Source organism: Coregonus clupeaformis, chromosome 11 (assembly GCF_020615455.1).
Source record: "Coregonus clupeaformis isolate EN_2021a chromosome 11, ASM2061545v1, whole genome shotgun sequence".
Classification (NCBI taxonomy): domain Eukaryota; kingdom Metazoa; phylum Chordata; class Actinopteri; order Salmoniformes; family Salmonidae; genus Coregonus; species Coregonus clupeaformis.
Window position 1 is genome coordinate 41,486,910 of NC_059202.1, and position 72,089 is coordinate 41,558,998.

Here is a 72,089-nt window from a genome sequence, read left to right on the forward strand (position 1 = left end):
CCTCAGTTTTGGATCTATTACTTTTCTATTCAAACAGTGTGCGGGTCTCTATTTCTTCTAGTTCTTTATGATAGCCACATTAGCAGCTAATTAGCGTTACATTTTTGGGGGGTAAATACAGGCGAATATGTTGATAAAAGTCACCTTGTCCTAGAGAGATTTACACGGTTATCAAAATAAGCCTACACAAAACACAGCCCTTATTTGAAGTGTTTCTAAAATCCCCTAGGGAAAAATGACTGGTGGAAAAACGATTGGAATCGTTTCCCTGTTTGACTGCTAGGGTTTATGGGTATTATGACTCATACTGTGGAACTCTATATCCATAATCTTTGGCGTGGGGTAGTGTTTGGCCGGAACAAGGAGTTTGGGTGACCAGTCAAGGTTACAAACAGTCATTCTTGCATCATGCGATCAATTATCAGTTCTAAACATTTAATTTCATTCTCTATGATCTATTTTCTTGCGCGAATATGACAGAAAAGTGGTGGTCGGGGCACGTCTCTGGATCTGCTGAGCCGGAGGAGCTTGTATTAATCCTGCTGTAGGACTCCTTGCGGCCAGCACTAGCAGGTAAACGACTAAAATGAACTAGTCACTTGTTTCTTCATGTTAAATGTTTCTCATGCTGGGAGCAGCGTAGAGCTGATTTCTTGCGTTTCAAATAATGGATAAAGGACCTCAATGAAGAAAAAAAAAACGGTCCTCTATTGTCCATACCTAACGTAATGGAAGAAGTTACTTTGCTACAAAACGGATAGTAATAAAATAGCCTATGCTTTGCATTAGTCGCATACCCTTATCATTTGCTAATAATGCTTCATGTTATTTAATTTTTTTTCAAGGCAACGAAGAGCAAGATGCGCAATAACCTGTTTAGGAGGGGAATTGGAGCAAGTTTCTGAAGGAATGTGGATCAAGACCAGAATGCATTAGACTGGGATATCCTTGCTAGTCATCTCTATCGTGTCTGAATGCTTTCTTCCACCCGGGGCACTTTTTCTTTGTGCTGGGAACAAACTATTTCACTTTGTCTTTGTGCTGGGAACAAACTATTTTGATGATGTTGGTGGGATGTACAGCAAGTATTGTGTTCGAGGACCACATCACGCAAGGTTAACAATGTAAAGATTAATCAGGATTACAACGAATAGACGGATGTTTGCAATTTGTTCTTGGTGAAAACACATTTTCGGAGTTGCGAAGCCCACAAGTTCTATTTGAGTTTCAAGTATCGAAGGTAAAGTTTGGATATCCTCAGTAGAATCAAAGAAAACGTTTAGGCTAAGGGAACATAAGGCTATCAATAGGAATATGGTACTGATTTAGTGGGTAGTGGGTGCATGGCATATGGTATTTAAGCAATATACCAAATTGCAATTGATATTTGCGGTAAGAATTCCAATGGAAATAGCCCATATTCAGTTAATTGTACGTGTTCAGGAATTTATCCTCACAACCACTGAAAACCATATGCAATTAGATTTTACTGCTTTTATATACAGTCCATAGGCCTACTAAAAAGATGGACTAGATTCTTGGCAGAGTATAGAAAACAACCCAGGACAGTTGTGTAATCAAGTCGTAAACATACCCAGCTTGATACTGCACTAGCTGTTTTTTAAGAGAGTAGATATAGCACTAAGGTTATTATCATGTTATATAGTGCATGAGCACATTCGAAATTAATAGTTTGTTTCAGTATTAGTGTCATTTGAGCAGAAGATCATTACATTTATAACTCTTTCGCTCCTTCTCTTATTGATTTAAACAAGTGTTGGGTGACTAGAGTTGAGATGAGCTGAAATAGTAGGGCTATAGTTAAGCTATTCAGAGATCACCTATTTGCACAACATGTGTTAACACGTTGTGCTCAAGGGTAGCAGGATCACAATGATTTTAGGCAGTGTGCATATGATAGTCAGCTGATTTTTGACGTCATCAGAGAGTCAAAATGTCGATGAAAGGCAAGGCACTCTTCACTTTCCAAAGTGAAAACAAAGAGGAGATCAGCATACAGGAGAATGAGGAACTGGTTATCTTTGACGATAACTCTGTAGATGGCTGGTTACAAGGGGAGAACAGTAAAGGACAGAAAGGTCTCTTCCCAGCCTCTTATGTGGAAGTATTCCGCCCTCGTTCCAACTCCAACCTGACAGACTGCTCCATAAGCCCGGTGGGTTCTCCCGGCAATGACTCCTCATTTTCCCCTTCTGCCGCAAACATGCCCTTTCACATGCAACAGGGTTACTATGACGATGACGATGATGACTGGGATGATTGGGATGACAGTTCCACAGTGGTGGACGATGATGGCCGCAGTGGCACAAATGGACATTCCCATCAGAGCCCCCACTCCAACAACCCCAATGTCCACTATTGTGCCAAACCTTACATGGAGAGGCAGGATAGCATCTCCAGCTCGCGGAAGGGCAGTATGGTGGGCAGGAACTTGAACCGATTCTCCAGCTTTGTCCGCTCAGGGGTGGAAGCGTTTGTGTTGGGCGATGTGCCCATGAACGCTAAGATAGCCGAGTCGTACACCATTGAGATGGGCCCCAAAGGGCCTCAATGGAAAGAGAGCCCCACACCTTTCTCTTGCTCCATCGAGGACCCCACCAAGCAGACCAAGTTCAAAGGCATCAAGACCTACATATCTTACCGGGTGACCCCAAGCCACAATGCGAGGCCTGTGTACCGGCGTTACAAGCACTTTGACTGGTTGTACAACCGTCTACTGCACAAGTTCACCATCATCTCCGTACCCCACCTGCCTGAGAAACAGGCAACTGGGCGCTTCGAGGAGGATTTCATCGAGAAGCGCAAGAGGCGGCTGATCCTCTGGATGGACCACATGACCAGCCACCCGGTCCTGTCGCAGTACGAGGGCTTTGAGCACTTCCTCATGTGTGCCGATGACAAGCAGTGGAAGCTGGGCAAACGGCGGGCGGAGAAGGACGAGATGATGGGCGCCAACTTCATGCTTACCTTCCAGATCCCCAACGAGCACCAGGACCTGCAGGATGTGGAGGAACGTGTGGACTCCTTCAAGACCTTCGCCAAGAAAATGGACGACAGCGTCATGCAGCTCACGCACGTGGCCTCGGAACTGGTGCGGAAGCACCTCGGAGGCTTCCGGAAGGAGTTCCAGCGGCTGGGGAACGCTTTCCAGAACGTCAGTCAGGCGTTCATGCTGGACCCTCCCCACTGCTCAGACGCCCTCAACACCGCCATCTCCCACACGGGATGCACTTATGAGAACATTGGGGAAATGTTTGCAGAGCAACCTAATTATGACCTCTTCCACATGCTGGACAAACTGTCGCTCTACCAGGGCCTACTCGCCAACTTCCCGGACATTATTCATCTACAGAAAGGTAATGTATTTTCCCCTTATCATGTGCTCATTAGTGTTAGACCTAGAGTCTAATAGCTTGTCCTAGAGATTAATCTTCAACTCATTGCATTGCCTCACTAAGTAAGGCCTATTAGTGTATGTGTTATAAGTAGTATTGTCACGATACCATCATTTTGACTTCGATACCGTCACGAAACATGATACCAAAACGATACTACAACAACAACAATATTAGCCAAAGTCACAGAATGGCACCTGATCCAGACAGAAACTCAGCTACTGCTCTGTTCAATCATTGGGCATCTTTTGAGTTCAATATCGTTACATTTGAATTTCTTTACGTCAACGTTTTTCAGACACTGCCATGTATGCTTTAATGAATCAATTATACAATCATACAATCAATTTGACTTTGTTTTTACCAATCTAACATAATGTTAATCAATTATTTGAATGGTAAATCTCTATTGATAAACTGGGTATATCAATAGCCTAGGCCTATCCACAATACAGGTGAATACACATTCAATAAGAGTGTGTGCATGCATTGAGTTATTGAGCTTGTTTTGGCTGATTTCATGGGGCTGCAGATGACAAACAATCTGTTTCCCTTTAATTTGGGACTAATTTTATTGTACTGATCAACAACATTTGCATATAAGTAGTCTCTTTAACCAGTAATGATGTCATTCACAAGGCAAGAGGGGGGCAGCCAGTCAGAGCAGTCACTTTGCTGAGGCAATAGATCATCTTTGGGAGAGATGTGCGAGAGAGACCGAACAGGTGAATTAATAACTTTTTTGGTGGCAATCAGCTTTGAAATCAGCATATTTTGCACAAATACTAGGGTAGTGAATTGATTTTAGCTTTAGCTATCAGCAAGCAAGGAAAGTTAGCCTACAATGCTGGAAGCTACAATGCTGGAAGCTACCAGTATTTTTTTTGCATTGTAAAGTGTTCTAGCCAGTATGGACATTGTTTTGCGAACAGTAATGAACAGTTTCAACATTTCTACATGCCGTGCCACATTATTCAAGTGTGTTAACTTTTGTGCAGCATGAGTTTGGAGCAAACATGATGCAGCCCAGACTCCCAGTGCAGGCTAGCAATGAGTAAGTGGAGCAGGCACGGTGCGGTCTATAACAAGGGGTCGGCCGCGCTGATAGACAGGCTTGATCCGTGAAACACATTTGACAGAAGTAGTATCGAGAAAGTACCGAAGTTTCGGTATACCGTGCAACACTAGTTATAAGTGCTGTAAAACCACAGTTATAAGTAGTCCTCTGTAGCTCAGCTGGTAGAGCACGGTGCTTGTAACGCCAAGGTAGTGGGTTCGATCCCCGGGACCACCCATACACAAAAATGTATGCACGCATGACTGTAAGTCGCTTTGGATAAAAGCGTCTGCTAAATGGCATATTATTATTATTATTATTATTAATCATGCATTACCACAACAGCTTGAAATCAATAGGGCAACTCTAACCAAGGACTGAGGTGTCTAAAAATGTGGGACACATGCTGCATCGTGGTCCAGAATCCTACAAACGAATTATTTCAGGATGCTGTTGTTAACCACATTGATAGGAGGAAGAATGGAGGGGGGAAAATAAATGTGTCACAGCTGTCAAAATCATTCAACATTCATTGTTAAGATTTTGGGTGAAAAATGCCTGCAGCGGCGCAGGAAGAATCAGCCATATACTCACTCAGAAATCACTCATGGTTCCTTGATTGATTGACTCTGATAGTTCTATCAAACATGTCTTTGAGCTCTATTCTAACGGTATCTCTTAAATGCGACTAGTTTTACTACCCTGTCACTGGTAAATGGAATGATAATTGAAGTACCCCCAAGCCATTCCTTAGCTGCATATACAGTGCCTTCAGAAAGTATTCAAACCCCTTCTTATTCCACATTTTGTTGTGTTACATCCTGAATTTTCTAAATTGATTAAATAGATTTTTTCTCACCCATCTACACACAATCTACACCCCATAATGACAGTGAAAACATGTTTTGAGGAATTTTAGCAAATTTCTTGAAAATGAAATACAGAAATATCCCTGAGTCAATACATATTAGAATCACCTTTGGCAGTGATTACGGCTGTGAGTCTTAATGGGTAAGTCTCTAAGAGCTTTGCACACCTGAATTGTACAATACTTGCACATTATTCTTTTAAAATTCTTCAAGGTCTGTCAAGTTGGTTGTTGATCATTGCTAGACAGCCATTTTCAAGTCTTGCCATAGATTTCCAAGCAGATTTAAGTAAAAGATGTGACTAGGCCACCCAGGAGCATTCAATGTCGTCTTGGTAAGCAATTCCAGTGTATATTTGGCCTTGTGTTTTAGGTTATTGTCCTGCTGAATGTGTCCCAGTGTCTGTTGGAAAGCAGACTGAACCAAGTTTTCCTCATGGATTTTGCCTGTTCTTGAAAATAGAAAGATGGTACTCAGTGATGTGTTGTGTTGGATTTGCCCCCAACATAACACTTTGTATTCAGGACCTAAAGTTAATTTCTTTGCCACATTTTTTGCAGTTTTACTTTAGTGCCTTATTGCATACAGTTTGAATGTTTTGGAATATTTGTTATTCTGTACAGGCTTCCTTCTTTTCACTCTGTCATTTAGGTTAGTTTTGTGGAGTAACTACAATGTTGTTGATCCATCCTCAGTTTTCTTCTATCACAGCCATTAAGCTCTGTAACTGTTTTCAAGTCACCATTGGCCTCATGGTGAAATCCCTGAGCAGTTTCCTTCCTCTCCGGCAACAAAGTTAGGAAGGACACCTGTATCTTTGTAGTGACTGGGTGTATTGATACACCATCCAAAGTGTAATTAATAACTTCACCATGCTCAAAGGGATATACAATGTCTGCATTTAAAAAAAAACAATCTACCAATAGGTGCCCTTCTTTGCGAGGCATTGGAAAATCTCCCTGGTCTTTGTGGTTGAATCTGTGTTTGAAATTGTTGTTGTTTTTATCGCACCGCTTTGCTTTATCTTGGCAAGGTCACAGTTGTAAATGAGAACTTGTTCTCAACTGGCTTACCTGGTTAAATAAAGGTTAAATAAATGTTTTTAAAAAAATCACTGCTTGGCTGAGGGACCTTACAGATAATTGTATGTGTGGGGTACAGAGACGAGATAGTCATTCAAAAATCATGTTAAACACTTATTGCGCACAGAGTGAGTCCATGCAACCTATTTTGTGACTTGTTAAGCACATTTTTACTTATTTAGGCTTGCCATAACAAAGGGATTAAATAATTATTGACACAAGACATTTCAGCTTTTTAATTTGTAATGTATTTGTAAACATTTTGAAAAACATAATTCCACTTTTACATTATGGGTTGTTGTATTTAGGCCAGTGACACACAATCTGCCTGGTGTTGTAGCAGCATGGAACAGTTCAAAGGATGCCAGTAGCTTTATACTATACAGTAAGTAAAGGTGATACATATCTATGAAATGATTAATGCGTTCACTAGATGGAAAACTGTCTAGCTTCCAGGATATGTTCACTCTGCTGAGTTCCATGTGCACATTGCATCAGCCTACATATAACGTACATGAATACATTCATGCCTTCAGTGATAGAGATAGCATGTAAAGAAATCAGTCTGGTGGTTAACCACCTTTACACAAACTGACAACCTTGTAATGACAGGGACATGCTTAATGGTAGAGTGAGCTGTAAGAAATCCTGTTTTTTGTGTCAATGCAAAAAGCTTCCATCTGGGGTGATTTCTTATATGCCCTGCCCCGTACAATCCAGAGGATCATTCATCTCCATTGGATGCATTGAAAAGGATTGATGTGCCTAGTACATGCTTGGGCATAGCTGATGCATTAGCTATAGCAAGCAACTTGGACGTGTCTGTATCTGTCGTCAGGATGATGCAGTATTTAAGACAGTCAAACGACCAGCATACCAAGGACATGCTTCAGTTCTCAAACAACCCACATATCCGGAAGGGGGAGGGGCTTCCAGCAGAGGAAGCCACGTTTCTCTTAGTTATCCATTGTAAATAAGGGCGTTGGTGAATGTTTCAATATTAAGCTGCAATGTGCTTTTCTAAATCACATCTACACCCAACCTTTAATTGTACAGGAATTGAAAGCCATTTGAAAATGTCATAGGCATAACACAACGTCAGGGACCAAGGGTCTTATTGGTTCAGCTGCAAATATTAGAAATGCAAATATGAGCCTACTCATGTAACATTTGGCTGACTATTGAATGACCTTGGCGCATAGACGTAGATCTACATGTAGTGATAGCATAGTCAAAAGGCAGAATATGTCACAACTGCACTGCAAATTTAATAAATCCACTTCCTCTCAGTTTACTGTACTCTCATTACCTAGCTGAAGGCAAGGCACATGAACACATCATGTGTAAGAACATAAGCAGTACCAGACAAAGTTTGGACACACCTACTCATTCAAGGCCTTTTCTTTATTTTTCTTTATTTTTTACAATATAGAATAATAGTGATGACATCAAAACTGTGAAATAACACATATGGAATCATGTAGTAACCAAAAAAGTGTTAAACAAATCAAAATATATTTTATATTTGAGATTCTTCAAATAGCCACCCTTTGCCTTGATGACAGCTTTGCACACTATTGGCATTCTCTCAACCAGCTTCACCTGGAATGCTTTCCCAACAGTCTTGAAGGAGTTCCCACATATGCTGAGCACTTGTTGGCTGCTTTTCCTTCACTCTGCCGTCCGACTCATCCCAAACCATCTCAATTGGGTTTAGGTCAGGGGATTGTGGAGGCCAGGTTATCTGATGCTTTACTCCATCACTCTCCTTCTTGGTAAAATAGCCCTTACACATCCTGGAGGTGTGTTGGGTCATTGTCCTGTTGAAAAACAAATGATAGTCCCACTATCAAGCCCAAACCAGATGGGATGGCGTATCGCTGCAGAATGCTGTGGTAGCCATGCTGGTTAAGTGTGCCTTGAATTCTAAATAAATCACTGACAGTGTCACCAGAAAAGCACCCCCACACCATCACACCTCCTCCGCCATGCTTCATGGTGGGAACCACACATGCAGAGATCATCCGTTCACCTACTCTGTGTCTCACAAAGACACAGCGGTTGGAACCAAAAATCTCCAATTTGGACTCCAGACCAAAGGACACATTTCCACCAGTCTAATGTCCATTGCTCGTGTTTCTTGGCCCAAGCAGATCTCTTCTTCTTATTGGTGTCCTTTAGTAGTGGTTTCTTTGCAGCAGTTCGACCATGAAGGCCTGATTCACACAGTCCCCTCTGAACAGTTGATGTTGAGATGTGTCTGTTACTTGAACTCTGTGAAGCATTTATTTGGGCTGCAATTTCTGAGGCTGGTAACTCTAATGAACTTATCCTTTGCAGCAGAGGTAACTCTGGGTCTTCCATTCCTGTGGCGGTCCTCATGAGAGCCAGTTTCATCATAGCACTTGATAGTTTTTGCGACTGCACTTGAAGAAACTTTAAAAGTTCTTGAAATGTTCCGTATTGACTGAAGTAATGATGGACTGTTGTTTCTCTTTGCTTATTTGAGCTGATCTTGCCATAATATGGACTTGGTCTTTAACCAAATAGGGCTATCTTCTGTATACCTACCTTGTCACAACACAACTGATTGTCTCAAACACATTAAGAAGGAAAGAAATTCCACAAATTAACTTTTAAGAAGGCACACCTGTTAATTGAAATGCATTCCAGGTTGAGAGAATGCCAGGAGTGTGCAAAGCTTTCATCAAGGCAAAGGGTGGCTATTTGAAAAATCTCAAATATAAAATATTTTGATTTGTTTAACACTTTTTTGGTTACTTCATGATTCCATATGTGTTACTTCATAGTTGGGATGTCTACATTATTATTCTACAATGTAAAACATTTTAAAAATAAAGAAACACCCTTGAATGAGTGGGTGTGTCCAAACTTTTGACTGGTAGTGTATACAGTTCATTCGGAAAGTTTTCAGATCCCTTGACTTTTTCCACATTTTGTTACGTTACAGCCTTATTCTAAAATTGAAAAAAAAACATTTTTCCCCTCATCAATCTACACACAATACCCCGTGATCACAAAGCAAAAACAGTTTTTTAGACATTGTAGCAAATTTAAAAAAAAATGTAAAAAACTCAAATATCACATTTACATAAGTATTCAGACCCTTTACTCAGTACTTTGTTGAAGCACCTTTGGCAGCGATTACATCCTCGAATCTTCTTGGGTGTGACACTGCAAGCTTGGCACACCTGTATTTGGGGAGTTTCTCCCATTCTTCTCTGCAGATATTCTCAACCTCTGTCAGTGTGGATGGGGAGCGTCACTGCACAGCTATTTTCAGGTCTCTCCAGAGATGTTTGATCGGGTTTAAGTCCGGGCTCTGGCTGGGCCACTCAAGGACATTCAGAGATTTGTCCCGAAGCCACTCCTGCGTTGTCTTGTCTGTGTGCTTAGGGTCGTTGTCCTGTTGAAAGGTGAACCATCGCCCCAGTCTGAGGTCCTGAGCGCACTGGAGTTTTTTCATCAAGGATCTCTCTGTACTTTGCTCCGTTCATCTTTCCCTCGATCCTGACTATTCTCCCAGTCCCTGCCGCTGAAAAACATCCCCACAGCATGACACTGCCACCACCTTGCTTCACCGTAGGGATGGTGGCAGGTTTCCTCCAGACGGGCCGCTTGGCATTCAGGCCAAAGAGTTCAATCTTGGTTTCATCAGACCAGAAAATCTTGTTTCAAGCGTCCAAGCGGGCTGTCATGTGCTTTTTACTGAGGAGTGGCTTCCGTCTGGCCACTCTACCATAAAGGCCTGATTGGTGGAGTGCTGCAGAGATGGTTGTCCTTCTGGAAGATTCTCCTATGTCCACAGAGGAAGTCTGGAGCTCTGTCAGAGCGACCATCAGGTTCTTGGTCACCTCCCTGACCAAGGCCCTTCTCCCCCGATTGCTCAGTTAGGCCTGGCTGCCAGCTCTAGGAAGAGTCTTGGGGACCTTCAATGTTGCAGACAATTTTTGGTACCCTTCCCCAGATCTGTGCCTCGACACAATCCTGTCTCGGAACTCTACGGACAATTCCTTCGACCTCATGGCATGGTTTTTGCTCTGACATGCACTTTCAACTGTGGGACCTTATATAGACAAGTGTGTGCCTTTCCAAATCATGTCCAGTCAATTGAATTTACCACAGGTGGACTCCAATCAAGTTGTAGAAACATCTCAAGGATGATTAATTGAAACAGGATGCACCTGAGCTCATTTTCGAGTCTCAAAGGGTCTGAGTACTTATGTAAATAAGGTATTTCAGTTTTTTATTTTCAATACATTTGCAAACATTTCTAAAAACTTGTTTTCGATTTGTCATTATGGGGTGTGTAGATTTTGATGAGGATTTTCTTTTTGAATCTATTTTAGAATAAGGCTGTAACGTAACAAAATGTGGAAAACGGGAACGTGTCTGAATACTTTCCGAATGCACTGTATATTCCCAAAGAATATATTTTTGAGGGTTACGTCACTTTTTTTACCAATAACTACAGCCATGTTTTCCATAACATTTTCGGAGTGGCCAGTTTACTTTTGCCTACTTGCAGGTCAGTTGAAGCTTCCCCAGCTGAACCCCGAGAGCTTCCCTCAAACTCACTTGTGTTCCTCTGAAATGGATCCAACTGTGACAACATACCAAACACACACAAAAACCTGGGTTCAACTCTTCCTGTACAGCCCTAACGCCCACTCCCTCACATACAGTAATGAGCACAGTTTGAACTGTGATATCACTGCAAACTTGGTCTGGGTGTGGTGTGAGCTACATATGGCATTGATAAAGGAGGGCTGGGTACGAGAGGCAAAGAGGGTCTGGATTTAAATCAAATAGCGTGCTGTTTTTCAGGGTGTTTGCCAGATTCAAGTCTGTCTCTATCTCTACCTTTTCTCTCTCTCTCTCCCTCTCTCTCTCTCCCCCCTGCCCTCTTTCTGTCTCACTCTCTTTCTCTTCTCTCATGTCTATCCCTTTCTCTTTGATGAATACCATCCCACTCAGATATGTACTGTAGGTCTGTCCGGATAGTCGGTCTGGAAACACAACAAAATGTGGAATAAGTCAAGGGGTATGAACACTTTCTGAAGGCACTGTAGGTCTTTCTGGGTAGTCGGTCTGGATGGTTTCAATTACACAGGAGTAAATCCAGTCTGGTCCCACAGAGGTGCTTTGAGCATTTGCCAAACTGAATCCAATGTTCATCCAATAGACTCTATCGAAAGACTTGAATATGAATACACATTATCACTCAGTGCACTGCAATGGAAGACTGCCCAGAAAACCTGGAACATTCCCAGAACATTAGCTAAGATTCCCATTAAGTTCTAATTAGGATTTTATCTAACATTAGGATGATAACATCCCAAAAACATTCAGAGAATGTTTTAGATAAGATCAATTTATTAATCAAATATGTTTTAGATTAAATATCCTTGGAATGTTCTAATATTCACTCAAATGTTGTGTACAACATCTGTAACAACCACCACAGAACAATCCCCAAAAGTTTGTATGTTTGTGTAAAACATTCGTTAGGTCGCGGCAAATGTTCTCATAACACAAATACTGTCCAGTCGTGGAGATGATTATAGAATGCTTGTATAAACATTCACCTGATGTTACAAGAACGTTCCATTTTGTCTGTTCTTTAAAGGTTCCCAGAATGTTTCATTAGGTTGTGGTAACATTGTGGGGACATGACAAGAGATATGTTCCGAAAACGCAAAATATGCTCAGTTGTGATGGCATTCATACATTGTTTAAGTTAGTTTGCACAGGACATTCCCTTAATGTTGTAAGATTTTAATACGTTTTTATGACGTTCATAGCATATTTGTTTTAGGTTTAACATAATAGTCCATTGATGTTCACTCAATATACATTTTACCTTGTCTTGGAGGTCATGTTTCTTTCCAGATTTAATGGTAATTCGCATTTAAGGACTGTATTGTAGGTGATATGGAGACACATGGCATTTTAATTTAATTCATAGGACATTGGAACAGCATTTAATCATACAAGCACAACCATATGTTTTACACATCATATGTTCAAAATCTGCATATGATTTAATTCATAGGACATTTGAACAGCATTTAATCTTACAAACACAATCCTATCAGTTTTACATGTCATATGTTGACATTCTGCACATGTGGGGTTTGAAACTGCAATGTTTGGTTCCCAAGCCAGGTCTTTTATCCTCTGCGCCACCATGGATGCTCTCGTTCATTGACCACGGTTACATGCACACCAATATCCCGTTATTATTCTGGATACTCAAGTATTCTGTTTTTGAGTTGACACATATAAACATCATATCCCATTTACAATAACCCGAAAAAGCTTGTATCCCAGTTATGAGAAACCCGGATAAGATGCCTGGGATATGCTGATCTTAAGACGGGATACTGTGGCATGTCAACATCTTATCCCGTTTACTGATGTGTTTCGCGGTCTGCGCAGGCTCAGTTTCACATATCATGGGTGTTGTGTAATGATGTTTTCATCTGATTGTCAAACAAATCACTTAACAAAGTAGGCAATACCTGCGCAGTTTGATCTACCATAATAATTCCATAAACATTTATTTTGCTAATACACTGTACTGGACTGTATAACCTACTGGCTTAGGCTACGTTCACCCCTAATTTAGATACGTTTATGTTTATATTTTCCAACATTTGGTAGGCCATATTATAAATTCCGACATTTGGTAGGCCATTTGTTTGTTAACTATAGTTCGATACATGCAGCTTCTCTTCTGTCATAACTAGCACTACACAGCTGTTTCAAATAATCAAAGCTTGATGATGAGTTGGTTATTTTAATCAGCTGTGTACTGCTAGGGCAAAAACCAAAATGTGCACCCAGGGGGGGCCCCAGGACCGAGTTTCGGAAACCCTGTCCTAGAAGACTAAATAAAGTAGTGCATACCCGAATAATGTCTTACATCGATAGCACGAATGCATTAGTAATCTAGTTAACATAGGTAAAGTTGTCTGTTTCGTTTAGGGACCGGGGAGAAAACGCATTAACTCCAAAACAGTGGAAATATTGTTCCCATGCAAAATGTCCAAATGTGACTCGTTTCAGGAAACTAGGCGTATGTCGCGCATCACTACTTCACAGGAGCGCCATTTGAACTTAAACTTTTTTTTTTTATCAAAATGCATTTTTTTGCAGAAATGCCTTCTGGAACATGTGAACTTTCATTTAATAACAAACTTCTATGCCATCTGTAAATATGAATACAATTGTTAAATTATGAGCTTAGTTGGTTTAGCCCCAGAAAAAGACAGCAACCTTTCTGCTAGCCATGATTGGCTGAGATAATGAGTGGGCTGGACATGCCAAGAGATGAGTTCGGATTGGTCTGCCATGTAGTACGCTTCTGTCTATAATATGAGCTGGTCAGTATGTGTAGGTAATCCTTTCTAACGCGGCTTTTTTTAAAGATATCACGTAGTAGAACTGCATAAGTGTTGCTCTCCACTTTCTGGAGGAACGAGTTTTGAAATCAGTGGAATTAGAGTATGATAGCTAAGGAGATGGAGAAAATTCTGGCGTTTGATTGCAAATATGCAGACGGAGTCGAAAAGAGAATACACAGAAGGTTTTTGTATAAAACATCTGTCTCCGGATTACATCTTCAAACTAGGGGCAACCATGTCATCTGTGACAGAGAGGGAGAAGCGCCCATCCATTTATACAGGTAAGAGAGTCTAGCTAGCTACATTTTCAGATATTACACGTTTCTAATTTTGTCAGAAAGTCGTTTTCATTTCACATTAAAGTGTACTGTTAGCTAGCTAGCTAACGTTAGCGGGCTGGCTAGCTAGCTAATGTTACGTGTATGATCTGTGTAGTATTATTATTCGTATCTCAGAGCCATCTGCATTGCTAGTTATAGCCTAATGTTAGCTAGCTAACATTGAACCTGGTTGGTTAGCTGCCTGCAGATTCATGCAGGGTAGTAACGTTATGAGTTGGGATTATGGTTAATTGTTTAGCTAGCTAGCTACATATCTAAACAAAAGACTCCACTATGCAAGTAACTATTTCAATAGAATGTTTATGATGTCACTGCGACAAATGTCATAGCTGGTAAATTCTCTCTGGTTATCTACTCCAATTTCAGAGCACTCTCGTCTGAGTGTGCCAGAGCGCATAATAACTGAAGAATTTACGAATGCCAACACCCATTGAATATGGCCAGTGTCAGTAAACGTTGGCAAAAAAAGCGCAATAAAAATGTTGCCAGCAGCACAGTTGCAGTCACCAATGCTCTGGATAATATAAAAACAGCCTAACCAGCTCTGCTAGGGCGAGTTAAAATGGTCAGAATGAGCTGTTCTCTCAGTAGCTAGCTAGCCAACGTTAGCTTGGGCGCTTGACTGCTGTTGTTAGGTCAGAACGCTCGGATCAACCATTAGGTATCAATTAAATGTTTTATTTGTATTCTTTGATAAAATATTGAATTTGGCCTTTACTACTATAGCCTATAGAAACGCATTGAATAACACATTCATAAATGGCAAAAAATACTGTAAAAAAATAACTCATTAGGAATAAGGTTTTGAAGTATCTGTCCTATATCTAGGAGATATAAGAAAGCTCAGGAAATATTTAAGCCCTTATTTTTGTACTCTTTTGTACTGTTGGCACAAAACTACCTACATACTTCCATTCATTTGTATGGGTTACCTTCAGACGAGTCCTGTGACCCTTGTTGGGGTCGTAGAGCAAAACGGGGAACACCATCGTGTTTGCGAGAGTCTCCCCTTTCCACAGTGGGGTCATATTAGTTAGGCTAAACCGTTTGGACACTACACACGTTTTCGTGAGAAGACCGATTTTCAGAATGTCTCATGGTCTGACAAACACTGCTGTAACTCGGCCACCTGCCACCGCAGATGCGCAGTTAGTTTAAACTGACGGATTTTGACAGGGATTTTTTTATTAAGTTACTTAGATTGAGTCACGGTTGTGTCAATAGACTCTTAAGGATTAGGAATATTCTGTTTATTCATGGAAACAGGGATACTCGTGAGCGGGATATCAAAGGTGCTCAGAAACAGCTTATCCCGAATAAGACATTTACATTTACATTTACATTTAAGTCATTTAGCAGACGCTCTTATCCAGAGCGACTTACAGGAGCAATTAGGGTTAAGTGCCTTGCTCAAGGGCACATCGACAGATTTTTCACCTAGTCGGCTTGGGGATTAGAACCAGCGACCTTTCGGTTACTGGCACAACGCTCTTAACCACTAAGCTACCTTAAGCGGGATATCCGGAATACTGTGCACATGTGGTCAGTGTCTTTTTTCAGCATATAGCCATGGCAGTAGCCATGTATCCAGTAATCAGGAATTCCATGCTTCGTTTTTAGCCTTCTTAGACATAACAAACCCAGGGAAATACTGGTAACTGGGTTATTCAAAATCACTTCACCCATCCTCTTTATATGCTGCGCACTTCTGGGCCCCTATTTGCAAGGTATCGAAGACTATGAGTGCTGATCTAGGATCACTTTTGCTTTTCAGATCATGAGAAATAAGCCACGAGTCTCAAAGTAAGCGTCTCAAAGGACGTTTTTTAAAGTTGAACATTAAATACATTTTAACAAAAAAAAATTACAATGTTTTTTTTTTTTACAGTTAGTCTAAATTCTGCATTTCTGACTGGATTTATACATCTGGATTAAATAAAGACATCCTCTCTTTTAGAAGAGTATATCTGAACCTCAATTTTACTTTTTGTCCCCTAAGGAAACATGGTTACAGAATATGTGGGATTGAACCTGCAATCTTCAGAACTACAAGCAGATAATTAACCCTCTGTACCACCAGGGGATAGCTGTGGCCTTGTGGTTATGGTCAATCCAACCTGGTCTCTGAGCATTTAGTATTATTCTGTACGTAAATCCGAACACTCCATTTAGTATGAATCAAAATCAAAAGTATTTATAAGCAGATGTAACAAAGTGCTTATACAGAAACCCAGTCTAAAACCCCAAACAGCAAGCAATGCAGATGTAGAAGCACGGTGGCTAGGAAAAACTCCCTATGATATGTTACGTTTCGTATGGTATGTATTAATTTGTAGATGTCCAGCTTCCATTTCGTATGATATGTTACGAATTACAATTTGTATTATATGTTACGAATTTGCAAAACGTACAATATGTTACGAATTTGCTAAACGTATGATATGTTACGAATTCTAGCTAGGTAGCTATCGTTAGCTAGCTGGCTAACCTTATCTAGGCTAGGGGTTAGGGTTAAGGTTACGTTTAGGAGTTAGGTTAAAGAGTTAAGGTTAGGGGTTAGGGGAAGGGTTAGCTAACATGCTAAGTAGTTGCAAAGTAGCTAAAAAGTAGTAAGTAGTTGAGAAGCTGCTAATTAGCTAAAATGCTAAAGTTGTCCATGATGAGATTCAAACTCGCAACCTTTGGGTTGCTAGACGTTTGCATTATACGACCGACCAACCAACCACACTACTTTCATTTTTGTCTTAAGAAAGCATCCTACTATGTAACCATACCAAATGTAACACATCTTACTAATTTGAGTGTCCCGGATTTACTTTTACTATGTTACGTCTAGTCTATGAGACCAGGCTGGTCAATCAGGATACAGAACGCCATCCTCTTCATATGCTGTGTACTTGTAACACTGTATTTTATGATTTTCTTTCTTCATCACAAGTTGAAAGTCTTATGAAATATGATTTTAGTTGGATAGAGCTTCCTTTAAATAACATATTCATATGCTTCTTAAATACACACTCAGAACCTTTTCTCAATATTTCAAAATCACATTGTGAAGAAAGAAAATTATAAAATACAGTGTTACAAGTACACAGCATATGAAGAAGAACATTTTATTTTAAGTGTTCTGTGTTCTGTGTCCTGATTGACAATATTTGACTGAAAAACAACCACAAGGCCACAGAAGGTGAATGATCTAGCATGGAAACCAAACATTTCAGGTTGAAACCCCACATGTGCAGATTGTCAACATATATGAAGTGCTAAAACTATTGTTGTGTTTGTATGAATAAATGCATACGTCTCTATATCACCTACAATACAGTTCTCAAATGTGAATTGCCATTATATCAAGAGAGAAACGTTGATGTATTCCAATATGCTTTAAGGCAGGGGTATTCAACTCTTACCCTACAAGGTCCGGAGCCTGCTGGTTTTCTGCTCTACCTGGTAATGAATTGCACCCACCTGGAGTCCCAGGTCTTAATCAGTCCCTGATTAGAGGGCAACACTAAAAAAACGCAGTGGAATTGGCTTCGAGGTCCAGAGTTGAGTTTGATGGCATTAAGGAGCTACACATGTGCATACTGAGAATGTAGTGGTAATATTAGTTAAAACTTAAATATAACATTTTCGAAATGTTCTGAGGACCTCATAGACAAGGTAAAATGTATATTGTGTGAACATCAATGGACTATTATGTTAAACCTAAAACAAATATGCTATGAACGTCATAAAAACTGACTTATTTCAATCTTACAACGTTAAGGGAATGTCCTGTGCAACCTAACTTAAACATTGTATGAATGTCGTCAACTGAGTATATTTTGTGTTTTGGGAACCTATTTCTTGTAATTTACCCACACTGTTCCCACAGCCTAATTAAATGTTCTGGGAACCTTTAAAGAACTCAGAAAGGCTGTTCTGTCAACATTCTGGCAACATCAAAGGAATGTTTTGTGCACCCTGATACAAACATGATCTGAATGTCAGCACAACTGGACAGAACGTGCAACTTTTAAAGAACATGAAAAACGTGTTCTGGGAATGTTCTTGCGACATCAGGCAAAAAACTTTTGTACCATAATAACAAATATTGTAAATTTTAGTCATTTAGCAGACGCTCTTATCCAGAGCGACTTACGCTGCCTGCTAATTACAGTTGAAGTCGGATGTTTACATACACTTTGGTTGGAGTAATTAAAACTCGTTTTTCAACCACTCCACAATTTTCTTGTTAAAAAACTATAGTTTTGGCAAGTCAGTTAGGACATCTACTTTGTGCATGACGCAAGTAATTTTTCCAACAATTGTTTACAGACAGATTATTTCACTTATAGTTCACTGTATCACAATTCCAGTGGGTCAGAAGTTTACATACACTAAGTTGACTGTGCCTTTAAACAGCTTCCAGAAAATGATGTCATGGCTTTAGAAGCTTCTGATAGGCTAATTGACATCATTTGAGTCAATTGGAGGTGTACCTGTGGATGTATTTCAAGGCCTACCTTCAAACTCAGTGCTTCTTTGCTTGACATCATGGGAAAATCTAAAGAAATCAGCCAAGACCTCAGAAACATACATTTTGTGATGTACCCACATTATTCTCACCGGACTAATCTCATAACCTAATGAAACATTCTGGGAACCTTTTTAAAGAACAGATTAAATGTTTTCTAGGAATGTTCATGCAACATCAGGTGAACATTTATACAAACTTTCTATAGTCATCACCACGACTGGACAGTATTTGTGTTATGAGAACATTTGCCGCGACTTAACAAATGTTCTGGGAACCTTCACAAAACCAATTTTGGTTTGCTGGGTGATGTATATAAATAATATAATATGCCATTTAGCAGACGCTTTTATCCAAAGCGACTTAGTCATGATGACACAATACATGTCCCACCCACATGACATCATAGCTTATCAATGAGCAAGTGTGCAGTTGTGTGGGTGGAGCATCATTATATTTTGTGTTTTCCAATGAGCACTACAGAGTAGCTGGACTAGCTGTCACTTCCAAGGAGAAAAATATTGCGTCATTTCCGTCTCATAATTCAGTGAGGAGGAAGCAGGGAGGAATGTCGAGAACGTGGAGGATAATGTTGAGCACGCGTGGAGAGAGTTCAGAGTTCTGAAAAAAATAATTGAGGTCGCAGAGGATCATGTTGAAGAGCTGAGAGATATTTGAGAGCTCAGAGAAAAATGTTGTGTGCCCAGAAGGTGGAATTGAGTGCAATAAATTAAGTGTCGAGCAGGCATCTCCCTGCTCATGGTATACTTGCCTGCGCTCTCTTGAAATCCACCTACAGTGCATTCGGAAAGTATTCAGACCCCTTTACCTCTTCCACATTTTGTTATGTGATATGTATGCTTGCACGATATGATCTCTGTGTGCTCGCAAATCTACAATGACATGTTACTCAAATATGATTGGCAGCCTTATTGACCAATCATAGCACTGCTTTTTGTTATAATGCCATTGATTGGCTAGCTAAATGGAAGGCGGGACCCATACAACATGATGTTTACATCCCCTGGTTGGTACTTAGCCAGTAGCCACATTGCAACATGGCAGACTGGGAGTCCGTCGCTTCTTCTCAGGTAAGAAAGCTTGCTAGCTGGGAGCATGTCGCTTCTTCTCAGGTAAGAAAGCTTGCTAGCTAATTCGGCCTAATGCTATTACGTGTTTTTGATTCTCATTTATTTAAAGATCTGTAATGGTAGACTAAGTAATTCCAGTTTAGCTATAAACCTTTTTCTGATGTTATGTCATCACTCAATTATCAAGCTAATGTCGCCCATATAGATAATAATAATATGCCATTTAGCAGACGCTTTTATCCAAAGCGACTTACAGTCATGCGTGCATACATTTTTACGAATGGGTGGTCCCGGGGATCGAACCCACTACCTTGGCGTTACAAGCGCCGTGCTCTACCAGCTGAGCTACAGAGGACCACATATAGCTACTGTCACACATTGCATTCACTCTAGCTACTATCCAATCACTGGCATTTTAACAAGAAACAGTGCTATGATTGGTCAGTAAGGCTGGCAATCATATTTGAGTAACATGTCATTGTAGATTTTCGAGCAGACAGATATCACATCGCGCAAGCACAGGTGAATTTCGAGAGAGTGCAGGAAGATGCTGTTCTCGACACTTAATTTTTTGCGCTCAATTCCACTTTCTGGGCACGCAATATTTTTGTTTGAGCTCTTAACTCTCTCTCAGCTCCTCAACACGATCCTCTGCACCCTCAAGATTTTTTATTTCAACTCTCTCCACCAGCACGCAACATTATTTTCCACGTTCTTGACAAGCCCCCCTGCACCTTCGAATTGTGAGACGGAAATGATGCCATAGAAAACCACCTGCTGAGATCTTGAACAAAGATATGGCTGACCCCTGTGGTGTTGGTATCAGACAGAGCTGCTGTCCACACATTGCATAAGATGAAATATGAGGAGCTGGTTCCCATGCATGGTAGCCTAGATCTGGTAACAAAATTAATGAATGGTAGGAGATTATGGGCACAAAAACAGCTCTAAAATTGTGAGTTTGAACACACATTGGAACTATGTACATTTCCATCAAAGTGCATGATGGCTTCACATCATGAGAAAAATTGCTCCCAAATAGCAGTGATAACTCACAAATCTCTCACAAATCTTCACCTCAGGCCAGTCCGCCCTCTCAGACATAGTTTACTTCGCTTCCCCAGTCCACAGTATGCATGCCCAAGGCAGGCCAGTGTGGCTTTGAAGTGAACAAGAGGCCTTCTGTGTCTTATGTGGCGGAACACAGTAAAGTCACATCTATCTATTAGGGTTTTTCTTATAAAGCAAAGGAAAACAAAGAGGTGTGGGCCCGGTTTCTTGGAAGTGTGGATCAAATTACCTCTCAATTTGTTACTTCACCCATGGGAACAAGAGAGCAGGACCCATAGAGGCACATTTGAACTTGATTGGCGCCACACAGTAAAAAACTGAGTCTCGCAACGCACAGCAGGGCAGCACACCAGTGACATTCCAAGTAATTTGCCTATTCCTATTAGGGTTGCACGGTATACCAAAACTTCTGTACTTTTTTTCAATACTAGAACATGAAAAAGGGTTTGGTACTAGATTTCTTAAAAACTTTTGGTACTTGTGTCTCACGTCATATACGGATTGAGAGGATCGAGTCTGTCTAGTAATTTGTCTGAATATTCTCTAGGGGCAGTAGTAAGCTAGCCAGGCTACTGGCGCTTGCATCTGACACAGCGCAAGCCACGTTTGAGAAGCAAGCGAGAGGAGAGAGAAAATGCAGACAGCACGGCTTCTTCTAACGAAAACATCATTCCTCCACGCCCACAGCTTGTTGTCAAAACTAGCTCTAGAAGCGAACTATGAGAATGCAGTTTTTGGTACTTTTTCTCCCCAATTGGTAGTTAGTCTTGTCCCATTGCTGCAACTCCCGTACGGACTCGGGAGAGGCGAAGGTCGAGAGCCATGCATCTTCCGAAACACAACACTGCCAAGCCACACTGCTTCTTGACACAATGCTCGCTTAACCCGGAAGCCAGCCGCACCAATGTGTCAGAGAAAAAAACATACAACTGGCGACCAAAGTCAGCGTACGTGCGCCCGGCCCGCCACAAGGAGTCGCTAGACCACAATGGGACAGGGACATCCCGGCCGGCAAACCCTCCCCTAACCCGGACGACGCTGGGCCAATTGTGCGCCGCCTCATGGGTCTCCCGGTCACGGCCGGCTGCGACACGGATCGAACCCGGGACTGTAGTGATGCCTCTAAATCAAATAAAATCTAATTTTATTTGTCACATACACGTGTTTAGCAGATGTTATTGCGGGTGTAGCGAAATGCTTATGCTTCTAGCTCCGACAGTGCAGTAATATCTAACAAGTAATATATAACAATTTCACAACATATACCCAATACACAAAAATCTAGTAAGGAATGGAATTTAAGAATATATACATATATGGACAAGCAATGACAGAGCGGCATGGACTAAGACACAGTAGAATATTATAGAATAGAATACAGTATATACATATGAGATGAGTAGTGCAAGATATGTAAACATTATTAAAGTGACTAGTGTTCAATTTCTTAAAGTGGCCAGTGATTTCAATAGGCAGCAGCAGCCTCTAATGGGCTAGTGATGGCTATTTAACAGTCTGATGGCCTTGAGATAGAAGCTGTTTTTCATTCTCTTGGTCCCAGCTTTGATGCACCTGTACTGACCTCGCCTTCTGGATGATAGCGGGTTGAACAGGCAGTGGCTTGGGTGGTTGATGTCCTTGATTATCTTTTTGGCCTTCCTGTGACATCGGGTGCTGTAGATGTCTTGGAGGGCAGGTAGTTTGCCCCCGGTAATGCATTCGGCAGACCACACCACCCTCTGGAGAGCATTGCGGTTGTGGGCGGTGCAGTTGCCGTACCAGGCGGTGATACAGCCCGACAGGATGCTCTCAATTATGAATCTGTAAAAGTTTGTGAGGGTTTTAGGTGCCAAGCCAAATTTCTTCAGCCTCCTGAGGTTGAAGAGGCTCTGTTGCGCCTTCTTCACCACACTGTCTGCGTGGGTGGACCATTTCAGTTTGTCAGTGATGTGTACGCCAAGGAACTTGAAGCTTTCCACCTTCTCCACTGCGGTCCCGTCGATGTGGATAGGGGGGTGCACCCTCTGCTGTTTCCTGAAGTCCCGATCATGTCCTTTCTTTTGTTGACGTTGAGTGAGAGGTTATTTTCCTGGCACCACACTCCCAGAGCCCTCACATCCTCCCTGTAGGCGGTCTCGTCATTGTTGGTTATCAAGCCTACTACTGTTGTTTCGTCTGCAAGGAGAGGCCACAGTCTTGGTAGTGGGCCTCGTCAGTGGCACTGTGTTATCCTCAAAGCGGGCGAAGAAGCTGTTTTAGCTTTTCTGTAAGCGAGACGTCGGTGTTGGCGACGTGGCTGGTTTTCATTTTGTAGTCCGTGATTGTCTGTAGACCCTGCCATATACGTCTCGTGTCTGAGCGGTTGAATTGCGACTCCACTTTGTCTCTATACTGATGTTTTGCCAGTTTAATTGCCTTGCGGAGTAAGTAGCTACACTGTTTGTATTCTGCCGTCTTTCCAGTCACTTTGCCATGGTTAAATGGGGTGGTTCGCACGTTCAGTTTTGCGCGAATACTGCCATCTATCCACGGTTTCTGGTTAGGGTAGGTTTTAATAGTCACAGTGGGCACAACATCACTTATACACTTCCTGATAAACTTTGCAAGCTACCCGGAACATATCCCAGTCCGCGTGATCAAAACAATCTTGAAGCGTGGATTCCGATTAGTCAGACCAGCGTTGAATAGTCCTTAGCACGGGTGCTTCCTGTTTGAATTTCTGCCTATAGGAAGGGAGGAGCAAAATGGAGTCGTGGTCAGATTTGCCGAAAGGAGGGCAGGGGAGGGCCTTATAACCATCCCGGAAGTTCTAATAGCAATGGTCAAGGATTTTAGCAGCGCGAGTACAACAGTCAATATGTTTATAGAACTTCGGCAGCCTAGTCCTCAAATTTGCTTTATTAAAATCCCCGGCTACAATAAATGCAGCCTCGGGATATGTGGTTTCCAGTTTGCATAAAGTCCAGTGAAGTTCTTTAAGGGCCGTCGTGGTATCAGCTTGAGAGGGGATATACACGGCTGTGACTATAACTGAAGAAAATTATCTTGGGAGATAATACGGTCGGCATTTGATTGTGAGATACTCTAGGTTGGGTGAACAAAAGCACTTGAGTTCCTGTACGTTACTACAATTACACCATGAGTCGTTAATCATGAAACACACACCTCAGGTCTGTCATTTTTATCATAGGTACACTTTAACTGTGAGAGACGGAATCTAAAACAAAAATCCAGAAAATCACATTGTATTATTTTTAAGTAATTAACTTGCATTTTATTGCATGACATAAGTATTTGATCACCTACCAACCAGTAAGAATTCCGGCTCTCACAGACCTGTTAGTTTTTCTTTAAGAAGCTCTCCTGTTCTCCACTCATTACCTGTATTAACTGCACCTGTTTGAACTCGTTACCTGTATAAAAGACACCTGTCCACACTCAGTCAAACAGACTCCAACCTCTCCACAATGGCCAAGACCAGAGAGCTGTGTAAGGACATCAGGGATAAAATTGTAGACCTGCACAAGCCTGGGATGGGCTACAGGACAATAGGCAAGCAGCTTGGTGAGAAGGCAACAACTGTTGGCGCAATTATTAGAAAATGGAAGAAGTTCAAGATGACGGTCAATCACACTCGGTCTGGGGCTCCATGCAAGATATCACCTCGTGGGGCATCAATGATCATGAGGAAGGTGAGGGATCAGCCCAGAACTACACGGCAGGACCTGGTCAATGACCTGAAGAGAGCTGGGACCACAGTCTCAAAGAAAAACATTAGTAACACACCGCCGTCATGGATTAAAATCCTGCAGCGCACGCAAGGTCCCCCTGCTCAAGCCAGCGCATGTCCAGGCCTGTCTGAAGTTTGCCAATGACCATCTGGATGATCCAGAGGAGGAATGGGAGAAGGTCATGTGGTCTGATGAGACAAAAATAGATATTTTTGGTCTAAACTCCACTCGCCGTGTTTGGAGGAAGAAGAAGGATGAGTACAACCCCAAGAACACCATCCCAACCGTGAAGCATGGAGGTGGAAACATCATTCTTTGGGGATGCTTTTCTGCAAAGGGGACAGGACGACTGCACCCTATTGAGGGGAGGATGGATGGTTGGCCAACAACCTCCTTCCCTCAGTAAGAGCATTGAAGATGGGTCGTGGCTGGGTCTTCCAGCATGACAACGACCCGAAACATACAGCCTGGGCAACTAAGGAGTGGCTTTGCAAGAAGCATCTCAAGGTCCTGGAGTGGCCTAGCCAGTCTCCAGACCTGAACCCAATAGAACATCTTTGGAGGGAGCTGAAAGTCCGTATTGCCCAGCGACAGCCCCGAAACCTGAAGGATCTGGAGAAGGTCTGTATGGAGGAGTGGGCCAAAATCCCTGCTGCAGTGTGTGCAAACCTGGTCAAGACCTACAGGAAACGTATGATCTCTGTAATTGCAAACAAAGGTTTCTGTACCAAATATTAAGTTCTGCTTTTCTGATGTATCAAATACTTATGTCATGCAATAAAATGCAAATTAATTACTCAAAAATCATACAATGTGATTTTCCGGATTTTTGTTTTAGTTCCGTCTCTCACAGTTGAAGTGTACCTATGATAAAAATTACAGACCTCTACATGCTTTGTAAGTAGGAAAACCTGCAAAATCGGCAGTGTATCAAATACTTGTTCTCCCCACTGTAGTTTTTCTTTCCTTTTCTCTTTGGTTTGCCCTGGTTATCTTTGTGTATAATTAACTGTAGGCCTATACACACACATTGTTGCCAAAAGAATAATAATGATTAATTATCAGCGTAATAAGTAATTAACAGCACCTATATAGCTCTGTCCTAGATCTCCCTCAAACCAATTAACTGAAACTGGGCAGTTTGTTGCATACACACATGCACATCATGTGAACACTGGTTTTGACACGGCTATAATGTATGTGTTATAAAAAATAACAATAACAAACAGTACGTTACAATCAATAACGTTTTCCTTAAACTAATGGCCACCTTGGGCCTGCATACCTCTGACCAGGGATGGGATGTCAGGTGTGATGCTAGTGACAGCCAGCCTAAAGTCCTGGTGGACATCGCCTGTTACAGGCTTTTGCTTTTATTGTTACAAGCGTGCTGAAGGCCGTCTCAGACAGGTACGTAGTGCTGAATGGTAGAATAACCCTTGTAGCTGTGTGTTTGGCCAGTCTGGGTGCAACAGCGTGTCCTTTGACAATCCAAAACGTTTTGTATCCGTTCTCGTGGAAATAATTATTTGACACAAAATCGGCTTGTAGGTCAGCAAGCTGATCTTGACAGCTGAGTTATTCCACGTCCTCGAGACTGCAAATGTAAGGGTCCATCACCCACGATTACTTTGATAAGTATTCGTCAACATCGGCAAAACGGTGCCAGGTAAACTAAGACGCAGGCACAGTGCCACCAGACTGTTTTATCAGCAGTGGAAATTGTTGTAGCTCCCCTTTTGACAGTTTTCCAACTCTGTACTCCAGTTTCCGCACAAAGCGTCGAGAGCGTCTTTGCACTGCATGACGTTTGATTCAGGACCCTGCATCCGCTTGTTTGTCTCATTGTAGAGTGAATGTATCCGCTAGGTATGCCGTTTTGATCCAAAACATGTTGTTTATTCATAAAATAGTGATGCTCTGACTGCAGGAAAAACGAGCTGCTAGCTGAAACTGAATGAGTGCGGGTCATTGACATGATTACCACTTTTATGTTTCTCTGCCATTATTGTTATTTTTTAGATTGGCCTTGGCATTGCAAGCATATGATTTTTTATAACATTAGAAAAAGTATTAATTTTACAATTAAATTATAGTGGAACATTTTATGCACGTGTGACCTTAAAGCAAATGAGATCACGCGCCCCCCCTGTGAACTCTGGTGCCCCCAGGTTGGGAACCACTGTTCTAATTGATCATCACAGTGAGGTGAGTTTTAAAAGCATTATACGGTTTTGATGATGTGTTTGATGTGATTTTCGATTGCATTTGCACTGATGTCAGAGTGGTTGGAGCAGTGCTTAATTTGAGCTGGATCCTGCCAGAACAGGATCCGGCACCTCTCCGTTTTGGACTGTTTTGTTCCGGAACCTATTTGGCCAGATTCGGTACCTCTTGTGGCATAACTGTTTGCAATGTAAAAATTCAAATAAAAGCGATCAAAGTTAATTTGAGTTGCCTGTTTGTTAATTCTCCTGCCCCCACAAACAAATGTAATGTGAAAAAGTAGATTTACAGCCCGGGCCTAATATTCTAAGTTGATTTGGTTTGGGCCGGCCCGGGTTTATGGTTTGTGCAACATTGTAACCTATGTTTGAGACCATCGCGTGGCTGTGGGAGAAGCGTGCCAGTATCTCTCACATAACTAGAATGAGATTCACTTTCTATGATCTCTCTCCCTCTCTGCTCTGATAGACATGAGCCTGCAACTCTCATCTCTCCAACGCTGCACTTCTTCATCTATTTCCTTATAGAATCATAGCCGTGCGAAGGGTTCTGGAGGAACTGCATCACCCCTGATGAATTGAAATATATTTGCCAGAGTTATAGAATTACTGCTGTCTGTTCAGAAATAAATTAAATCATTCAGAATAGCCTGCTACACCATGAGAAGGCCTATCATTTAGCCACAGAGGATCAATATCTTCTTTTTAAAAACAGCCTAGCTGTGGATTTTAGCCCAATAACAAGGAATAGCCTACAGTGGGGAACGCGCGGCAGATCTGTCAGTGAAAAAACAGCACGTAGACAAAACAGGCCTTTCGCAATATTTCAAATACAATCGGGGGAAACACAGGTTGGAAAGCAATGTCTCCTGCTGAAAAGAGAAGACTCTATCCTGTAGGCTACCAAAATATTTGATCAACTTGTAAATATGGTTTTACTGATGAGAGAGAGAGATATGCTTTTGGTACGAGCGCATCGACAATCACCAGCGAGTGAGCTGCGCATCATTGGGTGAGTCAGTGAAACTGGAAAGCATTTATAGGACTATAATTTCTCCCTCATAATGTAGCAGACAATATGTGTCTCCACACACCTAGGCCTAGGCTATTGATGGATTCAAGACAAGGTCTTTTTTATTGATCTCAGATTCCCAGTTTGCCAGTGTCAAAGTAGCCTGCCATTTCGATCATTTCTGCAGTATTAAAAAAGATTATGCTAAAGTCTCCAGTCATGTAAAATGACATAGAATTGCATGAAATGTGTTTATAAAAGGCAAAACATGTCCCCATGTGTGCAACTTCTGTAAAGTGCCCTTACTCTTCTGTTCTATGCCACTACGTAAATGTGATGATATGCAATGCTTTCCTTATTTACAAATTAAGCACTGGGTTAGTGACAATAGAGCGCTGAGTACCAGGCCATTAGGACTTGATGGCCGCTAGTGAGTTGGCTACTACTAAAGCATGTCCAGAGTGCATAAAAGGAGATTACCGTGACTCAACGGTCAACGTGGAACTTTACTGCGGTCATGACTCGTGACTGCCGGTGTGGCGGTAATACGGTCACTGCAACAGCCCTGCTCTCCATTGCTATTCAATGCAGATCCCGCCTTCATTTCGCTTTGATCAACCTTTTTTGCTTCGTTGTGTGAATCTGGGCCAGCGATAGGCTACTTTGTTTTATAGAGGAGCTCCGGCCCAAATCAAGCACTGGTTATTGTGTGATAACACAGTTCCACTACTTCCAAAAAGTAATCTTTTGAACACAACTCTTAATGTGCATGTCGTTCGACCAGTTCGATCTGTTGAACACTTTTTTTTTTGTCGGTTTCCCTTGTCTCTGTATACAACACTTGTTTGCAATCAAGGACCAACATCTGATCAAACACATCTAAAACTAGGAGGACCAAGGAACTCTTCATACAATTAAAATGCCTTTATTGTAGTGGCATGTTCAATAGAACCAAATCCTTGAAACTCAGACACATTTCGGCATGTTTTGTCTAGCATTCGTCAGGGAGTGATACCATGACCATCACAATCGACATTCTGAGGTATTATTAAATTAAACGGGACAGACGTGTAAAGATTCCTGTAACTAAGTCCCAGGGCAAGAATGGGTGGTTCTCTTTGAAAATGTCTCATTGCTGAAGGTGCATACACAGACTAACAGTATTCCACTTTGCTTCTCTAGTCTGTCGTCAGTGTCAGTCTTTAATTCCCCCTTTATTATCCCAAAGTGGAAATAAACAAGAACAAGCCGGGCACGTGAGACAGTAAAAGTTTATTGGGTTCACATTCCACACTCGGCATGTACACTCTAGCTATAGGAATGTTATTATCAAAGCCAGAGAGGAGCTGAAAATGATGTTGCAGCCAGCATACTCAGTCCCTTTTCTTCTAACAAGAACTCTGCGGTACAGTGACTGTGTCGCTTTAAGGCAGACAAAGCAAACCTTTTACACATAAATTGCTCTCTGAGATGTGAGTTAGCCTGCCTTTAGAAGTTAGCTGAGGTTGCCTTGGACAAGTGCTGCTAACAATTCATTGTTTCCTACAGTACAATGGAAAAATAAAGTGGAAGAGAGAATTATGTGCAGGAGTGTTTAGTCATCTCTGTTGATCTCACCCTCCTCATAGTGATGGTGTGTGTGTGTATGCGTGTGTGTGAGGGTTCTGTTACTGGCGAGCCGACAGATGGAAGGGGTGTGTGTGTTTGCGTGTGTGAATATCTGACCAGTTCACTGCTGCGCTTGGCACGATGTCAGTCCAACACCCAACACCCTCGCCCTTCCCAACCCTTTGACCTCCACTGTCGGCCATCTGCTGTGTACGGGTCACAATCCACATTTGGCAACTGAACAGGCTTGACTAGTCTGGCTGGCTGTCCGCTCCATAGATATTAAAACCAGGTCAGACTACTTCAAAGACAGTAGTGATGCGGTGAACAGGCAGATCTTTTGATTCACAGTCGGAATGATGCCACCCTTGTTTAGCAGCAGACTTGGTACTTGTGACACAGTGTCACAATTAATAAATGATCAGGTCACTGGGTCGATCCATGTGAGAAGTTATTGCATAGTCATTGTATGGCAGGGCACAGTTACTGCATGGCTGCAGGTGTAACCTATGGGCCATGCTTCAATGGGCTGAGGCTGGATGGATAGAGATGTACTGTAGCTTGATAAATTTCGCCATGGGCTAAAACATGCAGAAATAATTAATTTGTTTTGCCTGATAGACAACCAGAAGACCTAAACTCAGCAAAAAAAGAAAGACCCTGTCTTTCAAAGATAATTCGTAAAAATCCAAATAACTTCACAGGTCTTAATTGTAAAGGGTTTAAACACTGTTTCCCATGCTTGTTCAATGAACCATAAACAAATAATGAACCTGCACCTGTGGAATGGTCGTTAAGACACTAACAGCTTACAGACGGTAGGCAAATAAGGTCACAGTTATGAAAACTTAGGACACTAAGGAGGCCTTTCTACTGACTGAACAACACCAAAAGAAAGATGCCCAGGGTCCCTGCTCATCTGCGTGAATGTGCCTTAGGCATGCTGCAAGGAGGCATAAGGACTGCAGATGTGGCCAGGGCAATAAATTGCAATGTCTGTACTGTGAGACGCCTAAGACAGCGCTACAGGGAGATAGAATGGACAGCTGATCGTCCTCGCAGTGGCAGACCACGTGTAACAACACCTGTACAGGATCGGTACATCCGAACATCACACCTGCGGGACAGGTACAGGATGGCAAACAACAACTGCCCGAGTTACACCAGGAACGCACAATCCCTCCATCAGTGCTCAGACTGTCTGCAATAGGCTGAGAGAGGCTGGACTTAGGGCTTGTAAGCCTGTTGTAAGGCAGGTCCTCACCAGACATCACCGGCAACAACGTCCCCTATGGGCACAAACCCACCATTGCTGGACCAGACAGGACTGGCAAAAAGTGCTCTTCACTGACGAGTCGGGGTTTTGTCTCACCAGGGGTGATGGTCGGATTTGCGTTTATCTTCGAAGGAATGAGCATTACACGGAGGCCTGTACTCTGGAGCGGGATTGATTTGGAGGTGGAGGTCCGTCATGGTCTGGGGCGGTGTGTCACGGCGTCATCAGACTGAGCTTGTTGTCATTGCAGGCAAACTCAACGCTGTGCGTTACAGGGAAGACATCCTCCTCCCTCATTTTGTACCCTTCCTGCAGGCTCATCCTGACATGACCCTCCAGCATGACAATGCCACCAGCCATACTACTTGTTCTGTGCGTGATTTCCTGCAAGACAGGAATGTCAGTGTTCTGCCATGGCCAGCGAAGAGCCCGGATCTCAATCCCATTGAGCACGTCTGGGACCTGTTGGATCGGAGGGTGAGGGCTAGGGCCATTCCCCCCAGAAATGTCAGGGAACTTGCAGGTGCCTTGGTGGAAGAGTGGGGTAACATCTCACAGCAAGAACTGGCAAATCTGGTGCAGTCCATGAGGAGGTGATGCACTGCAGTACTTAATGCAGCTGGTGGCCACACCAGATACTGACTGTTACTTTTGATTTTGACCCCGCCTTTGTTCAGGGACACATTATTACATTTCTGTTAGTCACATGTCTGTGGAACTTGTTCAGTTTATGTCTCAGATGTTGAATCTTGTTATGTTCATATAAATATTTACACATGTTAAGTTTGCTGAAAATAAACGCAGTTGACAGTGAGAGGACGTTTCTTTTTTTGCTGAGTTTAGTTCTGGCCTGCCTAAAATTTGGTAGGTTTGTCCTAAAACCAGAACGCTAAGACTGTGCTGAAATCAGGTTTCTCAGTATGCTCTGTGTTCATTGAAAGGTGTGTAACTAGGGTGTGGACATTTCATCACCCACACACTTACATAAATACACACAAACACAAGCACTTTGCAGCAACGTGTTTGGGGAAATGTAACTTTTTATGGACCGGAACTAAACTGTATACGGTACACATACACACATTCACATACACACACACACACACACACACACACACACACACACACACACACACACACACACACACACACACACACACACCTGTTACAGGGACGGATATCTCCTCTCAGATTACATGGTCAGGTCAAAGAGATTGCAGATTGCAGTGTGAGCAGCACTTCAGAATTCCTGCTCATCTCTGGCAGATCTCAAACTGTGCAGTGACACCACAGTGACAATGCAGGACCCTTTGACTTTTTCCACATTTTGTTAAATTACAGCCTTCTCTGCAGATCCTCTCAAGCTCTGTCAGGTTGGATGGGGAGCATCGCTGCCCAGCTATTTTCAGGTCTCTGCAGAGATGTTCGATCAAGTTCAAGTCCGGGCTCTGGTTGGGCCACTCAAGGACATTCAGAGACTTGTCCCGAAGCCACTCCTGCGTTGTCTTGGCTGTGTGCTTAGGGTCATTGTCCTGTTGGAAGGTGAACCTTCGCTCTTTTCTGAGGTCCTGAGTACTCTGGAGCAGGTTTTCATCAAGGATCTCTCTGTACTTTACTCCGTTCATCTTTCCCTCAATCTTGACTAGTCTCCCAGTCCCTGCCGCTGAAAAACATCCCCACAGCATGATGCTGCCACCACAATGCTTCACCGTAGGGATGGTGCCAGGTTTCCTCCAGACGTGACGCTTGGCATTCAGGCCAAATAGTTCAATCTTGGTTTCTTCAGACCAGAGAACCTTTAGGTGCATTTTGACAAACTCCAAGCGGGCTGTCATGTGCCTTTTACTGAGGAGTGGCTTCCGCCTGGCCACTCTACCATAAAGGCCTGATTGGTGGAGTGCTGCAGAGATGGTTGTCCTTCTGGAAGGTTCTCCTATCTCCACAGAGGAAATCTGAAGCTCTGTCAGAGTGACCATCGGGTTCTTAATCACCTCCCTGACCATGGCCCTTCTCCCCCGATTGCTCAGTTTTGCCAGGCGGCCAGCTCTTGGAAGAGTCTTGGTGGTTCCAAACTTCTTCCATTTTAGAATGATGGAGGCCACTGTGTTATTGGGGACCTTCAATGCTGCAGAAATGTTTTGGGACCCTTCCCCAGATCTGTGCCTCGACACAATTCTGTCTCGGAGCTCTACAGAGAATTCCTTCGACCTCATGGCTTTGTTTTTCCTCTGATGTGCACTGTCAACTGTGGGACCTTATATAGACAGGTGTGTGCCTTTCCAAATCATGTCTAATCAATTGAATTTACCACAGGTGGTCTCCAATTTAAGTTGTAAATACATCTCAAGGATGATCAATGGAAACAGGATGCACCTGAGCTCAATTTGGAGTCTCATAGCAAAGGGTCTGAATACTTATGTAAAAAGGTATTTCAGTTTTTAATTTTGAATGAATTAGCAAACATTTCAAAAAATCAGTTTTTGCTTTGTCATTATGGGGTATTGTGTGTAGATTGATAAGGAAAACATGTAATTTCATCCATTTTAGAATAAGGCTGTAACGTAACAAAACGTGGAAAAAGTCAAGGGGTCTGAATACTTTCGGAATGCACTGTAGTAACCTAACATATCAGGTGTAAAAGAAACGCCTGAAACTAGATCCCCTACATATTCTTTCCATTTCCCCAGAAAACCGGAACATCCGGTTGTTGGGGACTCGGCAGAGGCTATACAGGTTGTAACACCTCTTATGTATCGTAGCTAGCTAACCGCCAACTCTCTCTCTCTCCTCAGGTGCGTTCGCCAAGGTCAAAGAGAGTCAGCGGATGAGCGACGAAGGAAAGATGGACCAGGACGAGGCGGACGGAGTGCGTAAACGCTGCCGGACAGTGGGATTCGCCCTGCAGGCCGAGATGAACCACTTCCACCAGCGCCGCGAGGTTGACTTCAAGGAGATGATGCAGGCCTACCTCAAACAGCAGATCGCCTTCTACCTGCGTGTGGGCCAACAGCTGGAGCGTACCCTGCACATGTATGACAACCTGTAGAGGCTGGGCCTGTCATCAGTCCAGACCATATCCTTTTGATCCAAAATGTCTGCCCAGTTCAACAGGGCCTCCTCACGGGTTGCCAAAAAGCCTTGTGGAAACAGAGACATGGCTGTAGCTGGGAAAGTGTATCTCTTTCTTCTCTTTCTTCAAGGTGGACCATGATAGTCACACAAACCCTGGCTTGAAAGACGAGAGGGTTTGATGAGGTTGCTGCCTTAGAAAGATGACTTTCTGCTTATTTTGGCCTGAATAGACTCCGACAGAAAGAGGGGATGTACTTGAAGAGGATGCGGAAGCCAGTTTGTGCACTTCACATAATAGTCACTTTCCATGTTGGGTTTCAAAGTCGAAATTGTTGGTTTCAAGGGACTTACACCATTGTATTTTTCATTAATCCACCAATTTTGCTGTTATGACCAAAATGTTTCTTTTTTTGTATACATTAAATCACGAGGCATTTAAGAATTATTTGTAGAGGGTCAAAGATAGGCATGTGTAGCCTTAATGCTTGGACAATTCCGAGTAGACGGTAGAAACTGAACTCCTTTAGTGTAATGTATGTTAGCCATGAATAAGGGCTCGACTGCTCAGGTGTTCAGTGCAAACATGTTACCTTAATGTTTTTTCTTGAGTTAGCTCTCCATACAAGCAAAGTTCCAAGAGGCAGAAGCTGCACTACATAGCTTAAGATAATTCACATAATGTAATTCAATCACTGTTTATTTTTCCTGTGGTCCCTGTACGTGCCTTAAGGAGCCAAGCATTTTAGTGTGATTTACTAAACAAATGTCTTCACCTGCCTCTGTTTTCCATTTGAGGAGAAACAGGCCCTTGGACTCAGTAGTTGAGTTTGCACAGGGGCTTTGTGCCCGTTGACCATGGTGTTGAGTGTGTGCGTGCATGTGATTGTGATTTGCTGGGTTATTGATAGATTCCTTGTTCTTTCTGTTGCAAAAAAACATTTGCCCCGCAGTCTTGAAGTTGGAAGTACTTAATGTTACAGTAAGAGGTACTGCATGTTGGTTCCAACCTTAAAAGTAACAACAGGAAATACCTTTCTCTGGATAAGGACATGTCTGTACTCAGCCAGAAACTCTAAATGGGAAGATGGGAAACTCCTTTCATACATGGATGTATCTACATGAATTTGTATTTAGCTGAGCCAGCTAGCTAGCTATATTTCGACTAGCTAGCAATTGCTGTGAAGTCGACAAAATTATTTGAAACAACAATTGAGGTAGCTACAGTATGTCATCTAACTCAACACTTAACTACTACAAACTCATTTAAATTACATTAAATAAATGTTAACTTACTTGTTTTTTGCTGTCCAGTGGCAGCACAAGTGGGGCATTTGATTTGCGAACTCATCACATGATCAGCGTCTCATCAGCAATACAAAAAAAGTACTTCCGGGTCCCCCAAGTAATAATAGAAAAGTGTCAATAACCGTTCATGATATATGAAAAATAATTGTCTAAACATTAACAATGATTACTATTTGTTCATATTTAAGTGACATTTGCATTACATTTGGGTTTTAAAATATGTTCAAAGGTCAAATAAATGCCCCCAATGCGAATCACTGTATTTGGAATACATATTGGCTTAGAGCAAGAACTATTCTGGGTGCCACAGTAAAAGTATTGTAGGGAATACTCAGTAGGGTCTGTAGAATGTACAGTTGAAGTCGGAAGATTACATACACTTAGGTTGGAGTCATTAAAACTCGTTTTTCAACCACTCCACAAATTTCTTTTTAACAAACTATAGTTTTGGCAAGTCGGTTAGGACATCTACTTTGTGCATGACACAAGTAATTTTTCCAAGAATTGTTTACAGTCAGATTATTTCACTTATAGTTCACTGTATCACAATTCCAGTGGGTCAGAAGTTTTACGTACACTAAGTTGACTGTGCCTCTAAACAGCTTGGAAAATTCCAGAAAATGATGTCATGGCTTTAGAAGCTTCTGATAGGCTAATTGACATCATTTGAGTCAAATGGAGGTGTACCTGTGGATGTATTTCAAGGCCTATCTTCAAACTCAGTGCCTCTTTGCTTGACATCATGGGAAAATCAAAAGAAATCATTCAAGACTTCAGAAAAATTATTGTAGACCTCCACAAGTCTGGTTCATCCTTGGGAGAAATTTCCGAACGCCTGAAGGTACCACGTTCATCTGTACAAACAATAGTACGCAAGTATAAACACCATGGGACCATGCAGCCGTGTCTCCTAGAGATGAACGTACTTTGGTTCGAAAAGTGCAAATCAATCCCAGAACAGCAAAGGACCTTGTGAAGATGCTGGAGGAAACAGGTACAAAAGTATCTATATCCACAGTAAAACAAGTCCTATATCGACATAACCTGAAAGACCGCTCAGCAAGGAAGAAGCCTCTGCTCCAAAACCGCCATAAAAAAGCCAGACTAAGGTTTGCAATTGCACATGGGGACAAAGATCATACTTTTTGGAGAAATGTCCTCTGGTCTGATGAAACAAAAATAGAACTGTTTGGACATAATGACCATTGTTATGTTTTGAGGAAAAAGGGGGTCGCTTGCAAGCCGAAGAACACCATCCCAACCGTGAAGCCTCCTGAGTGGCGCAGTGGTCTAAGGCACTGCATCGCAGTGCTAACTGTGCCACTAGAGATCCTGGTTCGAATCCAGGCTCTGTCGCAGCCGGCCGTGACCGGGAGACTCATGGGCGGCGCACAATTGGCCCAGCGTCGTCCAGGGTAGGGGAGGGAATGGCCGGCAGGGATGTAGCTCAGTTGATAGAGCATGGCGTTTGCAACGCCAGGGTTGTGGGTTCGATTCCCACGGGGGGCTAATATAAAAAATAATTAAATGTATTCACTAACTGTAAGTCGCTCTGGATAAGAGCGTCTGCTAAATGACTAAAATGTAAATGTAAATGTAAGCATGGGGTTGGCAGCATCATGCTGTGGGGGTGCTTTGCTGCAGTAGGGACTGGTGCACTTCACAAAATAGATGGCATCATGAGGAAGGAAAATTATGTGGATATATTGAAGCAACATCTCAAGACATCAGTCAGGAAGTTAAAGCTTGGTCACAAATGGTCTTCCAAATGGACAATGACCCCAAGCATACTTCCAAAGTTGTGGCAAAATGGCTTAAGGACAACAAAGTCAAGGTATTGGAGTGGCCATCACAGAGCCCTGACCTCAATCCTATAGAGCATTTGTGGGCAGAACTGAAAAAGTGTGTGTGAGCAAGGAGGCCTACAAACCTGACTCAGTTACACCAGCTCTGTCAGGAGGAATGGGCCAAAATTTACCCAACTTATTATGGGAAGCTTTTGGAGCTCCTAAAACGTTTGACCCAAGTTAAACAATTTAAAGGCAATGCTACCAAATAATAATTGAGTGCATGTAAACTTTGACACACTGGGAATGTGATGAAAGAAATAAAAGCAAAAATAAATAATTTGCATTCTTTAAATAAATTGGTGATCCTAACTGACCTAAGACAGGGAATTTTTACTAGGATTAAATTTCAGGAATTGTGAAAAACTGAGTTTAAATGTATTTGGCTAAGATGTATGTAAACTTCGGACTTCAACTCTATATATGGTGTCATTTCATGGGGCTCTGAATAATACGGAGTGTTGCTGGCCTTGTACTCCACCCATTCCATTGGCTGCCTAAAGACATCACATGTATAGGTAAAAGTCAGTAAATTAGAATATTTTGAAAAACTTGATTTATTTCAGTAATTGCATTCAAAAGGTGTAACTTGTACATTATATTTATTCATTGCACACAGACTGATGCATTCAAATGTTTATTTCATTTAATTTTGATGATTTGAAGTGGCAACAAATGAAAATCCAAAATTCCGTGTGTCACAAAATTAGAATATTACTTAAGGCTAATACAAAAAAGGGATTTTTTAGAAATGTTGGCCAACTGAAAAGTATGAAAATGAAAAATATGAGCATGTACAATACTCAATACTTGGTTGGAGCTCCTTTTGCCTCAATTACTGCATTAATGCGGCGTGGCATGGAGTCGATGAGTTTCTGGCACTGCTCAGGTGTTATGAGAGCCCAGGTTGCTCTGATAGTGGCCTTCAACTCTTCTGCGTTGTTGGGTCTGGCATTCTGCATCTTCCTTTTCACAATACCCCACAGATTTTCTATGGGGCTAAGGTCAGGGGAGTTGGCTGGCCAATTTAGAACAGAAATACCATGGTCCGTAAACCAGGCACGGGTAGATTTTGCGCTGTGTGCAGGCGCCAAGTCCTGTTGGAACCTGAAATCTCCATCTCCATAGAGCAGGTCAGCAGCAGGAAGCATGAAGTGCTCTAAAACTTGCTGGTAGACGGCTGCGTTGACCCTGGATCTCAGGAAACAGAGTGGACCCGACACCAGCAGATGACATGGCACCCCAAACCATCACTGATGGTGGAAACTTTACACTAGACTTCAGGCAACGTGGATCCTGTGCCTCTCCTGTCTTCCTCCAGACTCTGGGACCTCGATTTCCAAAGGAAATGCAAAATTTGCTTTCGTCAGAAAACATGACTTTAGACCACTCAGCAGCAGTCCAGCTCTTTTTTCCTTAGCCCAGGTGAGACGCTTTCGCGCTGTTTCTTGGTCAACAGTGGCTTGACACGAGGTATGCGGCAGTTGAAACCCATGTCTTTCAAGCGTCTCTTGGTGGTGGATCTTGAAGCCCTGACTCCAGCAGCTGTCCACTCCTTGTGAATCTCCCCCACATTTTTGAATGGGTTTTTTTTCACAATCTTGACTAGGGCGCGGTGATCCCTATCGCTTGTACACTTTTTCTGACCACAGTTTTTCCTTCCCTTTGCCTCTCTATTAATGTGTTTGGACACAGAGCTCTGAGAACAGCCAGCCTCTTCTGCAATAACCTTTTGTGTCTTTCCCTCCTTGTGCAATGTGTCGATGGTCGCCTTTTGGACAGCAGTCAAATCTGAAGTCTTCCCCATGTTTGTGTAGGCTTCAGAACTGGACTGAGAGACCATTTAAAGCCCTTTGCAGGTGTTTTGAGTTAATCAGCTGATTAGTTTGTGGCACCAGGTGTCTTCAAAATGTAACCCTTACACAATATTCTAATTTTGTGACACACGGAATTTTGGATTTTCATTTGTTGCCACTTCAAATCATCAAAATTAAATGAAATAAACATTTGAATGCATCAGTCTGTGTGCAATGAATAAATATAATGTACAAGTTACACCTTTTGAATGCAATTACTGAAATAAATCAAGTTTTTCAAAATATTCTAATTTACTGACTTTTACCTGTATGCTTACTGCACTGCAGAAAAACCCTCTAACCAAACAACAGTGCAGGGCATTCTCACTGAATTAAAGGTAAACTACACAAAAAAATCTACGTTTCTTAGATTTTTCCCAGACCTCAAAAGTCATCCCCTTATGTGGTTTAAGCATTGTTGTGAACACAGAAAATCCCATTTTGATGTTTGTCTTTTTAAAAAGTGTGAAAAGAATGGTGTAAACCAGAAGAAATGGTGTAAATCCGAAACCTGGAAAAACAAAACCAAGAAAGCAGAATTTTGGGAAAAAACAGAAGTAGGCAATAAATATAAACTGATTTTTAAAAGGCCCTACCAACATTTTTTGCAGTGCATGACTGCACTTTAGAGTGTTTCATCCTGCAGAACAGCATTTTTTGGGAAGTTTAGTTTAGGTCCAATATTGACTATACACCCAAGAGGGAAAGAGGTTGGGCCATCCTAGAAATGTTTTTGTGAAATACAATATAACACATAAGATGTAGCAGATGCTTTTATCCAAAGCGACTTACAGTCATGCGTGAATACATTTTTACATATGGGTGGTCCCGGGAATCAAGCCCAATATCCTGGCTTTGCAATGCTCTACCAATCAATCAATCAATCAATTTTATTTTATATAGCCCTTCTTACATCAGCTAATATCTCGAAGTGCTGTACAGAAACCCAGCCTAAAACCCCAAACAGCTAGTAATGCAGGTGTAGAAGCACGGTGGCTAGGAAAAACTCCCTAGAAAGGCGAAAACCTAGGAAGAAACCTAGAGAGGAACCAGGCTATGAGGGGTGGCCAGTCCTCTTCTGGCTGTGCCGGGTGAAGATTATAACAGAACCATGCCAAGATGTTCAAAAATGTTCATAAGTGACAAGCATGGTCAAATAATAATCAGGAATAAATCTCAGTTGGCTTTTCATAGCCGATCATTAAGAGTTGAAAACAGCAGGTCTGGGACAGGTAGGGGTTCCATAACCGCAGGCAGAACAGTTGAAACTGGAATAGCAGCAAGGCCAGGCGGACTGGGGACAGCAAGGAGTCACCACGGCCGGTAGTCCCGACGTATGGTCCTAGGGCTCAGGTCTCTCAGTTGGCTTTTCATAGCCGATCATTAAGAGTTGAAAACAGCAGGTCTGGGACAGGTAGGGGTTTCGTAACCGCAGGCAGAACAGTTGAAACTGGAATAGCAGCAAGGCCAGGCGGACTGGGGACAGCAAGGTGTCATCATGCCCGGTAGTCCTGACGTATGGTCCTAGGGCTCAGGTTCTCAGAGAGAAAGAGAGAACGAGAGAATTAGAGAGAGCATACTTAAATTCACACAGGACACTGGATAAGACAGGAGAAGTACTCCAGGTATAACCAACTAACCCCAGCCCCCCGACACATAAACTACTGCAGCATAAATACTGGAGGCTGAGACAGGAGCGGTCCGGAGACACTGTGGCCCCATCCGAAGAAACCCCGGACAGGGCCAAACAGGAAGGATATAACCCCACCCACTCTGCCAAAGCACAGCCCCCGCACCACTAGAGGGATATCCTCAACCACCAACTTACAATCCTGAGACAAGGCCGAGTATAGCCCACAGAGGTCTCCACCACAGCACAAACCAAGGGGGGGGCGCCAACCCAGACAGGAAGATCACGTCAGTAACTCAACCCACTCAAGTGACGCACCCCTCCCAGGGACGGCATGAAAGAGCACCAGCAAGCCAGTGACTCAGCCCCTGCAACAGGGTTAGAGGCAGAGAACCCCAGTGGAGAGGGGAACCGGCCTGGCAGAGACAGCAAGGGCTGTTCGTTGCTCCAGAGCCTTTCCGTTCACCTTCACACTCCTGGGCCAGACTACACTCAATCATATGACCTACTGAAGAGATAAGTCTTCAGTAAAGACTTAAAGGTTGAGACCGAGTCTGCGTCTCTCACATGGGTAGGCAGACTGTTCCATAAAAATGGAGATCTATAGGAGAAAGCCCTGCCTCCCGCTGTTTGCTTAGAAATTCTAGGGACAATTAGGAGGCCTGCGTCTTGTGACCGTAGCGTACGTATTGGTATGTACGGCAGGACCAACTCGGAAAGATAGGTAGGAGCAAGCCCATGTAACGCTTTATAGGTTAACAGTAAAACCTTGAAATCAGCCCTTGCCTTAACAGGAAGCCAGTGTAGGGAAGCTAGCACTGGAGTAATATGATCAAATTTCTTGGTTCTAGTCAGGATTCTAGCAGCCGTATTTAGCACTAACTGAAGTTTATTTAGTGCTTTATCCGGGTAGCCGGAAAATAGAGCATTGCAGTAGTCTAACCTAGAAGTAACAAATGCATGGATTAATTTTTCTGCATCATTTTTGGACAGAAAATTTCTGATTTTTGCAATGTTACGTAGATGGAAAAAGCTGTCCTTGAAACAGTCTTGATATGTTCGTCAAAAGAGAGATCAGGGTCAAGAGTAACGCCCGAGGTCCTTCACAGTTTTATTTGAGACGACTTTACAACCATCAAGATGAATTGTCAGATTTAACAGAAGATCTCTTTGTTTCTTGGGACCTAGAACAAGCATCTCTGTTTTGTCCGAGTTTAAAAGTAAAAAGTTTTCAGCCATCCACTTCCTTATGTCTGAAACACAGGCTTCTAGCGAGGGCAATTTTGGGGCTTCACCATGTTTCATTGAAATGTACAGCTGTGTGTCATCCGCATAGCAGTGAAAGTTAACATTATGTTTTCGAATAACATCCCCAAGAGGTAAAATATATAGTGAAAACAATAGTGGTCCTACCAATATGCATGACAGTGTTATAAATGCTTTGTAAAGCTTCAATATTATTTATAAGGCCTTTATTAAGCGTTGCTCATGCCACCCTTTATAAGCACAGGTTTATGTCATATTTGACATAGTTGGTTATGTCACATTTGACATTGGTGGTTATGTCACACAGTTATGCCACATTTATGAACCCTTTATAAAGCATGACATAAGGTTGTAGATGATTTGTAACACATTTATATAGTGTTTATGAAGGCTTTATGAAGCCTTTATAAGCTGCACATCATTCAATGCGGGACTGAGCTATCTTTAGAACTATTATGAACAGAGACACTGCTTCGCAGTGAAAGCATTACCTCAAGAACAGCGGAGTAAATTATCCAATGCAGAGCACTAACTTGTTCACAATTAAGGCTGTGCTTTGAATAGTTACTTGAGGTAACAGTCCTTTCACATGCTTTAATGGGCTTTTCCCAAGTACCGTTAAATAATACAGTACTGCTCAGGGGTTTTATTCTGATCATGTAGTAATGTGGGATATTGAAGTATATGTGTCTAGCACAGACCCCAAAGAGATGCCTTGATCTGCTGCCATGAATTTGGGGGCAGCAGGTAACCTAGCGGTTAAGAGCATTGGGCCAGTAACCGAAAGGTTGCTGGTTTGAATCCCCTAGACGACTAGGTGAAAATATCTGTTGAAATCCCCTTGAGATCTAATTGCTCCAGGTTTGCTATCAATAATGGCTGATCCCTAGCTGTGTTTTTTTGCATATCCCACTCCCCCTGAGACACCCTCGGAGAGTGGGATATGCAAAAAAAACACATAGCTGGTGTATAGCTGGTGGAAGGACACAGAGTCACACACAGATGATTCTGCCTTAACGAGGATGTGTGAGACTGGGACTGGCATGATGAGACCTATGGTTCTGTTCTATTTTCTAAGAAAAGCCTATTTGGAAATACGCACTGTTTTAGGATTTTGGCACAAGAAATGATGCCACTAAGGGAGGCTCTGAAAGTGTTAATAAAAGCGATCATGCTGATTCTGATTCTGAATGTTTATCTATCTTTGTTGGTGGAGCAGCTGTTGCCTAGGGAGAAATGGGGGGGCTCTCTGGATCCTCCAAAATATATGGTATGAATACACACTATACACACAGTATTAATAAATTGCAACGCCAGGGTTGTGGGTTCGATTCCCAGGGGGGCCAGTATGAAAAAATATATAATGTATGCACTCACTAACTGTAAGTCGCTCTGGATAAGAGCGTCTGCTAAATGACTAAAATGTAAAAATGTAAATTATAAACTAACAGTCGATTAAATTTATGGTTAATGCATAATTTTCAGATCTATTAGAAGCGATTTAATAGACTAAACAACAATGTCATTGAACCAATTGACTGGCCAGAGATCAGGGCATTCATCAGCAAAGACGCAGTGCAAGCTGATAGTATTTTGGACAACCAAATTGATAGATAAAATTGAAGTGTGTCAACTGTATGGTGATTTCCGATTCATAACTTACATTTTACCGGTACCACCAGTAGTAGTAGGCTAACCGATAACACCAAGACGAAATGCGTTTGAAGTGATGATGCGCCTCCGAAAAAAGCTAGCATGACCAGCAAAGTACATCGCTAGTGGCACGCACATCGACTGTCTCCAAGGTGGGGGCTTTTCGTGGCAGCCAGACGAGACAATCGAAGGAGGATGCGGTGAGCAAAGTTGCTGGGCTCGAATCTAGTCAAGCTTGTTCTATTGGATGCTTCTAATTGTGCATGTTATAAACTACATTTTATATTTTGATGATGATACGCTATACTCTATGGCTGGATTTACGTATTTTTTTTCTAATGCTACATTAATTTGGCAGGCCTAACTTGATTGACCCTCTTTCTACAAGGCCTAGTCTATGAGAGGTCTAATCATATTTGTATTAATATTTTGTTAACGCCTATAGGCTATAGAGATGCATTCAGGTAATGAACTCATTATTATACATCAACATTTTAATTTGATTACAATTATTTTATAGTCTACTCTATTACCCTATACATCGCATTAAATTACGTGATTGGATTGTACTTTTTCCAGTGTTACATTCATTTGACCTAATTCTAATGATTGCCCTTTATTAACAATAGCATATTTTTCCTAGAAAGGGTAGTCTATGACCTTTATATTTGTAATGTCTTCATTTGTTAAATTCATTGTAGCTCAGTTGGTAGAGCATGGCGCTTGCAACGCCAGGGTTGTGGGTTCGTTTCCCACGGGGGGCCAGTATGAAAAATGTATCCACTCACTAACTGTAAGTTGCTCTGGATAAGAGCGTCTGCTAAATGACTAAAATGTAAATGTTAAAGCCTTTTTAGACTATACAATTAGGTAGACTAATGAACTGATAATACATTCATACATAACTTTTTTCCCCCAATAATTTTTTTATATGATAGAATATTGCATTCTATTATACATCCTATGTGAATAATGTTCATCTGATAATCAGGCTGAAATGTAATATTTCTCCTATTATTCATGTCCATATAGCCTGGACATTCGTTACCCGATTGTCAAAAGCACTCTGGTGTATGGAGCCCCATCTAGAGAAGTTCAAAGAGAGCGGCTTAGCCATACCAGACAGATTCCTGCAATTACCACAAGGGCTTGAATCCTACAACAGATACCAGGAAACACGACACAAGGCACCAACACTACGTCAAGATCAGCTTCAGGATCATTGCAGTCAGCTCTCTATCTCAATATCCCAGCCCTGGGCACACCGGAATCACTTCACAGGTATTTTAATGAATGTATTGTGCCATTTTTCTATAACAATTAAGTTTGTGACACACTACTACTCCTTGTAGATTCATGTCAAACATACTGTGTCTGATATTGTAAAATGTCACCATTTATTCAGGAAATGTAAAATGTTTATTTTCAAAAGTAAGTGTAAGCTTTATGTTTTAAACCTCTCAAGTAAAACTGTCTGTATTCCTTGTTCACATTAGATCTCAGAGAAGATGTGGTGCGTCTAACAGAGTCCATAGCAGCTTATGCATCCCACTTGGAGAAGGTGAATCAAGCAATGACCAGATGTCACCAACAGCCCACTCCCCTACGTACACCAGAGTCTGATGTTTTATGCTACACTGTGAGAGCATCATGGGGACCGGTCAGCCCCCAGTACAGCACTCTGTTACAAGCTTTGGAGAAAGTGCCCCAATACTACCCCCTCTTTCTACTGGACTTTTCTCCTGAAGATAGATTCCAGAGAAGGAAATGGATTGACAACTTGAAACTTCCATTGACTTTCACTTGGTACAAGTATGCCTGTGGTAACTACCTAGGCACTCAGACATTCATATGGAAGGTATCCTCACATAGTAATGGTGTTCATGAGACCAGGCAAGCTTCTGTCATCTCCACACTGAGAAAATATATACCAACATACCACACTAGAGCAAATCAAAAAGCATTCCTGAACAAATATGCACATGCTACCAAAGTGAACAGCTACTTCCTGAGAGAAATGTATCGGTTTCTGACAGATGACAAGAGTTCAGCAAACGATGATGAACAGGGCCTACTTGATGAGAGAGTATCCGTGTTCCTCCTTGATGGTGATGACCCAGACCTGATCATGGATTTAAGGAAGCTGAATGGCAAACCACAATCCTCATTCCAGCCCTTTTGGGATGAAGTACAGAAGTATTTTAATGAATACACAGCTCAGGTCAACGATCGCTGACATGGAGAGTACTTGTACTTACCTTTTGCTATATCAGTTGAGGACTTGTGTGACACAGTGGAAAAGCGGCTTCCACCAGAAACTAAAATCCCATCAATACAGTGGCTAAGACTGCAGTTTACACCCAAGAATCCATGGTCCATGTCTGCTCTCCAGTACACATGAAGGTTTGACCTCAAGTTCATGGTCCAGTCTCGGGTGATAAGAAAGGGACATCAAGACTCAAAGTTTGTTGCAGTACAGTGGAACTACATTAAACAGTTTGCCTGCATGTGGCAGAAGGACTGTGAAATGTTATGTGTGGATGATAAGGCAATCATCCGTGTCGGAGAACCTGGCCAGCCTATAGGGACCTGTAACAGAGGCAGATTTCCAAGCATTGCTCCTGTGAGTGGGCCAGTTCTAGCAGCTGCCGACCATGATTACCACATCAGTGGACTTGTACCATCTGTCATGTTGATCCCAGACATCCCAGCATCTCCATCTAGTTCATTATATGATGGGAAAGTTCAAGTCACTGTCAAGGACAAGGTTTTCCAGCCATCCAGCCCCCTTCGACACACAGTTGAAAATCTCAGCATCCTCAGAGGAGAGAACTACAGTGAAGATGATGTCTCTCTCAACAAGTCAATCTTGATCATTCAATCTGATGGTGGGCCAGACCACAGAACAACATATACAGTTGAAGTCGGAAGTTTACATACACCTTAGCCAAATACATTTAAACTCAGTTTTTCACAATTCCTGACATTTAATCCTAGTAAAAATTCCCTGTTTTAGGTCAGTTAGGATCACCACTTTATTTTAAGAATGTGAAATGTCAGAATAATAGTAGAGAGAATGATTTATTTCAGCTTTGATTTCTTTCATCACATTCCCAGTGGGTCAGAAGTTTACATACACTGAATTAGTATTGGGTAGCATTGCCTTTAAATTGTTTAACTTGGGTCAAATGTTTCGGGTACCCTTCCACAAGCATTCCACAATAAATTGGGTGAATTTTGGCCCATTCCTCCTGACAGAGCTGGTGTAACTGAGTCAGGTTTGTAGGCCCCTTTGCTACACGCTTTTTCAGTTCTGCCCACAAATGTTCTATAGGATCGAGGTCAGGGCTTTGTGATGGCCACTCCAATACCTTGACTTTGTTGTCCTTAAGCCATTTTGGCACAACTTTGGAAGTATGCTTGGGGTCATTGTCCATTTGGAAGACCCATTTGCGAGCAAGCTTTAACTTCCTGACTGATGTCTTGAGATATTGCTTCAATATATCCACATAATTTTCCTTCCTCATGATGCCATCTATTTTGTGAAGTGCACCAGACCCTCCAGCAGCAAAGCACGCCCACAGCATGATGCTGCCACCCCTGTGCTTCACGGTTGGGATGGTGTTGCTTGCAAGCAACCCCCTTTTTCCTCCAAACTTAACGATGGTCATTATGGGCAAACAGTTCTATTTTTGTTTCATCAGACCAGAGGACATTTCTCAAAAAAATATTATCTTTGTCCCCATGTGCAGTTGCATACCGTAGTCTGTCTTTTTTATGGCGGTTTTGGAGCAGTGGCTTCTTCCTTGCTGAGCGGCCTTTCAGGTTATGTCGATATAGGACTTGTTTTACTGTGGATATAGATACTTTTGTACCTGTTTCCTCCAGCATCTTCACAAGGTCCTTTGCTGTTGTCCTGGGATTGATTTGCACTTTTCGCACCAAAGTACGTTCATCTCTAGGAGACAGAACGCGTCTCCTTCCTGAGCGGTATGACGGCTGCGTGGTCCCATGGTGTTTATACTTACGTACTATTGATTGTACAGATGAACGTGGTACCTTCAGGCATTTGGAAATTGCTCCCAAGGATGAACCAGACTTGGCTGATTTCTTTTGATTTTCCCATGATGTCAAGCAAAGAGGCACTGAGTTTGAAGGTAGGCCTTGAAATACATCCACATCCAAGCTGTTTAAAGGCACTGTCAACTTAGTGTATGTAAAGTTCTGACCCACTGGAATAGTGATACAGTGAAATAATCTGTCTGTAAAAATTTTTTGAAAAATTACTTGTGTCATGCACAAAGTAGATGTCCTAACCGACTTGCCAAAACAGTAGTTTGTTAACAAGACATTTGTGGAGGGGTTTAAAAACAAGTTTTAATGACTCCAACCTCAGTGAATGTAAACTTCCGACTTCAACTGTACATGGAAAAACATAGTCAACTAATGTGCAAACACAATATTTGTTTTCAGAAATGTCTATGTGGACATCTAAAACTCTGCAAAATCAATGCTGGCTCTAATTATCTCGTCTCTATTCCTAAGGACATAGCCTGAAGTACAGCTTCAAGGAGGCACCACTACACAACACAGGGTGCCCCAATGCAGTTAGCACACATTTGAAAGGAGGAGGACCTGAACTCTCCATATTCTTTACAGACTTGGTGACTGCAGGGAAGTGTGAAAATCTACAGAGTACTCAACAACCAAACGTGTGAATCATATGTAAATAAGAAATGTTTGTGTGGGCAACAATAAACTTGCATTCTTTATCTAACATATATAAATAATTTGTGAACTTTTCGAATGGTTTTATAATTATTTACTAAACTACTCTCTTCATGGACATCTATTCTCCTGAAGGTTTTACTTCCAATTTACCTAACCTACAGGAGGGTTGATGTTCAGGAATAGATGTCCATGACTACCCTCGTGTAAATACAATATAAAACAAGTCTGGATGATTACACTGATCAGGTAAAATAAAGGTTTATTATGGACATTTTACAAGAGTCTCTGTATCCTTCTGAAAATGACAACTAAGTAACAAAAATAAGCAATAGCAGTTGTGCAAAAATGCCACAAGACAAATAAGACTAACATTCCTATGAAATACTGAACTGGTAAAGTACTGAAACGCTATTGCCCAGAACTAGTTAAAAAAAATATTTTTTTCCATTCAAGTATTTAGCAGTCTTAAGTCAAATATTGAGTAATATGATTTCAATATTGTGAAATGGGTTAACAGAACTGCAAGTGAAAGATTTTCACCAACCTTCATCTGGGCCTGCCACTTTTCTGTCAGTTGGGCAGCCCTCTCACGGTCTTCCTCTCCAATTCTTTCTGCAGCCCTACCTCTTCCTCTCCCCCTTCTTCTAACTCCTCTGCCCACGGCAAATGGGGACTGCTGCTGTTCAAAACTGGAATCCTACAGAAAAAAACATGTAAACAACACTGTTAGGAATATATTTTATTGTTTCAGTACATGTTATTTAATGTAGCCGATCATTTATAAGGATTCTCATGCAGAAGATCTCATGCACACTTCTACAATCAATAGGCTATACAACATCTTGATTACAAATGTAGCTAATAAAATCACCACTTGTATAGATACCATATGAAATGCAGTAGTTGTTCTTGATAAAACAATTAATGAATTGAATGAACCAAGTAAAAAATCCAGAAAAACGCATGTCAAAAATGTTATTAATTGATTTGCATTTTAATGAAGGAAATAAGTATTTGACCCCTCTGCAAAACATGACTTTGTACTTGGTGGCAAAACCCTTGTTGGCAATCACAGAGGTCAGACGTTTCTTGTAGTTGGCCACCAGGTTTGCACACATCTCAGGAGAGATTTTGTCCCACTCCTCTTTGCAGATCTTCTCCAAGTCATTAAAGTTTCGAGGCTGACATTTGGCAACTCGAACCTTCAGCTCCTTCCACAGATGTTCAATGGGAATAAGGTCTGGAGACTGGCTAGGCCACTCCAGGACCTTAATGTGCTTCTTCTTGAGCCACTCCTTTGTTGCATTGGCCGTGTGTTTTGGGTCATTGTCATGCTGGAATACCCATCCACAACCCATTTTCAATGCCCTGGCTGAGGGAAGGAGGTTCTCACCTAAGATTTGACGGTATATGGCCCCGTCCATCGTCCCTTTGATGCTGTGAAGTTGTCCTCTCCCCTTTGCAGAAAAACACACCCAAAGCATAATGTTTCCACCTCCATGTTTGACGGTGGGGATGGTGTTCTTGGGGTCATAGGCAGCATTCCTCCTCCTCCAAACACGGCGAGTTGAGTTGATGTCAAAGAGCTCGATTTTGGTCTCATCTGACCACAACACTTTCACCCAGTTCTCCTCTGAATCATTCAGATGTTCATTGGCAAACTTCAGACGGGCATGTATATGTGCTTTCTTGAACAGGGGGACCTTGCGGGCGCTGCAGGATTTCACTCCTTCGCGGCGTAGTGTGTTACCAATTGTTTCCTTGATGACTATGGTCCCAGCTGCCTTGAGATCATTGACAAGATCCTCCCATGTAGTTCTGGGCTGATTCCTCACCGTTTTCATGATCATTGCAACTCCACGAGGTGAGATCTTGCATGGAGTCCCAGGCCGAGGGAGATTGACAGTTCTTTTGTGTTTCTTCCATTTGCGTATAATCGCACCAATTGTTGTCACCTTCTCACCAAGCTGCTTGGCGATGGTCTTGTAGCCCATTCCAGCCTTGTGTAGGTCTACAATCTTGTCCCTGACATCCTTGGAGAGCACTTTGGTCTTGGCCATGGTGGAGAGTTTGGAATCTGATTGATTGATTGCTTCTGTGGACAGGTGTCTTTTATACAGGTAACAAACTGAGATTAGGAGCACTCCCTTTAAGAGTGTGCTCCTAATCTCAACTCGTTACCTGTATAAAAGAGACCTGATTGAGAGGGGGTCAAATACTTATTGCCTTCATTAAAATGTAAATCAATTTATAACATCTTTTTTTGTTGTTATTCTGTCTCTCACTGTTCAAATAAACCTACCATTAAAATTATAGACTGATCATTTCTTTGTCAGTGGGCAAATGTACAAAATCAGCAGGGGATCAAATACTTTTTTCCCTCACTGTATAAACCTGTTCTGAAAGGCTCCAGAGTCTGCAACACCACTAAGCAAGGGGCACCACCAAGCAAGCGGCACCATGAAGACCAAGGAGCTCTCCAAAGAGGTCAGGGACAAAGTTGCGGAGAAGTACAGATCAGGGTTGGGTTATAAAAAGATATCCGAAAGATTGAACATCCCACGGAGCACCATTAAATCCATTATTTAAAAATTGAAAGAATATGGCACCACAACGAACCTGCCAAGAGAGGGCTGCCCACCAGAACTCACGGACGAGGCAAGGAGGGCATTAATCAGAGAGGTAACAAAGAGACCAAAGATAACCCTGAAGGAGCTGCAAAGCTCCTTAGCGGAGATTGGAGTATCTGTCCATAGGACCACTTTAAGCCGTTTCACTCCACAGAGCTGGGCTTTATGGAAGAGTGGCCAGAAAAAAGCCATTGCTTAAAGAAAACAATAAGCAAACACATTTGGTGTCCGCCAAAAGGCATGTGGGAGACTCCCCAAACATATGGAAGAAGGTACTCTGGTCAGATGAGACAAAAATTGAGCTTTTTGGCCATCAAGGAAAACACTATGTCTGGCGCAAACCCAAAACCTCTCATCACCCCGAGAACACCATCCCATGTTTTTCATCGGCAGGGACTGGGAAATTGGTCAGAATTGAAGGAATGATGGATGGCGCTAAATACAGGGAAATTCTTGAGGGAAACCTGTTTCAGTCTTCCAGAGATTTGAGACTGGGACGGAGGTTCACCTTCCAGCAGGACAATGACAATGACCCTAAGCCCAGACCTCAATCCAATTGAGAATCTGTGGTATGACTTAAAGATTGCTGTACACCAGCGGAACCCATCCAACTTGAAGGAGCTGGAGCAGTTTTGCCTTGAAGAATGGGCAAAAATCCCAGTGGCTAGATGTGCCAAGCTTATAGAGACATACCCCAAGAGACTTGCAGCTGTAATTGCTGCAAAAGGTGGCTCTACAAAGTATTGACTTTGGGGGGGGGGGGGGGGGGGGGTGAATAGTTATGCACAATCAAGTTTTCTGTTTTTTTGTCTTATTTCTTGTTTGTTTCACAATAAAAAATATTTTGCATCTTCAAAGTGGTAGGCATGTTGTGTAAATGAAATGATACAAACCCCCGAAAAATCCATTTTATTTCCAACAGAATAGGAAAAATGCCAAGAGGGGTGAATACTTTCGCAAGCCACTGTAACCTATATGTGAAAGTCCAGCAATTGGCTGGGATAGGTAGGGCAGATTTGAGACTGATCTAAGGAACGAATAAGAAAAATACACTTTATTTCTCAGCTGCCTCACCAATGTCTTTATGTGAATTAATAACTTTGAATTGCTAAACATTTCCAATAGATGGCAGCATAAGACAACGAAGCATCAGTTATAGGATATAGCAGCAATATGATTGACATAAAATAGCATGCAACCAAAGACTATATGTCCCATGATTTTTTAAGATGGTCACTCTTTACTTTACAGTTACAGCTATATGTCTCGTATTAGGCCTGTGTTTCTTTTGGGTGAGCAAAACAAATTGTGACTAAAGTAGGTATTGAACCCCGACCAAATAATCACTAGTCAAATGCGCTAACCTCAACCCTAGTGGACATGCTTTATAAAAGCACACTATAAACATATTATATTGGGAGTAAACAGCCTCAGAATAGAAAAGACGAGTGCATCTTCCAGGCCGCCAATAAATTACATCATGCAACTCTCGCGGTTAGAAAATGTACCTCAACATGGCCCTCGAAGAGTGCTCGCTGCCGCTGACGGCACAAGCTTTTGGCGGGGCTTGTTGAGTTGGCTACTTTTGGGAGAAGGCAGAGCAGGTCGATGAATTTGACAATGAATGTACTAGGAAAATACATTTTTGTAGACCAGAGGTGACTGAATGAATGTTCAGGCTTATTGATAATTTTACCTTTATTTAACTAGGCAAGTCAGTTAAGAACAAATTCTTATTTACAATAACGGACTACACTGGCCAAACCCAGACGACGCTGGGCCAATTGTGCACCGCCCTATGGGACTCCCAATCACGGCCAGTTGGTATACAGCCTGGAATCGAACCAGGGGGTCTGTAGTGACACCTCAAGCACTGAGATGCAGTGCCTTAGACTGCTGCGCCACTCGTTATAGTAATGAAGTATAATTTCTAAACATGAGCATAAAAACTGTTAATAACCATGAATCATTATATTACTTCACAGTAATCTGTTAAATGCTTTTTCATTCCTTCCTCTTGCATTAGCAGTGTGGAAAGGGACAGAAAAAAGCGCACACAGGAGTTTTCCTGTGAGGGGAGTGGTGTATCCAGGGAGAGAACTAAACTAAGCTTCTGAAATTTTATTTGTGGTCTTATGCTGCCTACTATTGGAATTATTTAGCAACTGCAGTAGTACTGAATAAAGTGTATTCTTTCTAAAGTAGTAATTACTCAGAAATGCAAAAAAGAAAATGTTCTAGCTCATTTTATCACTTACAACCATAAAATACGTTTTATCTCCATCTCTTCATTCAAAGACTCAATCATGGACACTCTTACTGACAGTTGTGGTTGCTTCGCGTGATGTATTGTTGTCTCTACCTTCTTGCCCTTTGTGCTGTTGTCTGTGCCCAATAATGTTTGTACCATGTCTTGTGCTGCTACCATGTTGTGCTGCTGCCATGTTGTGTTGCTACCATGTTGTTTTCATGTTGGGTTGCCACCATGTTGTGTTGCTGCCATGCTATGTTGTTGTCTTCGGTCTCTCTTTATGTACATTTGACATTTTTAGTCATTTAGCAGACGCTCTTATCCAGAGCGACTTACAGTTAGTGAGTGCATACATTTTCATACTGGCCCCCCGTGGGAAATGAACCCACTAGCGCCATGCTCTACCAACTGAGCTACTGGGGACCTGTATGTGTGTGTTTAATTTAACCTTTATTTAACTAGGCAAGTCAGTTAAGAACACATTATTATTCATAATGACGGCCTACCAAAAGGCAAAAGGCCTCCTGGGATTAAAATAAATAAATAAATATATATATATGTATGTTCAAACAGTATGTTGCTAGCATAAAAAAGCTGACCTCAATTGTTCAGCTTGAAAGATGTCCAGTTCCAGTTATGATATTGGCAAATAATGTTCAATACTGTTTGTGTGTGGTTTCTGAAAAGTACAGAATAAAGAGGAATTATTATTAATTATAAACTGGGTGGTTCGAGCCCTGAATGCTGATTGGCTGACAGCTGTGGTATATCAGACCGTATACCATGGGTATGACAAAACATTCATTTTTACTGCTCTAATTATGTTGGTAACCAGTTTATAATAGCAATAAGGCCCCTCGGGAATTTGTGGTATATTGGCCATATACCACACCTCCTTGGGCCGTATTGCTTAATTAGAATACAATATCAGGATATAGCAATAAAACAATATTACAAAGTAACATAATAACATTGCTATAAAAATAATAAATTTCATTGACAAAATCACAAATATGAGTTATATAACAGCAAGAAACAGTAACTGTTGAGCTCCACAAGGGGGCAGGGCATAACAGAGCTATGCTAAACAGTCCAAAAGAAAACAAACCATGGTCAAAAGGCCAGGGTAGCTTCAAAAGACAACACAAGCTAATTCTTCTCTGACGCAATTAGCATTGTTTTACAGAGCTAATAGAAGAATGTAGCTAGCTACATAAGCACAATTGAGTATAACACCATAAAGGTTATGAAATTAGTACCTCACGTGTCCACCGTTATAAGGAATACACACAAATATATTATGCCCCCAAAAATTATTGTCCAGAAAAATGAAATGGGCTACTTTTATGTGAATTAAGGAGGAGGCGGAACACACCTCAATTCAAATTGTTGTTAGAAAATAAAACTCATTCGAAAATCTTTTGAAATTGACAAGTTGAAACAGCCTATAAATAAAAGCAAGCAGCGTGTCTTGGTTTGAGGGCAGTGCGGATTATCTGTCCGGTTGCGTAACAATCACATTTTGGAACAGTGAGCGCATTCTTACATCAAGTGCAAAAAAAACTCACGCTGGGGGCGACCGTTAGAGATATTTGGAACTCACTTGTGAAAAAGTTAAGAGTTTTTAAAAGAAAAAACAAATGCTTTTCTAATTTGGAACCATTAACAGAATCGTTGAGGAATCGGATCGTTAAGTGTTGGCATCAATTAAATCTTATCAATACCAAACCGTAGCGTGTGTGTGAGTGCCAGTGAGTGGGAAATGGAGGGATTCAATTCAATGCTTTGATAGCCCTATTGTTTAAGTACCTGAACACAAATCATGTGGGGAAAAAATGACTTGTTTAACAGGTTGTGGCGGGTCGTCAGCGACTCGGCGGGCTGCATGCACCACACAGTCAGGTTCAGCAATCATTATCTTCATGTGTAACTGGAAAAGTTTTGTTCTGTAACATATGAATAACTCTCACTTTATGTTTCAGGGGTCAACGTGGACAAGATGTGTGAGTCGGACAACAGTTCAGATTTTTCAAACTCAGACAGCTCCACTGACAGTGAAAATGAAAAATAGAAGATGTAAAAAAAACAACAAGGGACAAAAAAAGGAAATGGCTAAATGCAGAGGTATGTGTCATGACACTGCACAAATTTAGATAATGCATTCATTGAAATCAAAGAACAGTAGACACTAAGTGTTTAAAGGCAAGCTAACACAATCAAGCTGTCATTTGGCATGTATATTCATGGAACACTAATGAAAAAAGTTTCAATTGAAAGTTCTCTCAATACTACCATAGAGTAGAATTTCAACAAAAAAAATCCCACGGAAAATCCCAAGGTCATGTCGGAAAGGCCCGATGATTTTAAGGGGAACACAAGCGGCCAGCTCCCTGTCTCTGTGGTGAGTGATTTTGAAGGAGTCAGGCGCAGGAGCGTTAATCACAGAATAAAAGGGTTTATTCCGAAAACACAGCGGTGTGCAGCAATGCGTCAAACACTCCAGTGCGTAAATCAGGCGCACTGGGAAACAGCAAGGCACACGGGTGAAATATCCCGGCGAAACAAAATACAAGGAGCTCCACCAAGCTAAACTAACCTCCACAATAAACAATCACACACAAAGACAAGGGGGCAGAGGGAACACTTATAAAGGTACTGATGAGGGGATATGAAGCAGGTGTGTGTAATAAACAAGACAAAACAAATGGAATGATGAGATGAGGAGCGGCAGTGGCTAGGAAGCGGTGACGATGAACGCCGAAGCCTGCCCGAACAAGGAGAGGAGGTAGCTTCGGAGGAAGTCGTGACAGTACCCCCCCCCCCTTGACACGCAGCTCCAGCAGCACGCCGGTGACGGCCAGGAGGACGCGGAGCTAGGCGAGCCGGATGGCGACGGTGGAAATCCTGCAATAGGGAGGGATCGAGGATATCCCTCACCAGGACCCAGCACCACTCCTCCGGACCGTACCCCTCCCACTCCACGAGGTACTGAAGGCCCCCCACCCGACGCCTCGAAACCAGGATGGAACGGACGGAGTACGCCGGGGTCCCCTCGATGTCCAGAGGGGGCGGAGGAACCTCCCGGACCTCAGACTCCTGGAGCGGACCAGCCACCACCGGCCTGAGGAGAGACACATGGAACGAGGGGTTAATACGGTAATCTGGAGGGAGTAGGAACCTATAGGTAACCTCGTTTATCCTCCTCAGGACATTGAACGGCCCCACAAACCGCGGGCTCAGCTTCCGGCAGGGCAGGCGGAGGGGCAGATTCCAGTTTGAGAGCCAGACCCGATCACCTGGTACAAAGAACGGGGCCTCACTGCGGTGGAGGTCGGCGTTGGCCTTCTGGCGATGCACAGCGCGCTAGAGGTGGACGTGAGCAGAGGTCCACGTCTCCTCCGCGCGCCAAAACCAGTCATCCACCGCAGGAGCTTCGATCTGGCTCTGATGCCATTGTGCCAGATCCGGCTGATAACCTAAAACACATTGAAATGGTGATAGATTAGTGGAGGAGTGGCAGAGAGAGTTCTTGGCATATTCGGACCATGGCAAGAACACCGACCACTCCCCCGGCCGGTTCTGGCAGTAGGACCACAGGAACCTACCCACATCTTGATTCACCCGTTCCACCTGCCCATTAGACTTGGTGTGAAACCCAGAGGTGAGGCTGACCGAGACCCCCAGAAGTTCCATGAATGCCTTCCAGACCCTGGATGTAAACTGGGGACCCCGGTCAGACACTATGTCCTCTGGCACCCTGTAGTGCCGGTAGACATGAGTAAACAGGGCCTCCGCAGTCTGCAGGGCCGTGGGGAGACCGGGCAGAGGAAGGAGGCGGCAGGATTTAGAAAAGGGTGGTGGTGTTACCCTGAGAGAGGGGAAGATCAGTGAGAAAGTCAATACACAGGTGAGACCATGGCCGTTGTGGAACTGGTAAGGGCTGTAACTTACCCGCTGGGAGGTTACTCTGGGCGCACACCAAGCAGGAGGAGACATACACCCTCATGTCCTTAGCCAAGGTAGGCCACCAGTACTTTCCGGTCAGGCAGCACACTGTACGGCTCACACACGGTACCTGGGTGACCAGAGGAGGGGGACGTGTGTGCCCAATAGATCAGACGGTCACGGACAAGAGACGGCACGTACCGCAGCCCAGCTGGGCACTGAGGTGGAGATGGCTCTGTACGTAATGCCTGCTCTATGTCAGCGTCCACACTACCGGCGCCACAATGCAGGAGGCCGGGAGTATGGGGGTATTGTCTATCGGCCTCTCCTCTGTGTCATACAGCCGTTACAGTGCGTCTGTAGGACAGTGTAAAATCAAACCGGGTGAAGAACAGGGCCCACCTGGCCTGGCGAGGGTTCAGCCTCCTTGCTGCCCGGATGTACTCCAGGTTACGGTGGTCAGTCCAGACTAGGAAAGGGTGTTTCGCCCCCTCGAGCCAGTGCCTCCACATGGTCAGGGCTCTGACAACCGCCAACAACTCCCGATCACCAACGTCGTACTTCTGCTCCACCGGGCTGAGCTTCTTGGAGAAGGAGGCACAGGGGCGGAGCTTGGGTGGCGTGCCCGAGCGTTGAGATAGGACAGCGCCTATCATAACCTCGGATGCATCCACCTCCACTATGAACGGTAATGATGGATCGGGATGGGCCAGTACCAGGGCTGAGGTGAACAGACCCCTCAGGTTACTGAAAGCCCTGTCAGCCTCAGCAGACCAGCGGAGCCGGGATGGCCCACCCTTCATCAGAGAGGTGACGGGAGCTGCAACCTTGCCAAAGCCCCGGATAAACCTACGATAGTAGTTGGCAAAGCCAATAAAGCGCTGCACCACCTTTACCGTGGTTGGAGTCGGCCAGTCACGCATGGCTGAAATGCGATCTCCCTCCATCTCCACACCTGAGGCGGTAATGCGATATCCGAGGAAGGAGATGGACTGTTGGAAAAACAGACACTTCTCTGCCTTGGCAGAAAGTCATGTTCCAACAGTCGGCCAAGCACTTTACAAACAAGGAACACATGCTCGGTGCGCATAGCGGAATACACCAGAATGTCATTGATGTAAACCACTACACCACGACCAAGCATGTCCCGAAACACCTCGTTCACAAAGGACTAGAAGACGGATGGAGCATTCAGCAAACCGTACGGCATCTCCAGGTATTCGTAATGCCCCGTGGTTGTGCTGAATGCTGTCTTCCACTCGTCCCCCTCTTCCACTCGTCAAAATATTGTGCAAAGCTGTCATCAAGGCAAGGGGTGGCTATTTGAAGAATCTCAAATCTAAAATATATTTGGATTTTTTTGGTTACTACATGATTCCATATGTGTTATTTCGTAGTTTTGATGTCTTCACTATTATTCTACAATGTAGAAAAAGTAAAAATAAAGAAAAACCCTTGAATGAGTAGGTGTGTCCAAACTTTTGACTGGTACTGTATGTTGCTGTAGGTACTCATGAGCAAGCAGCTTCACGTAAAGTGAAGCACAGTAGGGTAAACCTTTTTATTACAATCATTGGGAAAATACACTTCAATGTAGAATAAATGTTTTACAGCACCTGTAAATGTAATTACAATGTACTTTCAATGCAATTACATATTTCACAAGATATATCAAAATGTCAGTTATTACAATGTTGTTATAAAGAAAAGTATCATAGCTACAATGTTTCTACACAGGAACAAGCAATTTAATGTAAAGTGAAACACATGAATTACTCATGTAATTACTATGCAGTTACTATGTTACAACGATGGCAGGCACCCAAAACAGTACTTGTAGTTGTGATCAATGGGAATCCATCTCAATCTGGGAACAATGTTGATACAGCACCTTTAAGTTGAATTACTATGTACTTTCAATATTATTAAACATTTGGCAGGGTATATCACAATTTCAGTTATTACAGTGTCGTTACAAAGAAAAGTATTGTAACTACAATGTTTCTACACAGGAACAAGCAACTTAATGTAAATTGATACACATTGTGAATTACTCAAGTAATTACTATGTAGTTACTATGTTACAACGATGGCAGAAACACAGTACAGTACTTGGTAATCTTTCAGTTAGTGGTTGGCATGTAGATGTTTTTTGCAGTGTTTCCACAATATGCATTCAGGAGCGGCGCGCCAACATTCCAAGATCATTGCCGCCGCTCCTGTCGGATTTTAAAATGTTAATTAATTCTGTGACTATCTTTTGTGGAAAGTGTACAGACAGCTCTCTCCACTGCACATCTGGAGGAAGCGTCAACCACTCACGAGTGTAGCGTGCAAGCGCAGTATCTCATCTTTCACAGTTAGCATGGTGCGGAAGAGATACAGTGGATGGGTGGGGAGTGAGAGAGCTGATCCGCTCAAATGAAGGACAGCAAGAGTAGCCAAACAGTTAGGTAGAGCTTGCTAGCACTAAGTTATAAACTTGAAACAAGCAAACACAAACACCGTTCTCATCTTTTGCTGTCACGATTACCTCAATAGGCGAGTTTATTTGCTACGCTGGCTATCTTAATATCTATATGCCGCAGAAAGCAAGCTAGTTAAGCTTTAGCCTTACTCTGACATCAAACTCATTGTAGCAGCTAGCTAACAAAGTAAAGCAAAGCTAGCTTGCGTTCTACGTAAATGATAATACAAACTCTTATTTACACAAAATCTTCATAATCTACATTTGTAAAAGTATTTTACTAAGAAGAGAAAGCAGCCTGCGCATGGTGATGATGGAGAAGCAGAGGTTGGTCAAATAAGGACGACAGGAGGGCTCTTGTAAAAGTTGTAAACATAATGTGTACTTTATTACACAAAATCAAAAGTGTGACTTGCCAGGAATGTTACCAAAATCTAAGATTAACACACTGTATCCTCAACGGTTCCACATTATCATTATAGATGAAATGGAGCAAGGAGCGATTCCTTGTGCAGTTCACCTAATCTCAGAAAACAGATGAGAACAATATTTGGTTTATTTTTATTTAGAAATTACAGCCAGAACATGCTGTATCCTTAACAGTTAAACATACATGTGTGCAAAATCCCATTTATAAGGGATATGGAGCAGTTCCTTGCGCCTGTTCTCAGAAAAAAGACAACACATTTATTTGTATATATATTTTTAAAAAATTACAGCGGGACTGTATTTTACTCTTACTTTCTCTTACATTATCGCTATCTAGTGTGTGCGCGTGCACGTGTGTGCATGTGTGTGTGTGCGCGTGTAGGTGTGAATTAGTGTGCATAATCAGTCTTTATTTAAACAGGGAGCAGTTCATTACGCCTCTTCTCTTTTATAGCGTCGCACACCTCTGCTGTTGCATTTTTTTGTGATCCTTCTTGCATATTGGTTGAGCGTCTCTTTACAGCTGTCAAATGCTGGCTGTGAACGAACGAACTCCGCCACCACTAGCATGATCTCTGCCAGTGGGGCACTCATTGCCACAGTGTTGCGATCCACACCCATTCTGTGGAAAGCAGCGGACATGCTTTCCTTCTTTTTGTAGGTCGCCAGGACATTCTTGTACCTTGTTTTGCTATGTCGTCCGGGGTTTTGGCTGTTAACATATAAAACATAAAGCAATTTATTAATGTACTTGCTGAAATCTGAAAACAGTAGCATTTATTCTAAACATACATATTTATATCTTTCCTTCTGCCATAACCCAAATAAAGCTTAAGCTAGAAAACGAAATCAACTTCAGCATGTACAGAATGATTGAGGATGTTTAATTAGAAAACATGATAACACTTATCCTTAAGTTGATGTTATGTAGTAACTAAATAGTAATGCTCTTAGTAACAACAATGTAGGTAAATAGTAATTGCAATGTAATTAGTGTTTGGTGACATGTTATTACAGGACGCCTCCCTGAGTCCTAACTCCCCATACCTTGTTCCACTTGTGTAATAACCTATGGCTCTAAACAATATTAACATGTAATTACATAGTTGCAATTCCAAAAAAACTACAATGTTGTTAATACAAGAATTACTATCTAGTAACTAATACTAATACTATGTAGTTACTATTACTACTCAGGTCATTTGTTCATTTTATACTTTAAGCTAAATCAAATATGCCATATTGCTTTTGCCAGCAGGCTTTTGGTCCCAACATTATCTGAGTGTAGAGTAACCTTAATTAAGAAGTTGGAAAACCGAGTGGTAGTAGTAATATAAATTGCCAGCTGGCTCCACTCGTGCGCAGGCGCCGAATGTGATAACTCAACGTTGGGGCTGTGTTTATATAATGATTTTGTGGTTAACTCTGGTCTGCTCTATCCTATGCAGGTTGAGGAGCAGTCTGCCAACTGTCCGGTTGGTGTGATTTAGCCTTAAAGTGACAACTGCCATGTGCATTATACCTAAAACTTGCCTTAAAGAATGTCAACAAAAGTAACAACGTAGGTCACTTACAGAACCCCTAAGCAGTTGAAATTTCCCAAAACTAAACATTTATTTTAGTGTTTTATTTTTCTACTGCATCTGGACCTTGTTTCAGAACTCTACCAATAATGCACTATTTTATGACAGGACGGTAACCCCAAGCAATGAAAGAACAAGGCAAACTCATGCTAGATAAATGGAGTCTCTAGCTTAAACAATGTGCATGTGCCGATTAAAAGCATATCTCCCATAGAATTACATTCATTAGTAGTTGGGATAGTTGGTTTTTTTAGAGTAGTTGAAGAAAGAAAGAAAGAAAGAAAGAAAGAAAGACACTCCGCAGCCAGAGCAATTCGCTCCACCGTCGTCGGGTCTAGCTCCAGTCAGCGGTTCCAATCCAGACCCAGATGTCAGCCCCTCTCAATGTTCGGGGTCTCCCACACCAGGGTCCAGACAGGGCTTGGTACTTCATGGGAGGAAGGAGAGGGGAAGCAGCGCGCCGAGGTCCAGACCAGACCAGGGGCGCAACAGGGAGGCGGAGAGTAAGTGGTCGTCACGCCCTGAGCCGGATCCGCCTCCGAGGCGGAATGCCCACCCGGCCCCTACCCTGTTATGTTTATGTGGCGCGGTCGGAGTCCGCACCTTTGGGGGGGTACTGTCACGCACTGACTCTGAGGACTCTTATTTGTTGAGTCTGGGTGTGATTTTCCTTGTTGTGTATATTCATTGTGGTTATGTGCTATGTTGGATTTTCTATGTTTTAGATCTAGAATGTGTAGATCTATGTTGGCCGGTGTGGTTCCCAATCAGGGGCAGCTGTCGCTCGTTGTCTCTGATTGGGGACCATACTTATGCAGCTTTTTGGCACTAGTTAGTTGTGGGATCTTGTTCCGTGTGAGGTATGTTTGTGTGCTACCTTGGACTTCACGTTTCGTTTGTTGTTTTTGTTGTGGGTTTATTCGTGTAAATAAACATGTATGCTTATCACGCTGCGCCTTGGTCCTTCTCGTTCGTAAACGATCGTGACATCATGAATGAATGCGTTTGCTTAACTGGGCCCACACCTTTTGGGATGTGAAATTACACCTTCATGACTAGCTGTGTTCATGTCGCATACATGGAGTCATTTTTGCATAATTTGGCGTGAATAAAACCAAGACACTTAGGAAGACTTCTTAAACCCTGTCTGAGGAAACAAGGTCAGAGGAATGATTTAACAGCTAGTAAGGTTTAGAGACACAGCTCTAGAGTCAAATTTGTAGCTATCATCATTATCATCATCTTAAGTACTATCACTGTTATTGTATGTGAAAGTTCTCTGTCCCTTACTTTAAAACAAAACTTTAAAGATGCCATTAAACAATGCAAATAAACTTACCAACAGAGGAGGCAGGACTTGGTACTAGGGAGAGAGTCTGACCCCCTTGTCTTACAGTAAAGGGAGAAATAAAGAGAACATTCAGGTTAATGTCAGCCAACAGATGATTGGTTACAGTCATTATCAGTGACTGTCTGTGATATAAGCCACCTTCTCTTCTTTAATGACAAATTGGGTTGGCTTGACAGCAATCATGTTGGCAAAAACCCAGACAGACATGGAAACAGACTACTGACATTATCTTACCATACAACTGGTTAACAGTTTTGCGGAGGAAGACCCTCCTTTCTTCCAAAGCCTCCATCTTGATCTTCATCTTCAGCATCTCAATTTTCATATTTACAGTTTTATGGTCAGAGGGACAAATGGCATTTGTCACAACGTCATAAGATATTCTACAGAACAATTGTTTAAAGATGTCAGTAAACAATGCAAACACACTCACCAACAGATGAGGCAGGACTTGGTGAGTCCTACGCAGGGAGTCTGACCCCCTTGTCCTAAAGGAAGAAACAAATAGAACATTCAGACTAATGTCAGCCAACAGCTGACTTGGTTACAGCAGGGATTCCCAACCACTAGGCTGTGGACAGGCCTGCCCTTTTTATAGTTTATAGCCTGGCTGATGCACAGATCTGTGAAACACACAAACAGGTCAGATAACCATTCTTTCCTCCGGAATATTCAAAACACAAACAATCAAGATGGATTTAGGGCCTACCTAATAACACGTGTAAAACATGGTTGAGCCGTTGGTCTGTATAGGTCGACTTGTGTTCACTGACCCGTAGTTAATAATGTCCAAACGCAACAGCACTACTTGAGTGCTGAACAGGTCTTTTACATGAACAGCCCTGCATGCTTATTACCCGGGTCTTAGGTTTACTATGAATGGGTCTGACACGGGTTAAACCCACTTCAAATATACAGGGTGAATCCGAACTGAAATATGAACTGAAGCTTACCTATAAAGGTGCTACCTACTAGCTAGCACTTTGCAGTGTCAATATTACAGACGTGTCACATAAACAATATCAAAGAGCCAACAGAGTCTGGTGTTTCGGTCGGGTCAGATAGTTCACTATCTCCCAAAAATAATTGTATTGTTGTTTCTACTGGAACCAAAAATTATGATGAATCAAGCAATACTTACCATCTATGGGAGGTACAGTGGGGAAAAAAAGTATTTAGTCAGCCACCAATTGTGCAAGTTCTCCCACTTAAAAAGATGAGAGAGGCCTGTAATTTTCATCATAGGTACACGTCAACTATGACAGACAAAATGAGATTTTTTTTTCTCCAGAAAATCACATTGTAGGATTTTTAATGAAGTTATTTGCAAATTATGGTGGAAAATAAGTATTTGGTCAATAACAAAAGTTTCTCAATACTTTGTTATATACCCTTTGTTGGCAATGACACAGGTCAAACGTTTTCTGTAAGTCTTCACAAGGTTTTCACACACTGTTGCTGGTATTTTGGCCCATTCCTCCATGCAGATCTCCTCTAGAGCAGTGATGTTTTGGGGCTGTCGCTGGGCAACACGGACTTTCAACTCCCTCCAAAGATTTTCTATGGGGTTGAGATCTGGAGACTGGCTAGGCCACTCCAGGACCTTGAAATGCTTCTTACGAAGCCACTCCTTCATTGCCCGGGCGGTGTGTTTGGGATCATTGTCATGCTGAAAGACCCAGCCACGTTTCATCTTCAATGCCCTTGCTGATGGAAGGAGGTTTTCACTCAAAATCTCACGATACATGGCCCCATTCATTCTTTCCTTTACACGGATCAGTCGTCCTGGTCCCTTTGCAGAAAAACAGCCCCAAAGCATGATGTTTCCACCCCCATGCTTCACAGTAGGTATGGTGTTCTTTGGACTCAACTCAGCATTCTTTGTCCTCCAAACACGACGAGTTGAGTTTTTACCAAAAAGTTCTATTTTGGTTTCATCTGACCGTATGACATTCTCCCAATCCTCTTCTGGATCATCCAAATGCACTCTATCAAACTTCAGACGGGCCTGGACATGTACTGGCTTAAGCAGGGGGACACGTCTGGCACTGCAGGATTTGAGTCCCTGGCGGAGTAGTGTGTTACTGATGGTAGGCTTTGTTACTTTGGTCCCAGCTCTCTGCAGGTCATTCACTAGGTCCCCCCGTGTGGTTCTGGGATTTTTGCTCACCGTTCTTGTGATCATTTTGACCCCACGGGGTGAGCCCCAGATCGAGGGAGATTATCAGTGGTCTTGTATGTCTTCCATTTCCTAATAATTGCTCCCACAGTTGATTTCTTCAAACCAAGCTGCTTCCCTATTGCAGATTCAGTCTTCCCAGCCTGGTGCAGGTCTACAATTTTGTTTCTGGTGTCCTTTGACTGCTCTTTGGTCTTGGCCATAGTGGAGTTTGGAGTGTGACTGTTTGAGGTTGTGGACAGGTGTCTTTTATACTGATAACAAGTTCAAACAGGTGCAATTAATACAGGTAACGAGTGGAGGACAGAGGAGCCTCTTAAAGAAGAAGTTACCGGTCTGTGAGAGCCAGAAATCTTGCTTGTTTGTAGGTGACCAAATACTTATTTTCCACCATAATTTGCAAATAAATTCATAAAAAATCCTACAATGTGATTTTCTGGATTTGTTTTTCTCAATTTGTCTGTCATAGTTTACGTGTACCTATGATGAAAATTACAGGCCTCTCTCATCTTTTTAAGTGGGAGAACTTGCACAATTGGTGGCTGACTAAATACTTTTTTTCCCCACTGTATATCATAATCTACAGTAACCACAGTTGGTTCCTGTACCTCTTGCTTAGGGATCTCGACATCTACCACTTTGGTTATGGCATCATCCTCTGCTGCATTGTTTGTAAGTAATTTTTCGTGACGTTCTATGTATTAACAAAGAACACATTTTCAGTGTAAACCAAAGTATTGTTGAAAAATGTGTCATGGACTCCAAAAGGAATCCATTATAAATGTGTGGGACATACAAACATGGTTTTCAGAATCACTAAGGGCCTAGCGAGCTCTCATCTAAAAAGGTACTTAAATGTCCTTTTATATAATTGCAGGTATTCATTCTAGCTATGGTTATTACAAGTGCAACACTGCATAATGCTTCTAAGGCCAATTATATTAATACATCAGGTATTACTGTAGGAATGCATACGTAATTACAGATATATTATCACATAGGAGCTATTACTGTATGTCTACATTGTATATATATGTTTAGTATTAGGCTATTACTTATGTGGAAATTGGTATATCACTTCTTAAGTAAATACAATGTTGGTAACAACTTCTAATGAGCTGGCTAGAGCTATGGCATACAACTAGCTAGCAAGCTAAAGCAGCCTGCTTGTCTAACTAACTACCAGCAAATGGTTGGCCAAGCTAACCTTAGCTGGCACCACACTGACAGTAGACTAGCCTAGCTGGTAACATTATCCTTACTTAGCTTATTAACCCTTTGACGCGTATGATCATGTATTTGTGATCATTGTTGTGTGGTCCCTGCAGCGTACGATCTCAAATATGTGATTGGAACAGTAGCAACAGAACGTATGACGCAATAAACGCGTCTAAACAGCATTGTTGTCTGAACAGCATCTAAATATTTTTTTGTACTGATGGAAAATAAAGGTCATAAACTTTATTCCTCAATTTTACCTTTTATTGTAAAAGATAATACCAACTTCATCATCCAAGCATCACATGGAATACATACACAGCCAAACTCATTCCATAAACCAATCTAAGTGACAGGTTGCGCTGTCAAAAAACTAAACATAAATTAGCGACCTAACAGCTAGACTAGTTTACAATGTACCACATCTCAGGTGAGCACAAGAGACTAATGTAATATTGTTTAGAATATAAATGTGTTTCAGCTAAGCTAACAGCAGCTACATTATTTAGGATGGCAGCCATATTTGTTTATGTTTGACTTCGCGAACTCCCTAATCCCAGAATGCCATTCACTATAAAACACAAATAAACAAAGTCAAAGATGGCTGCGCTCATTGCCTGAAAAATATTAACTTAGTTTAGCCACTTTTCAGCATTTTACAAATCGTTGATGTACTTGATACAGTGTATACAAGAACCGGAGCACATGACTTGAAAAGTCATTTACCGTTTTTGACAAATCACAAAGCAAATAAAATGTTTTCACCTCACAGATCATCACACCAAATACAAGCCTACTGCCTAGCCTAACTGTAGCGTGAAAGCTAAACAGGGATGAAACCATTTTAAGGGGGTTTGTGTGTGTGTGTGGGGGGGTTAATTTAATTTGTGGGGGGTTTTCAAGTCCATAGGGGGTAAAATTTGGGGAAGGTATTGTGGGGAGATATGATGCAGGAAATATTACTATGATGGGGGATTTATCAATAAATGGGGGGCAAACACAGGAGAAGTTTATACGCTAAATAAAAATAAAACCCCTGGAAAGGGGGGTCTGAGCTGGCAACCCTGAGGTACCAAAGTTACAATCTGATGCCGCGTTCAAAACAACTGGGAACTGGGAAATCTCCGACTTCAGTGCATTCAAGACAACTGGCAACTCTGGGAAAAAACAAGCTCAGACTGGGAGAAAACGTTTTGAACGGTCATCCAACTCAGAATTCCAACTCGGGAACTCGGGCCTCTTTCTAGAGCTCCGACTTTCGGACCTGAAGATCATTGACGTCATGATTTTACCTAGTATTTTTCCGAGTTCACAATTGTCTTGAAAGCACCATAAGTCAGTTGAGTGAACTATCCCTTGTTATAACATCTTTGGTCTGACAGACACTTACATGACAACCAGAATGCATTGAATAATGTCAACAAACATGTCGCCACACATAGCCAGCAAATAGCTTAGCATTAGCTCATCATAATCAGTACAACATTCAAAAAAGTATTTTACACACATCATATGTGTCCATTACAATCTATGTAAGAATCGGAATGCATGATTTGTAACCAGTACTTGAAAACATGTGAATAAAACAGTAAATACATTATGATCCTAAGTGGTGCAGTGTTCTAAGGCACTGCATCTCAGTGCTAGAGGCGTCACTACAGACCCTGGTTCGATTCCAGGCTGTATCACAATCCGGCCGTTTTTGGGAGTCCCGTAGGGACAATTGGCCCAGTGTCGTCTGGGTTAGGCCATCATTGTAAATACGTTTTACTGTTTTGAAATCAGTGGAATTAGTGTACGATAGCTAAGGAGATGGAGAAAAAACATAACATCTTCAAACTAACAGCAACCATGGCATCCGTGAGAGAGGGAGAAGCGTCCATCCATGTATACGGGTAAGAGAGTGTAGCTAGCTACAATTTTGTCAGAAAGTCGTTTTCATTTCAAGTTAAAGTATACTGTTAGCTAGCTACCTAACGTTAGCTGGCTGGCTCGCTAGCTAACGTTACGTGTATGATCTGTGTAGTAATATTATTTATATCTCAGAGCCATTTGCTTTTCTAGTTATAGACTAATGTTAGCTAGCTAACATTGAGCCTGGTTGGTTAGCTACCTGCAGATTCATGCAGGGTAGTAACGTCATGAGTTGGGATTATGGTTCATTGTTTAGCTAGCTAGCTACATGTCTTAACAAAAGACTCCACTATGCAAGTAAACATTTCAATAGAATGTTAATGATGTCACTGCGACAACTGTTGATAGACGTAGCTGGTAAATTCACTCTGGCTTTCTACTCCGATTTCAGAGCACTCTTGTCTTGAGTGTGCCAGAGCGCAGAATAACTGACGAATTTATGAAAGCTCAACACCCGGTGAATGTGGCCAGTGTCAGTAAACCTTGGCAAAAAAGCGTAAATTGTTGCCAGCAGCACAGTTGCAGTCACCAACGCTCTGGATAACATAAAAACAGCCTAACCAGCTCTGCTAGGGCGAGTAAAATGGTCAGAGTGAGCTGTTCTCTCATTTGTGTCTGGAAGTAGCTAGCAAGCTAGGTAACGTTAGCCAGTTAGCTTGGGTGCTTGACTGCTGTTGTTAGGACAGAACGCTCGGATCAACCCTTAAAGAGATGGGTGGGGCTAAAGCTTAAGAGGGTGTGAACGATGCTGAATGGGTGTAGACAAAGAAGAGCTCTCCAGTAGGTGTACCAAAACATTCAAGGGCCATTTTCTCAAAAGTGAGGTTACAAGTTTATTTCAAAGCAGAATTACTTTCCCATTGTTCCTCAACTGTAGTGTATGATATACCATTTTCTTGCTCTGAGTCTCTACTTTTATCCAATGTAAAAAAAAAACACAATTTCAAGTATTGCTACATAAGACCGGATCGAGCTGGTCGGTCACATATCTGGTCAGAAAGCATGAAATAATTACACGTTTTTGGCATTTTGATGTTGCCAGAAACGGTCTTCCCTTTATGAAGAGGTGTGCAAAGTTGACCATATTAGTGAATGAAAATGTGTCCCTCACTTATAAAGTAGATATGGGTAGGTATTAAAACATCTCAAACTTTATCACTGTATTCAATTATTCTGTCTCTCTCTTTCTCTATATTTTCTTTTGTCTTAATTTGGTAAAATCTGGAAAGGGAAACCAATCCTCTTAAGATGTAAGAGCCCTTTCTCTCTACCCCAGGCCTTGTTAGCACCATTCTCACCTTGGAGTATATTTAAAAGAATTGTGCTTTCCCCCTCTGAATGTAGCTGAGTAGTCCACCATGAGAGTCTGATGTCATTCCTCTTGGCTATTCTTCCTGTCTAGCTTGTATTTTTTCTGCCTGTCTGCTTCGCTGACTGACAGCTTACCCAGATAGCACATAACATTCTGAGAATCATATGTTTCTTTAAGCTTGGTGAGAGCGTGGTTGTCCTATGGTTATTTTGCATACAACCTTCCCACAACATTCTTGGAATGGTGCAGGATAGTTGCTTGGCTTTGGAACATTCTCAGCACATTTAAGGAACTTGACAAAATAACTTTATTTTCTTGGTATTTCATTACTTCAACAGAACGTTTCCTAAAAGTTCAAACATGGTTACATTAAATTACATTTTCGGTAATGTTCTAGGAACGTTCTCCAACTGGTTTGACATTGGGAATGTTCTCACATTGTTCTGAGAACGTTAAGAAACAACATTCTTCTTTGGGAATTTCAGTACTTTAGCATTAAGTTTCCTCATGGTTCTATTTAAAGTCATGTTCTCAAATTGTTCTTAAACCTTTAAAAGACTTTCCATAAAAAACACTCTGAAAACATTAGCAACATTCAGAGAACATTCTAATAATGTTATTTAAAAACATATACATTCCGTTCTCAGCATCAACAAAACTCTCTATATCCTCTATCTTGTTAAGTGTGTTCACCTGATCTTAATGAGTGCTTGTTTCCTTTGAAATGGGGTCTGTTTGAATAGACAAATATGAACAGCGTTGTTTGAGTAATTTTTTTTATAATGCTAGCTCTATCCTAGTGGTGCAGTGGACTAATTCCATGGATAGATAACAGAAGATTATAGGTTTGAATCTTGCCACAATAAAACAAGAAATGTGTTTGCATGATTAATGCCAAAGCAAATGAATTTCCATGTGTCCAATCTGTGCTTGGAGTTCAAGACAGTTAACCCAAATTAAGCTATTCAAATTCTAATTGAAACATGTTCTCAGTACGTTATTTAATTACCTTAAAATAACCTATAATTTCTGTTCTCAGAACGTTAATAAAAGCTTCCAGGAAAACTTTCAGGGAACAATAGTAAAACTTTCTCAGAACCTCCCTGCAACCTAAAGATGAACATTCCCAGAACAGGCAACATTTTAACTTTAAATTCTCAGAACGTTGAAAAACCTTTCAATTTTACCAGTCAGGAAACGTATGGCTTCGGTCCCAGAACCAATGGGAAACCAAAACTTACGTTCCCACAACTTCCAAGTAACCAAATGTGCTGGCTGGGTAGTGCTCGCTGAGACACGGAGGCCCGGCCGGACTAAATGAAAGAGAGCTTTTTAATCTGGGTGCCCAGGGATTTTCCCTTTCCTCCAGTCCAATTTATTGGCATTCCAGAGCCGACTGCTAGAAAAAGCTGCGAATCCAGAGAGACAAGTTACAAACACACACATACACACACACACACACACAGACACACACACACAGAGTGAGAGAGACAGACGTACGCACACGCACACAACACAACACAGGCACAAACAACACAAATATTTGAAACGTTTGACTCAGGCCCATGGTATAAAATACCGGTCCAAAGTTTTAGAACACCTACTCATTCAAGGGTTTTTCTTTATTTTTTTACTATTTTCTACATTGTAGAATAATAGTGAAGACATCAAAACTATGAAATAACACATATGGAATCATGTAGTAACTAAAAAATTGTTAAACAAATCAAAATATATTTTATATTTAAGAGTCTTCAAATAGCCACCCTTTGCCTTGACAACAGCTTTGCACACTCTTGGCATTTTCTCAACCAGCTTCACCTGGAATGCTTTTCCAACAGTCTTTAAGGAGTTCCCACATATGCTGAGCACTTGTTGGCTGCTTTTCCTTCACTCTGCCGTTCGACTCATCCCAAACCATCTCAATTTGGTTGAGGTCGAGGGATTGTGGAGGCCAGGTTATCTGATGCAGCACTCCATCACTCTCCTTCTTGGTAAAATAGCCCTTACACAGCCTGGAGGTGTGTTGGGTCATTGTTCTGTTGAAAAACAAATGATAGTCCCACTAAGCCCAAACCAGATGGGATGGCATATCGCTGCAGAATGCTCTGGTAGCCATGCTGGTTAAGTGTGCCTTGAATTCTATATACATCACAAACAGTGTCACCAGCAAAGCACACCCACACCATCACACCTCCTCCTCCATGCTTTACGGTTGGAAATACACATGCAGAGATCATCCGTTCACCCACACCATGTCTCACAAAGACACAGCGGTTGGAACCAAAAATCTCCAATTTGGACTCCAGACCAAAGGACAAATTTCCACCGGTCTAATGTCTATTGCTCGTGTTTCTTGGTCCACGCAAGTCTCTTCTTATTGGTGTCCTTTAGTAGTGTGTTTTTTTGCAGCAATTCGACCATGAAGGCCTGATTCACACAGTCTCCTCTGAACAGTTGATGTTGAGATGTGTCTGTTACTTGAACTCTGTGAAGCATTTATTTGGCCTGCAATTTCTGAGGCTGGTAGCTCTAATCAATTTATCCTCTGCAGTAGAGGTAACTCTGGGTCTTCCATCCTGTGGCGGTCCTCATGAGAGCCAATTTCATCATAGCACTTGATGGTTTTTGCGACTGCACTTGAAGAAACTTCTTGAAATTTCCCATATCGTCTTAAAGTAATGATGGACTGTCATTTCTCTTTGTTTATTTGAACTGTTCT

The 72,089-nt window shown here is 42.1% G+C and overlaps 1 protein-coding gene across 1 annotated transcript; it reads left to right on the forward strand.

Annotated features, from left to right (window-relative positions):
• Nucleotides 1-348: 348 nt before the first annotated feature.
• LOC121555295 (sorting nexin-33-like) lies at nucleotides 349-34,572 on the forward strand. The gene is made up of 3 exons (XM_041869116.2): nucleotides 349-573; nucleotides 846-3,377; nucleotides 33,521-34,572. Exons 2-3 carry the CDS (start codon nucleotides 1,955-1,957, stop codon nucleotides 33,772-33,774), a joined length of 1,677 nt encoding a protein of 558 aa, XP_041725050.1. The 5' UTR covers nucleotides 349-573; nucleotides 846-1,954; the 3' UTR covers nucleotides 33,775-34,572.
• The last annotated feature ends 37,517 nt before the right edge of the window (nucleotides 34,573-72,089 follow it).

Excerpts from the sequence above, each read along its gene's own strand:
- LOC121555295 (XM_041869116.2), top strand. The coding sequence starts at position 1,955 with ATGTCGATGAAAGGCAAGGCACTCTTCACTTTCCAAAGTGAAAACAAA. Across the intron at positions 3,378-33,520 it reads CATTATTCATCTACAGAAAG|GTGCGTTCGCCAAGGTCAAA; the intron begins GTAATGTATTTT and ends CTCTCTCCTCAG.